This window comes from Chanodichthys erythropterus, chromosome 15 (genome assembly GCF_024489055.1).
Source record: "Chanodichthys erythropterus isolate Z2021 chromosome 15, ASM2448905v1, whole genome shotgun sequence".
In the NCBI taxonomy this organism is placed as follows: domain Eukaryota; kingdom Metazoa; phylum Chordata; class Actinopteri; order Cypriniformes; family Xenocyprididae; genus Chanodichthys; species Chanodichthys erythropterus.
Window position 1 is genome coordinate 20,199,459 of NC_090235.1, and position 62,823 is coordinate 20,262,281.

Genomic DNA, 62,823 nt, shown 5'->3' on the forward strand with positions numbered 1-62,823 from the left:
TTCAACGAAAATATATCAAATGTGAAGTGTCACGCAGGGAATTGTGGGAATGTCAATTTACATTTTTTTCACTGTAAATTTTACAATGAATTGTTATTTTTCACTTCCAAAAACTGTGAATTTAACGGTATTTTACCGTAAAATGACATTAAATGTACCGTTAAATCTATTACAGTTATTCACCGTATATAGTACGGAAACTTTCTGTAAACCAATTGACAGTTTTTCAATTGTTTTTACTGTTAAAATCAAGGTCATTTTTTACAGTGTAGACAACATGACCACTAACTGCAAAATAATATTTACAAATAATACTTACAAATAACATGCAATTATTATGTGTAAAATCTTATTAGATTATTTAAACCCCTGACCATAACATTTGTGCTGCAGAGATGAATAATAGCTCAAAATGGGTGACTTGTTGAGAAGAGCCGGCGTTGTTCTTTCTTGAATGGACCACAAAAGGAGATTTTTTAAAAATTGCCACACTTGCACTCATCCATATGATGGCAGTGAATATTGACCAGCATCATAAGCGTTTAAAAAAGAAGACTTAACATATCACAGATATCCCATGCAACATGGCAGTTTATTCCATCTGTTCAGGGGGTATTGGGTTTGGTGAAAAACAAACTGAAATTTAATGTATTAACAAAATTCCTGACCTCGGTCGTTGGTCTTGGCCAACATACACGTTCGTGAGACATACAAAGTTATGAGAAAACAAGATTAACCAAAAGTGAACTGTGTGGCGCTAAGAATTTCATTAAATAATACATTAAATTCAGGTTTTTTGTTTTTACATAACCATAATATCTGTGATCTGCACACTGTAGTAAGTGGCTGTGTGGAACCAGCTTTATTAGGTTGGCCAATTAAATTGTACCTGTATTTGGCAGGAACTCCACCCATATATTGGGAGCCTGGGGAAATTGGGCAGTGGTGATTTATGCAGTTCACTGAAATGTGCAGCTCATGCAGTATGTTCAATAAACACATAGTTAAATAACGTTGTTGTTCCCTCTTTTGATGTGTTGCACACATGACCAAGTTCGCCTTGTTTAGAGTGGTATAATGCCCAAGTTCAATGCACCAGCTTTCCCCTTATGAAAATTAACCATGGTTTAACTATGATGAATGGTGCGGGCCATTTGCTAACAATTTGCTCAGTCAAAACACAGCTTGTAAGATAGCCCAGAGTGGATGAAATCACAGACCACAATGATGTCTATGGAGACATTGGCTTGCTCAAATGTGAACCAGTAAAAATTGAGCTTAAAGGCCCCAATATAATTCAAACAAAATCAAAGAACGAACTGATATGATGTCATTTCGAACAAATTCAGGCAGAAACTAAATTTGTTTTGAGTTCGTTTTGGCAGTTTGAAACAGCTCACCAAAGCAAACTTTTTGGTAAAGTTTGCTCTGGCTCCTAAACACCTTTGAGCTACCATTGGTCCGGCGGCCATTACATAAGGTAGGTGTGTGCTGAGGTTCCGCCTTCTTTCACTCGGAAAATCTTAATTCTTTTGCGGTTTATTTATCCTCTTGAGAGGAAAGTGTGCAACATTTTTACATATCATTACTAACCAACACTCTCAGCAGTGTGGGCGGAGTCAGATGTTCGATTACAGTATAACTTCATTTTACCCCTAAACGAAGAAGCCCTTGTAAAATTCCCTTTCCCCTGTTGCCTAAGGTAGAACAGGAGCTTAAGTGCATGCATTAGGGATAATCTCTGAAGTCACTGAACCAATGAAATGGTTCGCTCCAATGGTGCCATAGCAAAAAAAGAATGGTTCTGTTAGGATTTGTGTTGACCTCAAACATTTGAATCAGGCTGTAAAACATGAGCACTTTATTCTCCCAACATTAGAGGATATTGCACCCAAACTCACAGGAGCCTGTGTATATCCCACTCTGGATGCATCCTCAGGGTTTTGGCAAATCCCTTTGGACCCAAGCTGCGTGAAGTTGACCACATTCATAACTCCAGTAAGACAGTTCTGTTTTAATAGACAACCGTTTGGGGTTACTTCAGCGTCCAAAACTTTTCAAAGAGAAATGAGTAGACATCTAATTGGACACAAAGGCACAGTAGCTGTCAAGGATGACGTAGCCTACTTGTTTATGGCAAGGACCAAAACGAGCACGACGAGAATCTTGAGGCTGTTCTGAGAACTGAGAAACTGTGATAAATGTCACTTTTAACAAATTTGGGCTGCCGTATTTTGGCCACACAATCGGTCATGAAGAAATTAAGCCTGATGCAACTAAGGTGAAGGCAGTCACCGATATGCAAACAGACCACAAACCTTTGGTCCCACTCATTATCTCCTATGATATTGATCATGCACTACCCACTATGGTGTCAGTGGTTATTAATGTGCCTCATGCGCTTCAATGTGAAAGCAGTGCATGTCCCTGGTAAATGTTTGGTGGTGCAGACACACTTTCTCGGAATCCTTTGAGAAGGCTCTGCCACATGAGGTGAAGGTACATGTTGATGCAGTCATCACTACTGCATGCACTTTTGTTCTAGTTTGGAAAAACAAAAATAGGTGAGATAAACAGATAAAAGTGAAAATGACACAAAGAATGTTATATCAAACTAATTTTAATTGTTTTGCATTGATTTGTTATTGTGTTATAAATAGAAAATAAAAATAGAATGTTCTTTTTTAAAAAAAGGGCGTAGAGATGTGTGGAACAAATTGTACCTATATTGGCGGGGACTCCAACCATATATATATATTGGGAGTCTGGAGAAATGGGCAGTGAGGATTTATGCAGTTCACTGAAATGTGCAGCTCATGCAGTTCACTTGATGTATAGTTGTTAAGTAACGCTGTTTCCTCTCTTGACAGTGGTGCTAAAAAGTATTTGGACACTTAAAGGGTTAGTTCACCCAATAATGAAAATTCTGTCATCAATTACTCACCCTCATGTCGTTCAAAACCCGTAAGAATTATTTTCATCTTCAGAACACAAATGAAGAACTTTTTGGGGGTGAAAACTTTTGAACAGGATGAATATGTCCAAATTTTTCTTATTTTATTGAAATAATTTTTTCATTTAGTACTGCCCTTCGGAAGACACTTGTATGTTTCCTGGGAGACAAATTAAGTACAATTTACCGTGATCTTCAAATTCAAAAGTTTTCACCCCCCGACTCTTAATGCATTATGTTTCCTTCTGGAGCATCAGTGAATGTTTGATCCTTTTTTAATAGTTGTGTTTGAGTCCGTCAGTTGTCCTCAGTGTGACAATATTAAGATCCAATGGTTCACAAATTTTGAATAGGGTTTTTTTTTTCTTCTTGTGGACTATTTGTAAATATCTTTTATGTCAAATATCTTACTCAGGACAGTACGTACAGTTGTATGATCTCTCTTGTTTTGTTACAATTATTCATATTTTCACAGATTCTGCAGGTGGTTCCCATACTTTTTCATGCAACTGTAGCTGCCTATGGGGGGACAGAGAGCTCTCAGATTTCATCAAAAATATCTTCATTTGTGTTCCGAATGAACGTTTTATGGGTGTGGAACGACATGAGGGTAAATAATTAATGACAGAATTTTCATTTTTGGGTAAACTAACCCTTTAAGAATCAAATACTAAACCAAATTATATCAAAGAAATATAGCACAAATACACTTTCAAGAAAAATGTTTAATAAAAAGATGTTTGTTAGGTATTGATATAACAATATATTTGGTACTTGGACACTGTCTACAATGTGATGAACTGTGGTTACTGTAAAGGACAGCTGTGTGAACTTGAGAACTGACTCCATACATCCACCAAAAATGACAACAGCAAAAATAATTGCAAAATTGGTGTCCAAATACTTGTTTGGACCCACTGTACAATGAAAAGCTTAATAGAAATGAAATCAAGGCACTTGCAGGTGGATGGGTCAGTAAAGAATCACTCTCTTGGAGAGAAAACCACAGATGCAGATGTTTCACACAACACTGCCCTCTATTGCTGGCAAGCTAAATGATTCGGCCAGAGTATAATGTCATTGAAGAAATTAGCAGTAATCCATTACTATAAAAAAAGGGGGAAATAGGGATGGCCAGAAAGTGGAGAGCAGACTGACTTATAGAGGAACAGGTCTTACCTTGTCCAAGCCCTGCAGCTGATTTGGTGTCAGGGATCATTCCCAACTGAACTTCATTCCAAAGTTGTGACATCCACTAACCTGCAGCCTCTCCAGACACTCTTCCTGATGACTAATGAGATGTAAGTGGGACAAGCTGTCACTAAACAATGTGTATGCAGGTGGAAATGACATGGAAATTACACTAATAGTAATGACTAATAGTTTTTGGTTTGCAGTCACTGAATGTTTATGCAGTGGCCTGAGGGAAACATTCTTGGAAAGACGGAAAACGAACCACTCCAGTGGGATGCATTTTGGGTCTATTTTATACTTTGTGGATTTTAAATCTTTTCAACAAGAGCTCTGACTCAACCTTTGATTACGTAACCCATGAATATAACTACAGTCCAACATGTTAGTGTGACAAAGGCGTGACAAACACGCTGCGACCCTGGCCGGCACAGATGTGCAGTTCTGACCCATTACACGCTGAAGGTCAGAGAACAGAATGGTCAGCTACGATCATAACATCTCTACTGACCCCAGCACACCCTATCATTAATGCATCTGCTCTACGGCCCAGGAACAGAGGTTGAGTAATACAGAGACATCAGAGCAGGTGGGCGCACGTTGAGCACTAAAACACACCTCGGACATTTACACAAAAACAAGCAGAGCACAGGAAATATGTTTGTGGGTTGATTCCAAGAAAAACTAAACTGTGTGGGCTGGGCACAATTTTATATGTGGATATTGCTTAATATAAGCATGTCATGTATGAACACAAAGCAACAGATTATGAAGTGAATGGTAAATGATGATGGAGAATTCATAAAAAGAGGTTGCTCACCTATTAAATTTACAGAATGACAACATTTTTAAGCATTAAAAGACTTAATGCCCTTTTTACAAGATCTGGTGTCCCCAGAATGCATCTGTGTAGTTTCAGCTCAAAATCCCCCACAGATCATTTATTATAGCTTGTTTTTGTGTGTGTCCCTTTAAATGCAAATGAGCTGCTGCTCCTGGCCGCTTTCCAGAAGAGGGCGGAGCTTTAACAGCTCACTCTTCGGTTGCTCAACAACAACAAAGCTGGAGAATCTCATGTGGCCAAAATGAGGATTGTCAGTAACAGTGTTGAGCCTTACATTGTTCAAACCGGATTCGACACTGATGGAGAGACTCAGGAAAGAAGTTACAACTTTTAGAATGAAACTGGACGTTTCTGAATGGTTAGTGGATAAATTTATGTAGTTGCTGTGGAGCTGATTCACCTCATCGACGAGCATGTGGCGTCATGTTGTACAAATACAGAATTGAATTGTTTGGGGTAAAATGACAGTTTTTACTGAATTTTGAAGAATGTCAGTAACTAAACAGTTGATGGGCCCCATTTCTTCCGTAGTCTGGAAAAAAATACTATGGAAGTCAATGGGGCCCATCAACTGTTGGGTTACCGACTTTCTTTGAAATATTTTCTCTGAACTACCCCTTTAAACTTAAATGTTCACAAATGTACCTTCCTGGCAACTCCTCTGCGGGTATGGTTCAGTATCTCTACCAAAAAAAAAAAAAAAAAAAAAAAGCAAAGCTGTTTTTCTGAGCACTGAGGACCTCTGTCAGGATATGATTTACAGTCACATCTGAAGCATTTGTAAACAGGGAGGTTTGGAATGCTGGAAGAAGGCCCAGTCAATATGTATTCTCTGCAGAGATTCATTGAGAGAATACAATAGAATATTCAATACACAACAGGAGGGAATGCTGGTATCTGTCCATATCACTCAGATACCAGCATTTTATAACTGCTTAAGTAAACACAAATGTTTTCTAAACACAATAATCCTCATTACTGAACATCTTTGGCTCCATTTGTTCTATAAAAAAATATATATGACTACAAAAATTGTGACTCCAGGAAGTCAAATTTGATTTAAAAAGCAACTTACCTCTAAAATCAAAAATGCTTGCCCGTTGCTGTTATTCATATCAAGAATGAAAATAAAAACCTTGAAAAAACTCATTGTCTGCTTTCAGATGATCACACATGCACCTGTGTCAACTAACGCTGGTTTAGTAAGACCATAACAACAGCTATCAGCCCTTAAAAGAGAACAACCTTGAATCTGCTGGCACAGGAGAACAGTGATGCTGTGGAAAATAGCTATAATTGTTGTGACCGGATAAAGTCAAAGCTTATAATGAAGCCAATTAGTCTGTAAATGAATGACAAGACTCAGGAGACCATGTGTGTGCTGGAAAAGTGTGAGAACTCTGATTCTGGCAGCATTACATTGTGTTGCGCTTTAACTTTTGAGTGACCTGACAACATTGTGAATCTGCTACATAATACACTAGTTTTAAAGGGTTAGTTCACCCAAAAATTAAAATTCTGTCATTTACACACCCTCATGTCGTTCCAAACTTTCGTTCATCTTTGAAACACAAATGAAGCTTTTTTTTTTAATGAACAGAGATTTCTGTCCATTGAAAGCCCGCACAACTTCCACGCTGATGCTTCAAAAAGTTCATAAAGTGATCATTTGACCATAAGAATTGAGCAGTTTAGTCAGACACAATTGCTTTATATGATAAACAGATCGAATTTAGACTTTTATTCACATATAAACATTGATCCAAACATAAACAGAAGCTGAACCGTACATTCTTAATGCGCAAAAGCAAAAGTCTTCTTGCCGAAGCTCAAACGCACAACGTATAAACCTCATTGGTTCTTGCACGTCAAGCAAGTGTGCTTGAGCTTCTGTTTACCACAACTGATGTGTAAGTTGATGAATGTTTACATGCAGGGCCCAAAATTAACACTCACCAAGTACCAAATTCAAGTAAAAACCGGTGTTGGTGAGTATATGAAATGGTGTCAATCGCCTGTTGGCTGATTGCATTGTTAGAATTCATAAAAATGTTAAGTTTTGCATTGCAAACATGAACGTGTACAACGCCCGGGACAGTCGACGGGCCAGTGCTGCATCATCTTGAAAGTTTAAGCCTTGCCGATTTAAATATTCAAGCTCAAGAAGATGCAAAAGAACTTAATTCGTTACTCACACACTGGGTCTCATTCATGAAACATTCGAAAATATACGAGTAAATATGTGAGTGATTTGCGCGTAAAGAGACCTTCCCGAAAACTCTCCTCCTGATTCACAAATACTTTGTAAACGTCAGAAGTGATAGTGAAATGTGTGTGTGTGTTAATGAATTCCAATCAGTCGTAAATGGGACGCGCGTGCACGCTCATTCTCAATTACCATAAATCCCGCCCATTAAATCCGACTGACAACTATATATGGGCATCATATTATGACACCAAACATAGGATTTTGGACATTTTATAGGAAACAATTTCCATAACAAATAAGGGGCCATTAGTTTGCCCAGCCGTATTGAAATCTATCCATTATTTGATTAAAGTGCTCCGTTTGCAGATGCTATTCATCTTATACCTCATCTTAAAAAAAAAAAAAAAAAAAAAACCTTCTTATTCCTATCCTTTCACTTCCTCTAATCCCTCTCTATTGTATTTTAGGATAATCTGAGCACTGCCTATAACTTATTATGAGCACTTCTTGTCTATTTGCCTCGTCATGACGACTCGCTTGTTGTATTCCTCACTTGTAAGTCGCTTTGGATAAAAGCGTCTGCCAATTGAATAAATGTAAATGTATTACTGGCTCTCACAATAAAAGTAAAAAGAAAAAACGTATGTAATTACTATATATAATATTTTTTCAAAATGCTGTGTAAATATGTACCTTATTAAGGTGAATTAAAATGCAGCCTTATTAATGAACAAAACGTTCGGATGTTAAATGCACTATTTACGCGTGGCTGGGAACAGGTGTAGATTTCTTTCGTACCAACTAACATTTGGAAAATACGAACATTTTAATGAATCCGAAAATTTACGCCAGAACCACTTTACACATGATTTACACAAAAATTCGTTCTGCTCGTGTTTCATGAATGAGACCCACTGTGTGGGAAGTTTTCTGTGTGCAAACGTCCGATGTGCGTGCCCAGAAATCCGCATCTCAGACAGCACTCGAATACTGAATTGAGTTCTCTTTCATGTCTTTTTGCGCTTGAACAGACAAATTCAAACAAAATGATGTCAAAATGCCTGTCTTGGCAGGTATCCTTAGTTATGTCTTGACTGAATGTAAACAGTTCAGAAATAAAACGCATGTGTAACAGTATATTGGATCCATGCATTCGTTCTTAAAGTGACAGCAGCCTAATATTCCTGCTGCTGTCTGAGTTTTTAATGTTAATCAAACAACAAAAGACAAAGAGAAATCACTCATTGCTCTTGACTGAATAGCTTTTGTAACTTTAAGAAAGGATTAATCTATGTTTTATGACTGGTAAAAAATATTAATGGCTTGTAAATTTAAGTCACTGGCCATGTGGCAAAAAGTTGGTTTTAGGTCCTGTTTATGTGAATAAAAGCCTAAATTAAATCTGTTCATCATTTAAAGCGATCAAGTCTCTTCAAAAAAATGTGCACTTAAGCGCTCGATTCATTCATTTTACGATCTCTTTATGAACTTTTTGAAGCGTCAAAATGGTAGTTGCGTGGGCTGTCAATGATTTCATTAAAAATATCTTTGTGTTCCAAAGATGAATGAAAGTCTCACGGGTTTGGAACGATATGAGGTGAGTAAATGATAAGAGAAGGTTCATTTTTGGGTGAACTAACCCTTTTTATCATTTTAAAGAGAAATCTTTGAGTATAAATAACAACAATATATAAACAACAATAATGTAACGACTTTTAAAAAAGGCAAAATAAAAATGTAACAAAGAACAACATAAATGAGCTGCGGACAAATGTTAACACACTCCGAGATAAACTGTTCCATCCTTTATTAAACATAGCTTGCAAGTGATAAATATTACAAAGTTATTTCCTCCAAAATTAGCTTATTTTTTTTTTTCAGTCAATGCATAATTGTTGTTAATCAACCGGCAGTAATCAAACAGCATTTTTTCATCTCCATTTTAGACAGTTAAATATCAAGGATGTGCAAAAGGTCTGGATTAATGTTCTAAATGAAAATAAAAACTTGACAAAAAGCACTTCTTTTCCTTGACTAAAATCAATAATCGTTTAAGCCAATCTCCAGTACTTTTTTTTTTTTTTTTTACTGTACATATTTTAATTAATCATTGTTTTTTTTTTGTTGTTTTTTTTTTACAAACGGATTTCAACATATTGCCATTTGCTTTAAAATTCAAACTGGGTAAATTGCAACTAAGTCTATTTAAAAATATATGAAAGTTCAGATGAAATTCAGAAAAGAAATGATGACCCCAAACCCTCTCTCCCACTTCAACAATAACAACAACAAAAAGACTTGTACTTGCAACAAATAAAAATCAGGGAGAGGGGGAAAAATGCAGAGAAAGTAAAAATGGAAGAGAGAAGTAAACCCCAGCGCTAGAACTCCAGAAAAGCTGATTGTCCAGTCAGAGAATTATGGACAGTGATTCCATGACATGAAACTAATAATGTCACAAACCTTAGGATCAAAACTTGCATGTGTGCAAATTGTCCATTTTTTTGTCTTATGATTTAAAGGCTGAAGGCAAGAAGCATTGGAACAGTCAAAAACAAACAAAAAAGTTTTTTTTTTCTTCATCGTATACAATGTATACAATCCTCCATGAAAAAAAAACATAAGAGCATTGTGATTTTTCCCAAGAAAGAAAAAAAAAAATAGGGATATACTGAGGAAAGTTTGTATTGTAAGCAATAGAAAACAAAATGTACACAATCTCCCCGTAGGGTTTTCTGCACCCAGTAATTTAGCTAAAGCATTAGCGTACTTTGATTTTATGATGATCGCTTTGGATATGGTCAGGTGAGGGTGTAATACTGTCAAATGTTTCGTCCAGTCCATGTTCTTGGTGTGGGACATTAGAGAAAAGAACTTATTCACCCAACATCTACGTAACTTCAATGTTTGAAATAAACGTGAAAACAAATAAAAGAGGTAACAAAAAAAAAGTAACATACGAGACTGTCCCATCATGTCTCAGTCCAAAGACTACAGAATGGATCAAACGCTCCACCAGAACAATGAACTTTTTTTTCTTCTGCAAATACTACATACTACAAAAAACGTACAGCCGGGGGAGAAAATGCATCTAAAGAGCTCATTCAAAAACAAGAGAAGTATAATCCCATACATTTTGCACATTTGTTACACAATAATACACAGTGATCACAAAACGAAATGACAAGCTTCACAATATTCATGGCTTTTTGTTTGCTTTTCTACACAATATACAACCATTTTAATTTCATTTCATTATTTTTAATTCAAGGGAGAAAAAAGCATATGTACAATAAGTCATTATTACTTCTGACCTAGCAAATATCGTGTCATCATCTGTTCATACATTTTTTTTTGTTTGATTAAATTTGATTTTTTTTCTCCTTTTTTCTTTCTTTTATTTTTTTTAAGAAACAGCTGAAATTAAACAACCAAACAAAAATGGAACTTAATCGAGGAGTCAAAAGGAAGTTAAACTTCAAAATCCAACTTTCTCGTACATATATGAACACAGGTATATGGATGCATCTAATATAGTCTACAAGAGAGAGCAGGAGAGAGAAATGAGTTATTATAAACACCCTACGTTCAATTCAAAATAACAAAAAACAAAATACAGATCATAAAATTGGAGCAAAGACTGAACAGAATGACTAAAAGGGACTGATTTATCATCATTACCAGGAAAAAAAAAAAAGAAGAAAAAAATAATAAAAATGTAAACATCCTATCATCTAATATTGCACCTGAAAATTTAATCCAAGGTAGCTTCAAAATTGTTTTGTTCAAAAGTTGCATCGTTCTACCACAAATTAGTGGCGTTACACAGGACACAGTTTAAAAAAAAAAACTGCAAACTGCAAGGATCAGTGACTATACACATGACAGAAAGATGCATGTGCACAGATTAATTTCCATTAATTCACCACTTCATAGCTTCCTCGCAGCTATTAAACATGACCTGCATGACAGACCTCAAAGTCTGATTTCCAAAAGAACCAAATGCATCATGGTAAATGCTTAGGCTGGGGAGGACAAAAAATGTTAAGTGCTCAACTTCTTGTCAACAAGCAGATGTTAAACCCTTCGAAGCCATTCGTGACCCACGTTACTGAAACACGGTGCACTGCCTCACTAACAGGCGTCGATGGAGCTAAATCTGAGTCATCCCTAATACTGCATATCGACTAAACACTGCTTATATTGTCGCCGTCGCCTCCAGGAACGCTTGCGTGTCTACTGAAACAAACACACGTACCATAACTTGAAATGCATTCATTCAACGTGGGGGGGGTCGAAAAAGCTGGTCTCTTTCGAAAAGATGAAATGCACCAAAAAATCTTTCTCCCAACTCTCTCCGAGACATCCGATGGCATCCATACCTTAAGCTGAAACATTCTTGTCCTCTATTGTTTAACAATTTTTTCCCCCACTTAAGAAGAAAAGTGCTCCTCCATAACGAGGCATCTCATGTGCATTGCTTTAACACGATGATTGATCCTTGTCAATGCCTTCTGTTAAAACTCATGCATAAACCGTTTTTTTCCCAATAATTCCACCTATTTGACATTTCAATGATTATCGTCTCCCGTGGCAAGTACCTTTAAGATACACGGCCATTTCAGATGGAGACGCCGCCCGATGAAAATAAAAAGTACAAAAAAAGACTGAGGGGAAAGAAAAGAACTCTCAAAAAACAGCCAAAAATCAAAAAGAGACAAAGTTCATGACAATGATACTCTCTGGCTTCATTCTCTGCTGTGCAGTGAAACACGACCTCACCACAAAAAGAAGTTATATGGCGTCACTGCACCCTGTGAAAGTGAAGGCATCAAGAGACACGGGAGAGATCCTGTTTGTGGACGCATACACACAAGTAACGGGCTTCTCCGTACATTCGCAGGTCCTTTCTGGCCCGTTTTAAGTTTGCGTGGCCTTCTCAACGTTGACTAGATCAGCGCTCTGCATAAGGATCAATCTGATCGATGTACATGAGTCGGTCTCGCTCTCTCTAAACCGGAAGGTTCTCCAAGGACTTTCCAAACGTGTAACGCTACAAAGATTCTGCTCTCTCTCTGCAGGTAAGAATGCCTTAATCATTCCAACTCAGAAACTGAACATATACGACGTGAGAGAGAATGAGTCTAATTTTACAGGGGCGACTGAGGGAGGAAGCTTTCAAATGAACCAAAAAACTTTAGATTTTTAGTAAGTGACCCTGCAATCTGGCATCCTCCCTCTGAAAAGAAAAACATAAGGGTAAGAACATAAAAAGATGCAAAAACCACTAAACCTACTAATAAGTGTAATAAGAGTAACTGTAACAGAAGCAACAATAATACTAATAATAATAACTGTGATAATAATAGAAGTAGCAATAACAACAGCAATAATAAGTTGAGATAACAATAAAGAGCTTTGCTATAGTAGGAAACCGAAGTTTGAGATGCACTGACAGTCTGGTGTTTATAGTCTGACTGATTGAGCTGTTCTTATGGGTTAGTTGGGTAGGCACACGGACAGGCACTGCATGCGATGGGGTGATGGTGTGCGTGTGTATGTGTTGGGGGGACGGGGGATGTTCTGATGTAGAACAGAGGGGTGGTGGGGCGTCCGAGGAGAGGGGTGGGGTGGGGGTTGGATTCTGCAGTCCCGTCGGGGCTCATTTCTGCCCGGTGATGGACTGGGATATGGAGCGCGGGGGAATCATGTCGAGCAGATACTCCCGCTGACGGTCCGCTAGGCTGGATGCCTTGTGGCCCCCGATGGCTCCCGGATTTAGATAGGCAATATTCAGACCTGCGATGGAGGACAAAGACGAAGAGAGGGGCCGGGATAAAGGAGAAAGGGAAAAGACAGACAAGTTGAAAAAGTTGAAAATAATAATAATAATAATAATAATAATAGGAAAAAAACACTCCAAAAATGAGTTCCTGACATACAATTGTCACAAAAAAAAAAAAAAAAAAACATGTTCTAATTTTTTCACATGTGATCCTATCTAACCCCAACAATCATGTCAGTAAAATAAAATAAGAGGTAAAAGTGAATAAAAATAGAATTAAATTAAAATAAATTGTTCAAATTAAAATACATATAATATTTTATATTATACATTTTTATTATTCAATGTATTTTAATTTGAACAATTTATTTTAATTGACTTTTACCCCATATTTTATTTTGTTGTTTTTATTTATTTTATTTTACTGGCATGATTGTTGTGGTTTGATAGGATCACATGTGAGGAACACATACTGGAGCCATGAATGTACAGAAAAGTGAATAATAAAAATGTATAATATAAAATATTATCTTTTCTGTACATTCATGGCTCCAGTATGTGTTCCTCACATGTGATCCTATCAAACCACAACAATCATGCCAGTAAAATAAAATAAATAAAAACAACAAAATAAAATATGGGGTAAAAGTCAATTAAAATAAATTGTTCAAATTATAATACATTGAGAAATAAAATTACATTAAATTGAATAATAAAAAAAAAAAATTATATATATATATATATAAATAAAATAGAATTCTTTTTTTATTTAAATAAAAATATATTCTGTATATTCAAGGCCCTAAAACATACTTGTGACAGACAAGTTTAATTGTGACTTTAAAAGTCTCCCAGTTTTATGATGAATTTAGTATTTCCCTTAATCTTCAACCCCACTGCACTGGTCACTTTATTCTAGTAAATCTACTTGGGGTTGTACAATCAATGAATTGAGGCTGGACCTCAAGGGTGGATGACGTTTGGAGTCATTACTCCTTAATAACCCACATAACATTTGCTACTTTAAAGTAATTTAGTTAAAGAGGACCTATTATGCCCTTTTACAAAGTTTTGATTTTGTTTTTGGGCTCTATTAGAATACGTTTTCATGCTTGAATGTTCAAAAAATAATCAAGTAATAATCTCTTCCCAGTCTGTCACTATGAAGCCCCTTCTTCTGAAAAGCACTTTGTGCTCTGATTGGTCGGCTGGATCAGTGTGGTTTGATTGGTCAACCACTTCGAGCATGCTCAGGGAAATGTCACACCCCTTACTATAACAGAGTTTCAACACACTACCAATTAAACTGAATTAGCTTTATTTTGTGTATGCCTAGAGCGGGAATTATTTAAATAAGGAATATAGTCACGCGTTTGTTCCCGGAAGAAAACTCAAGACTACAACGGAGGCGTTACAAGGAGTTCAGAAACAGTGCGCACTGATATAGAGAATAACTCCCGCTGCAGGGACTTTGTGCTTTGTAACTTTGAGAAAGCTGGAAATGGGTCCTCTTTAACGTATACTGTGCGTTCTTAATTAAAAAGCATCATCTTACCAGGGATGTTGTAGATCTGCCTGCGGCTGTCATGCTGGGCCCGACTGCTGCCGCCGCTGGAACTGCTGCTGCCGCCACAGCGCTTGCTTGTCATACCCAGCAGCCCACTGGCCACTGAGAGCTGGGAGGCCTGGGCGAAGTTAGAGAGGACACCTCGTGCTGAGCTGGACAGGCCCCGCTGTAGAGCGGCCTGCGGCTGGGGAGTCTGAAAGAGAGAATGAGAGAGAATCAGTGTTAAATTTCATGACACCTCTTGGTACCATTAAACATACTGATGTTCAGAATCATCAGTCATTAAAATCTGTGATTAGCTGAAAGGCCAGAATAAAACGGCCATTTCAAAATCCATAAAAATTGTCTCATGAGATCCCATTATTTGTGCACAATGAGAGAGTCCACCTGTCGGAGGGCATGGTGTCGGATCATGGTTTCCGCTTTGCTCACGCTGGGCACAGTCTGGGCGGAGCTGGGAGACAGAGCAGCCTGCTGCTGCAACCTCTGCTCTATTTCCTGAACGGACAGAGACAGAAAAATCCCAGTTAGGAATGTCAGTATTAAATCGATAATAATAATAATAATAATAATAGTGAACGAGTCGATATAAACAAATATTACATTAATATAAAAACATTGTTTTTGTACTTAATTGTATTTGTCTTTATTTAAACTTGAAGCAAATGTTACTTAATTGAGAAATAAATGTATGCTGTATGTCAATGTTTTGAATTAACTTGAATTAATTTTGCAGCACGTGTGTTATTTTAATAATAGTATTTATTAATATGTTAAATTAGAATGTATATGATTAGTTTATTTTAATTTTAGCAATTTTGTGTGTTTTTGTCATTTTTATTGGTCTTTGTTTTTTTTTTAATAATATATTTTATTATATATTTCAACTTGCACTTATTTCAGTTAGCTGCCAAAACAGTTTTTAATCTTTATTACAGCTTTATTTTTTACATGCCAAACACAAGGTCAATATTACAATGCATAAAATTCAAATTATTATATAAAACATTTGATGAGATATGATAGAAAATCTAAAATACATTCAGGTGACACATATCAGATGAAATATTCCATGTAAACATGCATCTGAATAAAAGCATTTTCTATCAGCATCATAAAAATTACAGTCCAACAGAACATGTTTATTTTTTAGTTTAGTTTCTAGTTAGTAGTGCGGTATTGAAACCTTTATCGAGAATCATCAAGTTTCATTGATATTGTCTGCAGAATTTTTGATGGCATGACAACTCTACTTCCAGCAGCAAAATGAAATCTCAGATATCGACTGACCTGTTCTTGCTGCAGAGCCTTAACAAAAGCGTTCTTCAGCCTATTGGTGTGCTCGGCCTTTAAGGCCTTCTTCTGATTGGACGTCATGCACTGCTCACAAAGGATGCGGCCACTTTTCTCCTGCTTCCAGTGTGGGGTGAAGTCAGTCCTGCACTGGGCACAAAAGAACGGCTCCACATGTGGCAGTGACCCCCGCATTTTACCTAATCAATTGCAAACACAGAAAAGAGGAGTTTAGTGATGAACAGAATTAGCTGCGAATTAGAGCTGCATGTTAACTGAACTGAGTGAATGTGGTTTAATAATTCATTTTTGGGTCAAGTGCACAATTTTTGTAACCCTTTTGAACATTAGAGCTGCTGATTACATTTATTTTGTGCTGTTTTGTTCTTTTAGGGTGTGTTCACACTTGTAGTTCAGTTCTCTTGGTTCTTTTGGTCCGGATCAAAAAAGAAGATGCATTTAGTCCTGGTTCACTTAACATTCACTGTCATTTTTAACACCAAATCTAAAAAAAGAGTTGTGACGGAGCTTACCGAATATCCAAAACAATGCTGTGTTCTGGACTAAGGCCATGTTGCCATCAAAGCATTTTTTTCCAGCGGATAGCATACTTTTCCTATTGTTTTCGATGGGAGTGCCGCGGGTTTTTTTTTTTAAACACCAGGAGCGCAATGAGGCGATGAGCATCATTTTCAAGCACTAGCCGTTTTTTACCAGCCACCTCGAGCTGAAGAATAACTTTGAATAAAACGCTGCGCTTCATCACTGTCCCTTTTTACTCATCAGTCCAATCAGAGTGGAGGAGGGGCGGGACAAATACAACACTGACCTGTCTGAACTGAACTGTCACAACATTTTGTGTACAACATCAACAACAAGCTTAGAACGGAACAAAATGGATGAGAAATTAATATTGCTGGTCTCCAAACACACCTAGCAAGTACTCTACATCGTGTCGACATTTTTTGGTTTGTTGCGAAACCCTGAAAACACGGGTCACGGTCCGCTTGTTTGATGCGCGCCCGGCTTCAGGTGACAGCGTTCACACTTATTCAAATGAACCGCACTAACAGAGCAATCAAATTCATTTTAATCGAACCAAATCTGCCAAGTGTGAAGACACCCTTAGTGTTAATCTTAGCAGCAGCAGTATGACATCTGATCTGATGTTTTTGATTGCGCAGCCCTAGTGTGCAAGGTTAAGAATCCTCTCTACCCCATCAATCCGTTTTTGTGGTGTGGGTTGTTCCTCTTGCTCTTACCCTGACTATCAATGACGCTCTGCACGACCTCTTCCAATCCCACCATGTAGATGAACTCAGAGTTGGCAGCAGAGGGCAGGAAGTGCAGCAGGGGCGCTGGAGGTTTAGGTGGAGGTATCTCCAGCAGGGTCTTCTCCAGCTGCTTGCGCAGGGCCAGTTTAGCGGCCGCTTGGCTGCTGGCCTGGTCGTTCAGAGAAGCGACGCTGGAGGCGCTGGAAAGGGTGGAGGGGCTGACGGCACCAACCCCACTCACACCCACCCCGACGCCAGCCACGCCAGCTGCTCCCGCTGCCTGCATGTGTGCCAGGTTCATGTAGATAGCCGAGGAGGAGCCCGAACGCTGCGAGACCCCCACCTGCTGGCTGGCAGCCTGCATCACACAAAGCAAAAAGGGCAAATCATCAGCAACTGGCATGATCCATTTTTATGAATGATTCACGTTGAGTCTGGGCGATTTGTGGAATATACGGCATATTAAATATGATTTTGTTGGCGATATAAAACTAAACAACACAATGAATATTGCTGTGATTTAATGCACAATTTTTATTTGGCTATTAAGTTAAGGGCTGTTCCAGTAGGCTTGTTTTATGCACCGTCCAGTGGAGGAGATATTTTAAAAGCATAATTTAAACCTCAGCAGCAAAAGAAAAAGAGGAGTACCTGCATTTCTCTTCATATGTTATAGTAAAAATATATATTAGTGTACAAAAATTACTGTTCATTCTGTGTTCATAGTGAAAAACATACCATGATGATTATTTTGAATTTGATTAACAAATAAACTCCCACCCTTTTAAGGCAATTCAGAAATATAAAAATACTACTTTTAAAATGTCATTTATTCCTGTGATGCAAATCTGAATTTTCAGCATCATTACTCCAGTCTTCAGTGTCACATGATCCTTCAGAAATCATTCTAATATGCCGATTTGCTGCTAAAGACACATTTCTGATAATTATCAATGTTGAAAACATTTTTGATCAATTTAATGAATCCCTGCTAAATAAACATATTACATAAAAATCTTACCCAAAACATTTGAACGATAGCGGATATTTTGTCAAAAGCCTGTAAATACTTTTTTCGTTATATTGTCTTTTGAAACGAGCCTGCAATGAATGTATTTAACAAAGTACAAACGTGACACAGCAACTCCCAGAACAGATTATGACCTTTAAAAAAACCTGAGCTGTTCACATTGTATAACTGCTTAAAAGTTCAATGTCAATAAACTGCAGGGAGAAAAACCACAAACCAAATTAGGACTAATGTGTTTGAGCTTAACCGTCTGACCGTACCTGCTGATAGCTCACTGCATTACCCAAACCGCCTGTGGAGGAGCGGCCCATGCCAGGCTTGGAGGGCACTCTTTGACCCTGAAGCTGAGCAGGATTGGGTGCAATAACCCGCTGTGACATCATCATGGGGGGCAAAGATGCATTGGCAGCAGACCTGATTACTGTGTGGCCCTAAGGGAGGGCAAAAAAACACATACAAGAGCTATTAATAAAAATGCAATGCACTGTATGTCCACTAGATGTCAGACAGACACTGTAGATCCAATTGCACATTGTTGACATCAAATGCTTTGTTTGCACTCAACAGATGGACCATAATTAAAAATGGTAACTGGTACCAATCTATACAGTTATGCTGATCTTAAGGTGCTGCTCCCATGGCAACCAACAGCAGGCTCTAACATGTTCGGACTAATATGTACAACATAATGAGCAGTATTCATGTGCTTGCTGTAGAAACCATCATTAATGCATGTAGAAAAAAAAGCTCATTTTAGAAAGGAATATTCTGGTGCGCATATCTCAGAATCACACACATAAAAAAAAATTATAAATAAATAAACGCGCACCTGTGCAGTGCGCAGGTTCTGAGGCTCAGACGAGTGCATGCCGGGCCGCACGGGTAGTTTCCCGAGCCCCTGAGAGCTGTGCATGGGTGACGGCTGCACTGATGATGGGGCATTCTGGACCACCGGCACCTGAGTGGAAAAAATGAGAGGTCAAAATCCATCTAGCAAAAACTCAAACTGTACAAAGACTGTCAATATAACTTACAACAACAAAAAACCTTATTGTATTAGTTCTCAACCAGGGGCCGGGGCCACTAGGGCCCTCAACAAACTTCCAAGGGTTATTATATACATCTTTCTAGTTATGCCAAGCTCCAAAGAAATTTTATTGGGAAGGAATTGAGAGTGGGGAAGTCAAAAAGGTTGAGATCCACTGTAGGAACTCAAGCAGCATTTTTCAGTTAAAGCTGCTGTGCAATTTCCACCAATTGGTAGAAGGAAAAATAGGCATTGTTTGTGATTTTACTGATTGTTTGGGGATTTTTTTTAGAAGAAAAATACCCAAACACTCCCCGTATTTCATTGTTCAACAATTGTCCTGTCGCCAACTCACTGGTTGAGGTCACTGATCGGATTTTTTACACAGCCTAGGGACATCACACAGACAAATGTGACTTTGCACACCTATTTTAGGGATGTCTGACTGGTAGAAGGGACATTTTATGCATAAAACATACTGAAAGAATGATTATCGTATTCATCTACCATGGTATTTCATCTAAGGCATTTCAAAGAATATAATACATAAACTAAATAAATATTAGTGATGTCGAAATTAGTGCATTAACGATTGTGATTAACTTTTTTTCAGTTTAATGCATTAAAAATATTTAAAGCAATTTTATTTTCTGTCGTTACATTATATAATCACGCACTTCTTCATGCATATGCTTTTAAACCATTCAAGCTCCACAAGACAAATGAGAATGCGCTGTCTGTGAATGTCATGTTGCAGAAAGATGTGTGCCAGAATCGAGTTCTCTTTCACGTTTGAACAAACAATAAAGAATTGTGCCAAAATGCCCGTTTTGTTGAGTATCCTAAAAAAAAGTCTCAAATGAGTTCAATAATGTCTTAAATGAACTTAAAGAGTTGTGAGAAAATGAGATGCGCCTCAGATCCACGTCATGTTCAGCAGAGGCAGCTCTTAAAGAGACAGTAGCCTAATAAACCAGTTGCTGTGATGTCTGTCATTAATGTTCATCAAAGAAACAAAGGTAAAAGAGAAAATTCTAGCTTTAATCTGCATTTCATTTACAATTAATGCAGTGAAGACTGTAAAGTGTTTGATAACTTTATTCAATTTCTGTATACTTCCTACCTGTTAGACAGGGAAGGCCACAGATAAATATGATATTTATTATAATGGGTTTATGTTAAGATTGTTTTAAGTTCACTTAAATTTAAATATCTTTTTAAAGCCTAATAAATGTTGAAATTGATAGCTTTTAGTTGGCCTTTATTCATAAAAAGATGCCATTAAACAAATGTGTGACCCTGCACCACAAAACCAGTCGTAAGTTGCACAGGCATATTTGCAGCAATAGCCAACAATACATTGTATGGGTCAAAATTATCGATTTTTCTTTTATGCCACAAATCATTAGGATTTTAAGTCAAGATCATGTTTCATGAAGATATTTTGTACATTTTCTACCATAAATATATATTGTGAGTGGTTATGCATTGCTAAGGACGACATATAGCATTAATCTCAATTTCAAAAAAATTGACCCTTATGACTGGTTTTGTGGTCCAGGGTCACATATTCAAGATATACTGTCTTTAAGTTGTTTCTTCATTAATTTGGAGAGTAACTGTGAAATTGTTACAATATAAAAATATATTGAAAATAATTAATATATTAAAAACAATGTTTTTAATCATGATTAATTACAGAAAAAATTGCGATTAATTAGTTAATTTTATTTATATATATATATATATATATATATAAAAAAACACATATTTTACTTTTTTATTATTATTATTGTGCATGTCCAAATTAAGTGCATTATCATGGGAAAAAAAATAATATCAAATAATTAAACGTACAACATTATAATACCTTGGTACGTTCTGGTACTTATTGTTAGCATTTCATCCTCACGAATCAAACTCAATTTAGCCAATCAAAATTTCATCCTCTAGTTCAAGAGCAAGCAAACATTGTGCATGAAGAGTGTTTTGTGGCACTTGAACGTCAGGCACGAGTGAGTGTTTATGGGCCATTCCTGTATCTAGACAGACACTGAGTTGAGTAGCAAAGACAAAACATCTCAATGCCACAGTTACTGGACAAACATTACACAGAGCTGTGATATGGTATCTGTGAGGTTATGGCTGCCCGTCTCACTCCCTGTTACCCCATTTCACCCCCGCTAGTAACTAACGTCCTTTCAACAATAGAACGATATACCTAGACAGTTTTTCCTGGCATTAATATAACACTCAGCTGGACACGAGGGGAGGTTATTTTGCTTGGTGTTACAACAGTGAAGGTGAATATGCTGTACAGAGGAGCTGCAGTGTAGATGTGGATTACAAATGCAGGCAGATTTACAGCAGACAACACTGCGACATTCAGTCAATGCTGAATTTTTTTTTTTTTTGGATGCTAAAGTACTTTCTCCAATTACAGTTTAATATGCAAAAGACAACTATAAGAGTCATCTGCAGGCTGATTTCACAGAAATCACACACTTGTGTAAGTGTGCAGAAAAAGTCAGAACAGTGGATGTAAAACGTAATACTTTACTTTAACAAGTTGATACCTACAATAAAAAATGATTTATAATATTATTTTTCTACTGTAACGTCGACTCTGTTTAGTACGTAGGTGGCAAAATGATTAATCATAAATACTAAGAAGTCTCATGAATATTAAATTTCATGGGATCAGCAAGTCAGGTGACTTAATATTGATAAGCCAGGCCTTCACAATAATAGGATTTTGTAAAATTGCAAATGGTTGCTGTCTGAATAAACCTGGTAATAAACACAAGCACTTTCTGTGAACTGCTGTTCAAATGTTTTGGGTTGGTAAGATCAAGTAAGATCATTCTAAAAAATGTTTCCCAAGTCTGAAAATGTCTTCAATATATAGAAGCTTGTTCCCGCTACTTTAAAAAAATAAAAAAGGTAATTGCGACTTTTATCTCACAATTCTGACTTTCGTTTTTAAATCACGCAATTCTGACTTTCTCAGAATTGTGAGTTTATATCTCGCAAATCTGACATTATAAAACACAATTGCAAGTTTATATCATGCAATTCTGACTTTATATTACAATTCTGACTATAACTTGCAAATCTGACTTTATATCACACAATTCTGACTTCATATCACACAAATCTGATTTTATATCAGAATTCTGACTATAACTTGCAAATCTGACTTTATATCACACAATTCTGACTTCATATCACACAAATCTGACCTTATGTCTTACAATTCTGACTTTATAACTCGCAATTCTGAGAAAAAAAAAAAAAAATCAGAATTGTGAGATAAAAAGTTGCAGTTACCTTTTGTATTTCATGGCGGAAACAAGCTTCCATACCAATACCATGTCCATCTAATTAATATAGTTAAAATTCACAATTGCACTTTTAGTTACTGGCCCCAGGACATTGAGTATGATTCTGACCTTTTGCACCACGTTCTCCTTCTGCATCTGACTCTGTCTCAGTTTCTTCAGGAGCACCAGCTTGGCCTCCTCCAGCCTGAGCTCCTCTCGGAGAGCTTTTATCATCTGCTGCCGCTCCTCGCCAGTCTTCCCCTGTAGAACAAACACACACACGAGTGCTCAGCAAACATGTTCGAATCTCACACAAAGATTTAATACCATTTTTAGCAACCAACTAAAAATCTGATTCCCTCATGGATATTGTACCTTAAACATCTCCAGGTTGGCCTGATGCAGTTTCTCCTCAGGGTGGGGCGTGCTCCGCGGGCTGGACGCCTCGTTGTCTGATAAAATGATAACGTCTGGGGACGGAGTGCGTCGCTCTCGAACTATTTCACTGCGAAGAGCAAAATCAGAGACGGGTGTCAAAAGCGATCACAGAATTTTTAAAGTCACCATGAAATCAAAATTGATTTCAAAAAGGTCAACTATGTAACTTTTGGTGATCTAGCAATTAATAAACAAAACTGCATTAATCTTGCAGAAGAATATTGTAGCCGGAGCTATTTCTCTCTGTTTATGACTATGATGAGTCACGCAGGTACTGGGCTACACTGACCAATCAGAGTGCTTTTCAGAAGGAGGGGCTTCATAGAGACAGGAGCTAAACAGAGCGTTACTGACAGACTGGGAAGAGAGGAGCTGAACAATGCCAAATATGGGAAAAATAAGGTGTTTTTTGAACATTTAAACATGAAAAGAGAAGCTATTCTAGTAGAGCCAAAAACAAAAACAAGACTTTGGAAAAAGAGCATAATAGGTCTCCTTTAAAAGGATTTGTTGTGGAAAGAGGGGAATAAAAAAAAAAAAAAATGTTTATAGTGTCTGTAAATGTAATATTTAAATACGACTCATATGCCAATGCAAATTTTTCCTCTCAACAATGCAATTTTAAACAGTCATATAGTTATGTGCAGACTGATGTTGAACACTCCCGAAACCTCACCTCCTTCTGGCACTCATGTCCACTGGTTCATCTACTATGTTTTCCTTCCCATTCTTGCTGGGACCTCCATGGCCCCCGACTCTCAAACTTCCATTCATCTTTTCCTCGTAGGGCACAGCTCCCATCAGCCCCTGGCTGCCACCGGGGCCTTTGCCCTCTGCCATGGCTGCAGCAACTGCCGCCCCCTCCAAGGCAGCCAGATCCTTGCGTTTGAGGAGGGCAAGCATCTTCAGCCTCTCCATGGCCTCGTGACCCTCCATCTTCAGGCGCTTGGCCAGAGCTTCCTCCCGCTCATCCGGCGCCTCCAGACCCCGCTTTAGCAGGTTCAGCCTCAACGCCTCCTCAGACATCCGCTCCATCCTGTCAGAGACAAAGAGAGTGTGAACACACCTGTTTTCATCAGTGATAAAAGTTGATAAAATAAAATAAAAAATTAATTTTAATAACTTGAGGCACTATTTACATGAGAAATAAAAATATTAACAAGTTAAAGGATTAGTTCATGTCAGAATTAAAATTTACTGATAATTTACTCGCCCCCATGACATCCAAGATGTTTATGTCTTTCTTTCTTCAATCAAGAAGAAGTTAAGGTTTTTGAGAATTTTTCTCCATATAGTGGACTTCAACAGGGTTCAACGGGTTGAAGGTCCAAATTGTAGTTTTAATGCAGCTTCAAAGAGCTCTACATGATCCCAGACGAGGAATAAGGGTCTTATCTAGTGAAACGACTAGTCATTTTCTAAAAAAAATAAAAAATAAAATAAAAATACATATACTTTTTAACCACAAATGCTCATCTTGCACTGTTCTGTGACGCACCAGGCATTGCGTAATCATTCTGAAAAGGTCACGCATAATGTAGGTGGATGTACTGTGGTAAAGCGAAAAACATCAAATTTTCTCCTCCAACTTCAAAATCGTTTGACATCGTTTTACCTTTTTTTTTTTTTTGTAAAGGCTGTTTCTTCCGCACTTCCGCCTATGTGATTTCCAATGTAATTATGTAATGCGTGGAGCATCGCAGAGCAGTGCAACAAGCATTTGTGGTTAAAAATAATTTAATTAATTTTTTTATTTTTTTTTAAGAAAAAAAAAAGAAAAAAAACGATCATTTTACTAGATAAGACTCTTATTCCTCATCTGGGATCATGTAGAGCTCTTTGAAGCTGCAGTGAAACTGACATTTGGACCTTCAACCCGTTGGTCCCTGTTGAAGTCCACTACATGGAGGAAAATCCTGGAATGTTTTCCTCAAAAAACTAAAAAAAATTTTTAAATGAAGAAAGAAAGACAAACATCTTGAATGATATGGGGGTGAGTAAATTATTAGGGAATTTGAGTTTTGAAGTGAACTAATCCTTTAACTTTTAAATTAAAATGAACGTATTTGGTTTAAGAGTATATTAATTAATCACAGCCGTATCAAGAGTTGTTACTGGTGTTGCTATCGACTACTGAAATTTTGGTATCGCGACATCCCTAATCTGTAGTAATCGGTACAAATTCCCTTGCTTGAGACGAATGCGAATCACTTAATTATTCTTTTACAGTGAAAGAGCTGAGAGCAAGAGAGAGAGTGAGCAAGATCTACTATGACTCCTCACACGCCCACAGACTTTACAGAGCCATTAGTCTGCCTCGTGCTGAGGCTGTGGACTACAGTGCTTGAGAACCAAGGCCTCTCCAGGCTTAATTGATAAATTACATGATCATTACATACAAATCAGTGTAACTTTCATGGTTTGACTGAGGAAATTTGCTTGGGCTGCTAGTAGAGAGGGTCTCTCTACCTCACATTAGGAGCCTGTTACGACAAGAGTCATTTCTGAGTTCAGACGTGCAGCTGAGCGGAGCTTCCCAAAACTCCTGCTGACAACGTCACAAAGCGGTCACTGAGAGGGGACGACCTTCCCCACTTGTGGGATCGTATTTCTGGCACCAAATTACTGTGACTGACGATTCAAGCCTTACCCAAGAACTATAATTAGGACTTTTTTTTTTCTCTGATGAAGGAGAGTTCTGTTACCATTTTATGTATTTTTTCATTAATTTAAAGCACCCCTATTATGCTATTTTAAAGGTTCCTAGTTTTGTTTTAATGGTCTCCTACAATAGGTTTACATGCATCCAAGGTCAAAAAACACTTTAATTTTCTCATCACATACATTGCAGCATCACCTCATTTCTCAGTGTCTGAAAGCAGTTTGTTCAAATATTCAGGCTCTCTAAACTCCTTTCCACACAGACTACTCTGCTCTGATTGGTTAGACGGCCCAGTCTGTTGTGATTGGTCTGACGCTTACAGTGTGTGTCGGAAACTAAAAGCCTATTACCATATCTGAATTTCATCTCCAGAGGCTTCCTCAGCACTTGATATACAGACAGTGATATGAACAGTAATGATGCTGTTGTTTTTTTCCATATCAATTCCTTTTGAAGTGCATCAAAGTGGATTCGTAGCTCAGAACACGGCATCTTCTCGACATGTCGGCAACACGAACCAAACTCAGTGTATGAGGGCGGGTCAAAGTAGATGTAGTTCAGGGGCAGCCAATGAAGACCATAGGCTGGCATTATGCATACGTGTTACATTGTTACGTAACAGGAAGTATGACTGGAATTGCTGACGACTCATTTCAGTAGTCTGGAATCGAGTCCGTCTTTTAGGAGACAAAAACATTATTTGTCATGCACTTTGATCTTTAAAACTTTGCAGACCTTTTACATTCACAAACAGCTATACTACACACTGCATTAAAAAAAAGGTAATATTCGAAAAAGCATAATATGGGCACTTTAATGTTGACAACTATAAGCAAATCTATTATTTTGTGACACTAGCAGTGCAGAAATGACTCGCTCTTCAGCTTTGGAAGTTTGTGAAATCCATTACAAAAATTCTAAACCAAACATTTTTGGAGGGCCAAAATCACTGGGTCTCATTCACAAATAATAATTGTGTGGATTATTCATCTTCATATTATCCAACTATGCATTTCTCTCGAAAAATTCACAACATGTGCATGTGCACATGAATTTGTTCTTAACCTTGTTCTAATGTTAATGAACTTGAGTGTTCTAAATGAGCTATCATGTGCCCAAGGTTAGTAATTTGCATAAAACATGCCTAAACATCTCCATATAAAGGCTTTCAGCACAACCATTACTTCACAGCCTTTCATCAATATTTGCTCACACAACAAGACCTCAACCTTAACCTATATGAAATATATATTTGATTAAATATCTATGAATAATATTTCATCTTAACATGTTTATAAAGCATCCTAGAATAAGTTATTTTTGTGTATGTGTGGTTTCGGTTGTTCCAAAATTTCTCTTTAATATAGAATAAATAGAAAAGTTATTGATGATTTTATTATTATGTTCTTATGTTTGTTAAACGTTTGCAAGCAGATTTCCCACACAAATTCATGCGTATGCATGGTTAGTGAATAAGACCCCACTGACCAAAACAGTGATGCTCCGGCAGCTGTTTTAGCAACTTTTTTTTTTTTTTTAAAGATTTATTTTTGGCATTTTTGCCTTTATTATGACAAGACAGTAAGTTGACAGGAAGCAAAGTTGGAGGGGGGGGGATTGGGAAAGGTCCAATAGCCGGGACTCAGACTCAGGACGCCCAAAGTGCAACTACGCTATATGGTAGTGTTGCCCACAAGGCTATTGGCGCGGACTGTTTAGCTACTATTTTTAAATTTAAAGAACGTGGATAAGCTACATCATGTAAACACGTCAGCAGTATGGATGCACTTCATAGTAACCAAAAATTATACTACAGTAGCAATTCTTCATTGCCGAAGAACTTTACTACAACTGGTTTAATTTAGCACCTGAGAACATGAACAGAACAGATTTAAACTTCCCAATTATCCGAAATGAATTATCAAAACTGTTTTCGGTGGTATGTACTACACAACAGCTCTGTTGCAGGATCTAGTTTTGAAACACAGCGAGTACGTTTTGGAGAGAAAACTGTAGTGCAGTAGATTGATAAACAGCACAGTCTTGTTAAAGAGACAGTAAAGCTTGGAAGACATCCTCACAATTCACGAGAAAGAGTACTCTGTACTTTATGGTATAATGAGACACATCAGGACCAGAAATTCTTAAGTATATAGGTAAAACTCCAAAATGATGCCCTATATAAAATAGTGTAATACGTGTGTGATTTTAACACATGGTTAACCCGATAAACAGTGTAAACCAGCAGTGACATTCATTTACTGAAGCCTCAGATGAGCCAATCTCTACTGCTGCATTCTTACAGTCAGCCATTAACTTCCTGTTCTCCCCTCCGGACAAAAGCACAACAACACACCACACGGGAGCCCAACAGCCAGTCTATAACGTGACTGAATCACTCTGCGTGTGTGTGTGTGTGTGTGTGTGTGTGTGTGTGTGTGTGTGTGTGTACGCTCCCATGCGAAGTGCATGCATACACCGCGGGGTCATGCGTGCTCAAGTGCACATTTGATTGTGTGTACACATAAGGCTCTGCCGCGCTCTGAACATGTGTCACGTACTGTAGATCTAAATGATCATGTGTGTGTTTGCTCGTCTTTATTAGTTAGGCACGCTTGGGCGGACCCTTCATGGCCAGAGGGCAGAGAGAGGCTCTCCCCCCTCCCACATGCACACACACGGGGAGTGTCTGGACAGTGAATGTGCAGGACTCTATGCAGGCTATTGTTTGTGCTGGAACCTCTTTATCTGTCTGATGCATTTGTATTCTGCTCGGAGCTGCAGACTAAAGGTAGAACATTATCAGGTGCTGCTGCTCGCATTTTTTTGGACCTTGTATATAGTAAAAGAGTAAAACTTTACCATAAAGAGCGGTATAATATTAGGGCTGTGAGATTAATCTAGATTAAGTTTCGATTTTGGCTTCCAATGACTATAAAAATACGATAATCGAGATAAAACTATTATTGTGCCCCATTCCATCCCTTCCCAGCACTGCACTTTCACTGAAACAAATGACTCTTATGAACCAGTTCTATTAATAAGTAAAAAAATGTATATATGTTACCGTTTGAATCTGCCTGAAACACTGCCCTGTAAAATTTAAAGCAATCTATAGCAAAAACAGAATTTCTTATGAAAACCAGACATTATGAAAGAAATCTAGCCAAATTGCCTGGAATTGAATCAAAATTGGAGACTAATCGAATCAAGAGCTTGTCAGTAAGAACCACATCATATCAGATTGAATTGGAATAGCATCGAGAGCTGAGGAATCAGAATCAAATCAAAATTGGAATCTGATCAAATTGAGAGCTTGTGAATAAAAATCTAATTGAACACGTAATCTGATCGAATCGAGAGTTTAGGAATCAGAATCAAATACAAATGGGAATCTAATGAAATTGAGAGGTTGTAAATGAACACAAACAAATTCATAATCTTATCAGATAGAGAGCTTGAGAATCAGAATCAAATCAAAATAGGAATCTAATCAAATTGAAAGATTGTGAATAAGAATAAAATCGAACTTGGAATCTGATCGAATCGTGAGCTTAGGAATCAGAATCAAATCAAAATGGGAATCTAATGAAATTGAGAGCTTATAAATTTATCAGATTGAATTATACTCTTATCAAATTAAGATCTTGAGAATCAGAATTTAAATCCAAATTGGAATCTAATCAAATTGGAAGGTTGTGAATAAGAATAAAATCGAACTTGGAATCTGATCGAATCGTGAGCTTAGGAATCAGAATCAAATCCAAATTGGAATCTAATCAAATTGAGAGCTTGTAAATTAATCAAATTGAATTATAATCTTATCAAATTAAGAGCTTGAGAATCAGAATCAAATCAAAATGGGAATCTAATGAAATTAAGAGCTTGTAAATGAATGAAATCAAATTAATAAGCTTATAAAATTGAGAGCTTGAGAAACAGAATTAAATTGAACCAAGAATCTGATCAAATCTAGTGCTTAGGAATCAGAATCAAATCCAAATTGGAATCTAATGAAATTGAGAGCTTGTAAATGAATCAAATTGAATTCATAATCATTTTAAATTGAGAGCTTGTGAATAAGAATCAAACTGAACTCGGAATCTGATCTAATCGAGAGCTTAGGAATCAATCAAATCTAAATTGGAATCTAATGAAATCGATAATGAATTTGATCTAATGTAATCAAATTCATAAGCTTATAAAATTGATAACTTGAGAATCGGAATCAAATCCAAAGTGGATTTATATTCAAATTTAAAGGTTGGTGAATAAAAATAAAATCAAACTTGGAATCTAATAGAATTGAGAGATTGAGAATTAGAATCAAATCCAAATTGAAATCTAATCAAATTGAAAGCCTAGCCTATAAGTCAGAAGCAAATGAAATCAAATTTAAAATCCAATTGAATAGAGAGCTTGTGTAATCAGTATTGAATCTGGAAATCTGTATGTTTAGCTGGAGTACGTCATACTCATATTGCTAAAGTATGTAGAGGCAGCAACATATAAACCTTTAAACACAAATTTAAATGCGTTTAAATATGAATAAAAGGATACAGCATGCACATAGGCCAAGACAACTTTTTTTTTATAGTGTGAAGCAGACAAAATAAAAACAGAAGCTCTTCACTTCTGGAAGAAAGCACATTGTGAATGCTCATAGTTCATCTCTGACACCTCTGAGCACCCCTCTCTGTTTGAGGTCATGCAGAATTCAAACATTTGCCCCAGGACTCCTTAACTTTGATTTTAGAGTATCTGCAAGCGAGGGATTGTGTTTAATGTGATGTGCCGGAGCGAAGAAGGGATCAAAGGTGCATGGACACATGTATCGGTCAGTAGAAAAGCAGCATGGTACCACCCTGCCACATTAATAGACCACAAAAACAGTTCACAGATGAGAAACTCTCCTCCTCTGTCTGTCACACAGGCCCTGATACAAACACAATCAGCATTTACATCAGCTAAATGCTTTTGTTTGGCTCTAATTAATATTAGTTAACATCCAGCTCCTGGAAAGCTCAGCCTTACCCATCCATTCCTATAAGAAGTGACTGATCACGAGCAGTCATGGTGACCTTGCTGAGGTATAATGTTAAGAAAGAGAGTGCTAGAAAAGTGTGTGTGAGCTTGTGGGTGAGATGAATCTGTATTCACTAAATAGACAAGTGACACCTCCACATTTATGGTTGCTGTGAAACTAAGACCTCTGTGACCAATGACAAAAGGCTCATCACAGTTGTTACTTACTGATTCTCTGATGTTGCCATATCATTGAGAAAATGATTACGGTCTTATATTCTGCTAGTCTAGCAAGCCACATTATCCTGAAAATTCAGTTGAAGTTCAAAACAAAATATGGCAGTCGCACAGCTTCAAGACCATCTAAGTCAGGGGTATCAAAGTCACGAGTCCTGTACAATATGTCAGGAATGATTGACAACGACGGAAATATTTTGCCGTTTTTAATCCTATTGTTTAATACTATATTTTTTTTGCTTGGTTAGTGTCATTGTGGGTTTTGGTTCTTTTGCTGTTGTAGGCTATAAGGACCTTTGAAATAACTGAAATAATTTGGCGAAGTGATATGGACATTATTTCCTTGAAAATAATTGTGAGCATTCACATTGCGAGCATTCAACAGCCCCATAGTATAAAATATTTATTGTGTTGGTTTAAAGGTGCCCTAGAACGTTCTTTCATAAGATGTAATATAAGTCTAAGGTGTCCCCTGAATGTGTCTGAAGTTTCAGCTCAAAATACCCCATAGATTTTTTTTTATTAATTGTTTTAACTGCCTATTTTGGGGCATCATTAAATATGCACAGATTCAGCGCGCGGCCCCTTTAAATCTCAAGCTCCCTGCCCTCTATACTCTATATACAGTGCATAAACAAAGTTCACACAGCTGATATAACCCTCAAATGGATCTTTACAAGATGTTCGGCATGCATGCTGCATGCATGGATCGGATCATGTGAGTATAGTATTTATTCGGATGTTTACATTTGATTCTGAATGAGTTTAATGAGTCTCTGTGAATACAGTAATAAACGATGGTAACTTTAACCACATTTAACAGTACATTAGCAACATGCTAACGAAACATTTAGAAAGACAATTTACAAATTCCCGAGGTCTTTTAAACAAATGAGATTTACATAAGGAGGAGGAAACAATGGAGTTTGAGACTCACTGTATGTCATTTCCATGTACTGAACTCTTGTTCAGTACATTGTCTAGAAATTTTTGATTCTAGGGCACCTTTAATATATTCATACTACAGCAAGATTTTCCAGCCAAATCTGACAGATGTCCCAAGCAAAACCAGTTCATTTATCCACTCTGAAATGTCACTTACAGCAATAAATCACACCAATACTAAGGGGAAAAATTGAATTTTACAATTATTTCCAAGTCACCAATGTACGATTATTTTTGAAACGCAAGGGATAACATGCCGAAGGTCATTATCAAAAATAAACTATATTCAAAAATTTGGGGTTGGTGAAATTCTTTAATGTCTTTAATCTCTTGTGCTCACCAAGGCAATTATTTGATCAAAAATACAGTTAAACAGTACTATTATGAAATATTATCAGAAATCAATCTAATATGCTGAAATCTTTTTTTCAGAATTCTTTGATGAATAGAGCACACTTTGTCAGAATAAAAATCTTTTGTAGCTATATAAATGTCTTTACTGTCACTTTTGTTCAATTTGACATTTTCATGCAACAAGGATGCATTAATTTCTTTCCAAAAAAAAAAAAAAAAAAAAAAAAACCCTTACTGACTATACACATTACTGTCTTTATGGGGACATTTGGTCCTCACAACATAGGATTTACCAGGTACAGTATACACACAAACACGACACACACACACACAAGTATTTACGACTCTCAAACTGAAATAAGTTTGACGGGTTTATTTTGTTTTGTTTTTAAAACTAGACAAATGACAAGTGTTGCCTCACAAACCTCAGCCCCAAACGATAAAGCTACACACAAGTGACCTTACAGTCACGTTCAGCTGTAGTTTCTACGAAACGCACAGTACTGTAGTTATTCCTAAACCCAATTAAGCTCCCGAGACCCACAAGCGACTGGTCTTAAAATGCCTTATTGTAGGGACATCCCCAATTACAAATTAAATTGAGCTGTAATTGGTCCCCTGATGACTTCATCATCTCTCTATCATCCACATTATTTTTCGTGTCATCATTCGCTCTCATTCTTCTTCTTGCATAGTTTAAATCATACATCCACCGTTGCGTTGCATCACAAAGTCTAATTTGCGAGATTGGCTTTACGAATGCAAAAACATTCGGTTAGGAGAGGAGGCCGCATAACGTCCATTAATATAAAACAACGTTTAAGGCATTGAGAAGCAAGCACATGAAACCCTGATATATAATGTCGTACCTTCACAACAAACCACCCACCTTGCACAAATGAGTGCATGAAGGGGGAAAAAAGGGGGGAAGAGGGTAAAGAGTGAGAAGAAAAAACAGTGCGAGTGACTGAGACAGTAGAACGGAAGAGCGAGGGAGTGCGTGAGCTATAAACGCACAAGCATACACATAACCAACAATAGCACCAGCCAGCCAATCAGAAGGTCTGTGCAGTGCACGTCAGTCTGACCCCCCCACACCAATCACACCCCCCCCTCCCTTTACATAATATAATGACTGTTTCAGTCAGCTGCTACAAAAACCAGACTCTCTTTACTCGGCCCACTCCTCCTTTATCCACCCCCCTTTTTGCATATCGACGCACACACACACCCCAGCCACCCTCCTCCTCCTCCTCCTCCTCCCCAGAAACCTGCACACGCGCACTCCACGACAGACTCACTGCTTTGGGCACTACGCCAGCCAACGCAGCAGCAGCAGCTCGGAGATGAAAAGAAAGAGAGCGAGAAAAAGAAAGACAGAGAGCGAAATGGTGTGCGAGTACACAGAGAAGCTCAACTCCGAATTAGATTATCCGCCGATCTCGCCCAACGACCCCTCACAACACCCTAAACCACAACTTTCAAATCTCCATTTTATTTAATCAACCTTTAGTCCCGCCGTACAATCCCACTGATCCTTGGTCCCTGGATAGTTACTCGCTCAAGAGTTCCTGGCTAGGTAGGGAACGGGCCTAAAAATGGGGAACAATGTGTGTGTGTGTGTGTGTGTGGTTTCACGGGCCATACCGACACAAGACTCACTTTGTGCCCTTCAGACCCGCCATTCTAATACAGCTGTGCCACACACCACAAAGCAGAGCAAAAACTGACCCCTCCCTTCTCGCTCTTCACCCCTCCCCCCCCTTTCCAAAAAAAGTATTCCTTTTTTTCCTCCCTGCGTTGTAAAAATAAACACACACGCTCACTTTCTGGGGGCCCCTTAAAGGTACGGACGACCACAAACTACTTTTCTGATCTTTCCTTCTTTCTCTTTCTTTTTTTTTTTTTATAGATTGTAACGTACACAATGCACAAGATCTTCATCGGTTCAGATGGGGGGCAGAGTTGGGGGTTAGGGAGGATGGAGGATGAAGAGGACGAGATTGAGACGAAAAAAAAATGAAATGGAAGAAGAAGAAAAAAAAAAAAAAAAAAGACAGCAGCACTCTCCTGACACGCTACCCTGTCATAATGCCAACCCTTAATTCCCCTCTGCCCATCCCCCACCGGCACACCATTTTCTTTATGCACACGCCACTGCTGCCTGTCGATCAGATCACTGCAAGCACAAAAATGTCCTCCTCCTTCTGCCCCCACTGCAAACACCATCACACCCTGAACCGGTATACACGCGCAAAGAGACCCTTGCCCCCCTACAAAAGAGAACCGATTCGGAAAAAAGTGCATTAAAAAATTGCCAGCTAAAAGAATTGATGATGATAATATGGCCAGTTTGCAAGTGCACGATGGAATCCGCAGCTCATTTCACGCATGATCTGCATCATGACAATTCATTTGGCTGACGTAACCCGCTGCCCCACCTCCCAGACCAAAGCGCTGGTGGCACTGCATCCCTCACCCACAGAGGTACAAGGTGCCTTGTTTTAAACAGCACACTAGCACTCCCCCAGGACCGGGGTGATATCTGAACACTCAGATTCCTTCATGCAAGAGTAGCGATGCATTCTACTAATTTCCCAAGTTTCGTCCTAAGGCGCAGTAGTTATCATGGAAGACCAGGGGTTTGCACCCATCTTCGCTCACCACCCCCATCCCCCACCCTCGGAGCCTGGCTCATCTCCCAAATCTGCCTGTTCGCATGCAGCCCCTCTGATCACCCACCCGCTCAATTGGCTAGATTAAGCCTTTTCCTGTTTGCAGCATCTGATGCCGAGCGCGGAGACCTCAAAATGGCTGCTACACCATCACTAAAGGTGTGCGTGCCCACCCAGATGAATAAAAAAAACAAAACAAGACATATTGGGTAGGAGCAGCTCTGGCCGCTCGTTTCGTTCCAGGAAGTATCCGTTTGGATGGAAACACAGTTCTTTGGGGTTTAAATGTAAGGAGAGTGATTTATAGTGAAGGGCAGGCGTTGACGCAGTAACCTAGTTAAAGCTGGAGCGAGCAGGCTTGGCATAGGGTCATACAGGGTGAGCGCCATGAACGCTTGGGAAACGTCGGCAATGGCTGATGTCTGGATGCAAACTTCATGATAAGTTGTCCGCTTTAGTCGGGGAAGCATTTGGGTGGCTTTTTGGCAGCTAATTGATTATTGTCTGCAAGAGGTGAAAGAGTATGGATACAGTGGGAAGAGATAGTTAACCCAAAAACTCTCCAAACCTGTATGACTTTCTTTCTCCTGTGGAAACACAAAAGATGATATTTTAAAGAATGTTTTGTCCATAAAATGAAAGTCACTGGAGTGCAAAACACAACTAGGTCCCAATGACATTCATTGTAAGAATTTTTTCAAAATATCATCTTGTGTTCCACAGAAGAAAGTAAGTTATACAGGTTTGGAGCAACATGATAGTGAGTAAAATGATGAGCTAACTTTAAATTTTGGGTGTACTGTCTCTTTAAGCAGACTTCTGTTGACTTCGGAGTAGAGGAGGATGAAAAGATTTTTTTTTGTTGTTTATATTATTTGTGAAGAAGGGTTCGGATTTGACATTTATCATGTCAGAACTCTCGGTCTTGAATAAACACTTCATAACCCGAATAAACATTCTGCTTACTTTCACAGCAATAGATAGAGAGGCTAAACGACGTCAGATGAAAAATACAACCATAACAAGAGTGGACTTTAATTTACAGGGTTATATTTTCCAAGCACATTAGCTTAAATATTTAAGGCAAGGGATATTAGAATAACAAAAATCTGGCACCTTTAATCTACTATAACTCATACATTGATAACTATGATGGGAAATGATGGACGACTTGGCCGCAGTTGCTTTTAAGGTGACCATGTAGTTGACCACGTTTGCTGCCAAGCCTGCAAAGTTTTAAATAATTACAAACAATTGTATAGGACTAAAGGATGGAATACCCTACACAACTTAAAATCTGAACAGGTTTTAAAACTCAAGGCATCATACACTTGGCGACATTGTAAATGGTTGCAATGAAAAAACTGGGGCCAGTTGCATAAACACAGGAATTACGTTAAGACAAAAGATCATACTTTGAAGAATGCTGGTAACCAAACAGTTTCTGATCCCCTTTGACTTTCACAGCATGTTTTCATACTATGGAAGTCAATGGGGTCAATTAACTGTTTGGTTACCCATATTCTTCAAAATATCTTGTTTTGTGTTCAGCAGAGGAAAGAAATTCATACAGGTTTGGAACAACTTGAGGGTGAGTAAATGATGACAGAATTTTCATTTTTGGGTGAACTATCACTTTAAGTACTAGTATGACCAACCAACTAACAATTAGTCAGTTACTTTTTGGTATCAAACTAGACCAATCTACGTTTTTATGTAACTGACTTAAAACTGTTATAAACTGTCTAAAAGGAAAAAAATGTGATGACTAACTTGTAAGACTTGTCTTAGCAGTTTAGGCAACCAGCCCCTGGGTATCATTTACTATACCAGTGATGACCACAATACCAGACTTTTACGTTTTTCCTAACCCAAATTTGAGCAGAAACATGTCAACTGTGACTGCCCAAAACCTGCAGACTGGCTCTGACTTTCGGCAACTAGCACTGGCATGTTCAGACTGCAAAAATCAGAGCAAAATCATGTAGTGTATTCCAAACATAATTTTGGACAGCGTGGATGCCCAATTCCAAAACTGCCGTACACCCAGGCCCTTCTGGCATGTTGCACAACGAAATGTCAACAAGGTGACGACCCTCCATTTGCCATTAGGAGGTTTATCTTCAACTCCTCAGCAGCTGGCTGCCACTCCGTGAACTCGCTTTCACAAGCGACAAAGCACCAGCGAGAGTGTGACCTCCCCCAGGGCACGTAAAGCAGAAATATGACTTGAGCAGCAGACCCAGGCCTCATGATCTCATGCCGCAGCCATTTCTGCAACCATGACTCCAGTGGAGACGCAAAAGCAGGTGACAACACCTGTTTGGTCAAGACCTGCCTGATTTCTTTCATTCTGCTGTCACTTTCGCTCTCGCTGATCCTCACTCCGGTATCCACCACCTGAGGATCAGTTCAACAGCTAAGATGAAAAACAGCTGAACAAGGTGGTGAGAAATGTGAAAAAGATGAAAATGAACAAACACAGCACACCTGACCACAAAACATGCACTCTGGACCATGGAGATGCTTTAGGGTCTAACTAGTTCACAACAGTTACTTGTCACCTTTCAAATTAGTCTTCCAAGTGAGTAGGCCTTCTGATCAATATGGACTGGCAGAGCACTTGGGCTTAAATGTGTGAAAGATGTCAACAGAACAGCTCCCTAAAGCCCCGAAGAACATGAATCAAATGACTTTACAGAACACGGCCTTAGATTAGACAAGCTTTTTTTACTTTCCTGAAAGCTAGGCTGGGTTTAAAAGGGCTTAACATGTTTTTTTTTCCAGGTACAGGACAAAACTGATCATGTGCTTGTCCAAAATACTTTTTAGCATATGAAATTAGTAAAATTGGACAAAGTATCAGAAACAAAACCAAGCATATAGTGATTGAGAATTTGAGCACAATTTGGACTAGTGTCCAGCCCAGATGTTCCTTGTGTTGCTATCAAAACAAAGCTCTGTTTGTTGGAGCATCCAGACGAGCACAACGCAACAACATTGAAAGGTGGACTTTGGGGTAGGACTATCGAATTGTTTGACCAATAGTAGATGAGGAAAATGTTGGGGAAGCCCATTAAAAAAAAACTTGTTAAATGATCTATTTCTGGACCACAGTGTAGGCCTATATTGTAAGTCTTGGAGGGCCACTGTCCTACAAAGTTTAGCTCCAACAGCAATTAAACACACCTGAACCAGCTAATCAAAGTCTTAAAGGGGACCTATTATGCCCCTTTTCACAAGATGTAATATAAGTCTCTGGTGTCCCCAGAATGTGTCTGAAGTTTCAGCTCAAAATACCCCACAGATCATTTATTATAGCTTGTCAAATTTGCCGGTATTTGGTGTGAGCAATACTTGCCATTTTGTGTGTGTCCCTTTAAATGCAAATGAGCTGCTGATCCTGCCCACTTTCCAAAAGAGAGCGGAGCTTTAACAGCTCACGCTTCGGTTGCTCAACAACAACAAAACTGGAGAATCTCACGCAGCCAAAATGAGGATTGTCAGTAACGGTGTTCAGCCTTACATTGTTCAAACCGGAGTCGACACTGATGGAGAGACTCAGGAAGAAGTTAGACTTTTAGAATGAAACTGGACGTTTCTGAATGGTTAGTGGATAAATTTATGTAGTTGCTGTGGAGTTGATTCAACTCAACTAGCATGTCCAGTCAAGAGTTGCCCCACAGTGAGTGGAAACGTGTAGATTAAAGTTGTCCTTTTCCCTTTTCTGGGTTTGTAGATGCACCGGGGACCTGATATATCCCCTTTAATAAGCATACTAGAAACTTCCAGGCAGGTGTTTTGAGGTAAGTTGGAGCTAAACTCTAGAGGACAGTGGCCCTCCAGGACCGAGTTTGGACACCCCTGTTATAAGTGAACCAGATCGGCAAAAGGAGTAAGAGCTAGTGAAAACTTTGCAGATTCTCAAATGTTGACTTGGTGATTTTAACAACAACAGTGTGATATACACAGTTTACCACGATCAAAAATGCTACAGATAATAATATTTGACTAGCTGACGCATACTCAGTTTCTTTATCTGGATGGCTGCAGTTTTCAGTCTCTGCAGTTCCACATGCAGCAAATCTGTAATATCAACATTAATTATTAGAACTGAAGCTCAGGGAAATTAAAAGTACAGCACAGCAATAAAGTGATAAGAACTTAGAGGGCAGTATACCATGGACTGATACAAGCACCAATGAGCATTTGAGATTAGTATCAGTGCATCTCTAAAAATCATAACCAATGAGAGTCCCAGAGATATAATGTTGGGCATCAATGCTCAAAGCATCTTTGCATTTGTACAATGATGATTCTGTTGATAAACAGAACTTTTAGTAAAAGAATGGTCAACCAGAGTAAATCAGAGTATATAGTATCTAAGTAGTATATATAGTATCTAAGCTTAGTGGTTAATTCGCTAATTGGAATGTTGTCCTCACTAAAAAAAATGCTGTAATCAAAATATAAAAATGAATACATTTTCCAGATATTATTTCAAGGATTAGCTTTAGTACAATGAATTAAAGCAAATGAATGATTAATAACAAATAAAAACATTAAAGTAATTAGATTTACAGTATATTTTAGGACAGGGATTCCTTCCAAAGGGATCATAAAATTTGGGCATTGAAAACCCCTGGCTTATAGACCTTCTTAAAACTACAATTTCAAAGCAACATCCTGCAAATCACATTCAAGGAATCTCACTAGAGCTCTACAACTATTGTATTCATAAGATGCTAATGAAAATCCAAATTTAAAAAAAGCTTGTTGACATATTTATCAGTATAAATCATTTCTCGCATCACACGCAATCCAGCTGCAACGTGATGCAAGCCTAATTGAGATGTTGTAAGTCAGCTGTGCAGTGATGTCACAAAAGTAGGTTGCAGCGGGGGAATTTCAGGACAGGCGTATTAGCATACCGTCACCAAACGGCACGTTATGCTCACGTTCCTACACTGACAGGAATTTCAAAAACACTTCTGGGAGGTTGAGTCGAGTACAGTATCTGAGCTTAATGGTTAATTCGCTAATTGGGCCGTTGTCCTCACCGACGACCTACACAATGGCTAACTATTACTGTATATTACTCAGAGGAGAGATCTGCTGGGAATATGACCAAAATTTGCATACGGCCAGTTTCTGACACTAATGAGGCCAATTAGGCGGATGGCGCCCATGGCAACAGGGTTGTAATTGGTTGGCTTGATGCATACGGGACGACGTATGGGTAACAGGATGTGGGTAGAGTCAATAATTTGTTTTGGAGCTGCCAGCGTATGATGCATTTGATGCCTTAACTTAATGCACCTCTGCAGATCCAGCAAGTACCTGAGGGTGAAGCAACCAGGATGAGACTGCGACAAAGCAGATTGGTAATCGTACCTGCAAAGCCACACAACACACCCACACGAGGAAGACCATCCTGCACGTGCACACATATATGCACACAAAAACCATCTGCATATTGCACACTTTTGACAGAAGGGACGAGATCACAGTTAATATCTCCGTCCCGGCATTTGTGCACACCTAGCCAGAAATGGCGTCTCCCGCTCACTGTACTGTTCAGCCACAACACTTAAAATCTCGGTCTTCATTAAACAAGACAACAGCTCATTGTGGCCGTTGCCATGACAACAGGCCCTTCTATTTTTAAGCCGTGCCACTAATCAATTCCTGTTCTGCTGTCGCCCGAGGGAGGGAGGGGCGGTTCAGGAGGAGGGTGGGGGCAGTAGCAGGGGGCAAAGGGGAGGAAGTGTGTGGGGGAGTGAGGCTGAAGACAAAGAGACCAAATAAAGACAGCAACAAGATCTTTAAGATACCGAAGGAGGTAGTAGACGCAACAGCGGTTAAAACGGCCTACAGTGAGGAAATGTGTCTCGAACGCAAACCAGGTTTCCTCCTCGATTAGACCTGTGAGGAACAGTGCTAACCAGAGGCCCGAGACAGTACACAGGTACAGAAACCACACAGAGCTGCAAACATGTGCAGGAAATACATAACGAAACTGAAACTCAACTCTCAGTCGAACCTTGAGACTCTGATCCAGACCAAATTGACCAGTAGGGATCGTCTCTCGGACGTAACAGGCCCAGTTCCCTTTCTGCTGCTGCTCTTCCTCAGAAATCCTCACATCCAAACTTCAGCTCAAATACGTCGAGGGGTGAGGAAGAACCCTCAACAGGAGGTTTTCTAACAGAGGCGGCGACTGTTGAGAGACGAATGGAGAGGATCTGAATAAAGCTACAGGCCTATTTATACAAGATACAGACAGACTTCAAGGTTAAGGAGGAACACAATCTAATACTCATGCCAGAAGAGAGAAAATACACAAAGAGAAGAAACGAGGATGGATATTTCTATTCCAAAAAAAAAAAAAAAAAAACACTGAAGAAGATGAATCGCTGATAATCCTAAGAGGCTGAATGAGTATTTGAAAGATGGTCACAATATAATAACGTAATTTAGTCAGAAGAACCATTATGAGAAAGAAACGAATTGCCGTTGTTTTTATGCCAGTCAAGATCATTTCATTCATAGGGGAGAATGGGGCAAGTTGTCACACTTTTTGAAGGTATGCTCATTTTTAAAAATGAATCTCTGTATAGATTCTTGGCTACAAAAAAGCTACTGAATATTTCTATTGTTACTGCCCAGGAGAAAAGACACTTTTCATAAAATAAACACTGACTTTTTGTGACAACATGCTCCAATGGAACATGCCATTAAACAGCCTATTAAAGGCTTTCTAGCTAAATTTCAACAGTAAAACATGGAAAATTAAATTGCAAATTTATAAAAATCCAATACAATTAAATGTAAAAATCAACATTAAAATATCAAACCATTGTTTTGGACAATAGATTTTTATAGATAAGATAATTAATAAATTGTATATATTTATAATATTTAAAATATGTCAACTTGCCCAACCTGACATTAAGAAACACAAGTTTAATCTTTTAGTGAAAATCTGCCTTCATTATATAATTGGCCCTTGTTAGAATGTGTCTGCTTTTATTATGTACACCTACATGTTTTAAACAATTTGAATACATACACAGCTAAAAGATAAAATACACACATTCCAGGGCTCGACAATAAGGACTACCTGTAAATGTCGGTCAGGTCATTTGATGCAACTGTCACTTGACTGATCAGGCCAGTTCTGCATCAAGAAAGTTTATCATTTGTACATTTTTAAGCCTTGCCAATTTAAATATTCAAGCACAAGAAGACGTGAAAGAGAACTCAATTAAATAGTGTGAGAAGTTTAGTGCACACACATCCAAAGCGCACATCCAGAAAGCCGCTTCTCAGACAGCATGCAAATGCTGAATTAAGCTCTCTTTCACGTCTTCTTGTGCTTGAACATATTCACACAAAATTACAAAATTTTCAAAAATGCAGGTCTCGGAGAGTACCCTAGTAAACAGTCTGTTATATCTTAAGTGAACACAAACAGTTGCATGTGTAACAGCATATTGGATCTGTGCAGCTTTTAAAGTGACAGCAGCCTAAAAAACCTGCTGCTGTCTTTAATGTTAATTCTTATTTTATTACAGTTTACTTGTCTAACAATATTTGAATATGTTTAATATTTAATATGTAATAATTTATTAAAGGCACAATATGTAATTTTTCACTGCTAGAGGTCACCAAAGGCGTAGCTTGATGACGGCGAGATTGAGCGCGGAATCATGGGAGATGTCGTCTTCACCACACAGCTGGTGGAAAAGAATCGGGACTTGGGCAGAAATCATGTTCTGTAATATGAAGTAGAGCAGGGCCGAGTGCTGTGGGAGCAGAACGAACTGTGCAAACACTTGTTGCTCATTGCAGTAAGCTAGATCGATATTAGAATATCATATTAATAAATGCTGGATAAATGGCATGCAATTCATTTTAAAACAGATTGCATGAAGGAGAGAATGTTGTATTACTGTTACTAAAAATAAAGCTGCATCTGATTATGCAATGTTAGCCACTTAATAGTGTTTTTCTCTGAGGCATGGTAAAAGCATGGTACTCATGGAAAATCGAGAAAACGAGATTCAAACAATAAGACTAACAGTGTTGTTGAGCTATATAACATGATTGGATACATTTATAGACAGAAAACTAAACAGTTGTTCCCTTGTCTAATAAAAAACATAATATATTAAAGCATCTTTGGTGTTCCCATGGTTTCTAGAAAATAATACCAGAAATCAGGTAAGGTAACGCAGGTATGATGTCATTGATAGGCAACGCAAGAACATGGTCCATGTCCTGGTTAAAATTGCTTATTTCTCTGGATTCTTGGAACATTCTTGGAAACATCTGGGATCATGTAAGTACACAAGTCAACAAAATATATAACACTGTTCTAGTGGGTTTTGAATATTGTAATCTAAAAATCTTACATATTGTGCCTTTAATATTACTGGTCAAAAACAACAAAGACAATAACTAGTCCCATTTTATTACTTTTTTGTGGTGGGATCAGTGAAAATTTTGGCAGGTCAAGAAAAAATCCTTAGCATTGAGCCCTGCATTTGTACAATTGGACTTTTTGCAACTGGATAACGCATGTGCAAAAGTGCAATTCTGAAGCCTGCATTATTGTGACTAAGGAAGATAATTAATGCAAAAAAAAAAAAACATCTTTCCAATAATCATATTTCAGAACAGAAGTTGTGCAGCATGGTTTGCCTGGTCGTGCTTTTATGGGTATGAGCAATCCTTGTAGCATGCATAAATGCATAACATGTTTGTTTTAAGCATTGCCGACTGAACTGATGTCATTCTCGGTGAGAATTAGTCTCCTGTTCCTTTAAAAAAAAAAAAAAAAAACAGGGAGTTACAATATCTTTTTTTACCCAGGGTACCCAGTGGAGTCAAAATGCGAGAGAGCCAGTCTAAGCCGGTTTGTAACCTCAGGGTATGGAATTATCTCTTAATATGTAGCCGTTAGTGGTCAGGACGTCACACGAACACACAGAGAGAGAGAGAGAGAGAGAAAGAAAGAGAAAGACAGAATGAAAAAAAGACAAAAAAGGAGGGGGCCAAAGGGGGCAGTAAGAGGAAAATGTACTTCTTATGAGACGCTGAATCTAAAACCTGGCACCTTGTCAAGACGGCTCATTGCGGAACTTCAGACCACAGGGTGGGGCATACGTTGTTTAAACAAAAAAAAACAAAAAAAAAAAAAGGAAAAATGCTGGAACGTGAGCCATCTGGAGAAAGCGAGGTAGCAAAAAGATTTTAAAATGGGGTTGAATTGAGAAGGAGGCAGTGAGGACAGTCGAGCAATTAAAAAAACCCTGCCATATTCAAATCAATCATATGCAAAACACACACACACACACAAAAAAAAAAGACACAAATATCCCCTAATACACAATCCGCACACACTACCTTTACACACACCGACATGACCAGTGCTTTATCAAGTTGAGATAAAATCTGCGGAGGCTCCCTTCTGACGCTCAAAGTAATGGGCACAGACATACACTCAGGGAAAACACGATTTCCACCAAGGAACCGGCACTCTGGAAAAGCAGATAGGCCAGGAGAGATGGACTACGCACGGGACCAAAACTTCAAGAAAACCCAGCTTTCCGTGTCCGCATGAGCTCCATCCTCTGTACCGTCTGAAGAGAGACCAGGCACTCCTTCTGATTCCAACAGAATGACCCAAGAAACAAAGACCTGTGGCTTAATGGAGGGATATGGAGAGGATGCTTAAATGTGCTAAGGTTCAATTTGTTAATCTGCTAAACACAGTAATAAGACAAAGAGGCATTTGTGGAGGGATTATGGGAATTGAATCTTGCGGTTGTGCATGTACAGAGAGTCAGCTATAATTCTTATCAAGGTTAACTACCACAGGTACAGCAGCTTTCACAGATTTCCTCAAAGGTGCTGGCTGAATTATTTTTGTTTTCTGTTGTGATGTTATGTTTATACATTTTAGTTAGCCATTTCCGCCGAAGCTACTCTATAGATCCAACAATATCATGCTAAAGGAAACTTTTACCCACTAAAGGGGTCTTAGATTGTGATCCTCTGTTTTGATTCCCTTTATTTTATGTATCAGGGATATTTATCTTTAACTAGACTTCCCTTATTTTTGTATATTCAATATTCCGTGCTGTCGTTTCTTGTTTTTTGGATCTTTGTTCACTGAAAAGTTTGTCTTAAAGGGTTCCTTGATTATGATTTCGCTTTTTTAACTTTAGTTAGTGTGTAATGTTGCTGTTTGAGCATAAACAACATGTGCAAAGTTACGACGCTCAAAGTTCAATGCAAAGAGATATTTTCTTTTACAGAAATTACTTTTTAAGGACTACAACAAACGGCTGGTAGGGACTACAACGAGCTTCTTCCCAAGTTGTTGACATCACAAACCCTAAAATTTACCTAAACCCCGCCCCCAGGATCACGCAACAAAGGGGGTGAGGCCGTGTGGAGCTACTTTAGAGAAGAGTGTTGTTACCGTGCTGTCATTTTACCCCGGACTGCTTCACAAACGAGGGTCAATTAAACGCTGGATTTGCACAAAAGATTAACATGACGGCACATGCTAGTGGATGAGTTGAATCGACTCCACAGCAACTACATAAATGTATCCACTAACCATTCAAAAACGTCCAGTTTCATTCTAAAAGTTGTAACTTCTTCCTGAGTCTCTCCATCAGTGTCAACTCCAACAATGTAAGGCTGAACACAGTTACTGACAATCCTCATTTTGGCTGCGGGAGATTCTCCTGCTTTGTTGTTGTTGAGCAACCAAAGTGCGAACTGTTAAAGCTCCGCCCTCTTTCAGAAAGCGGGCCAGTAGCAGCAGCTTAATTGCATTTAAAGGGGTTAAAGGGACACACACAAAAACTGCGTGTTTTTGCTCACACCCAAATAGCGGCAAACGGACCAAAAAAACAACAACCCAAAGTTGGGTTGAAAATGGACAAACCCAGTGGTTGGGTTAAATGTTTGCCCAACATACTGGGCAGTTTTATTTAACCCAACTATTGTTTAAAAATTACTATATGGCTGGCTTAAAATGAACCCAAAATAGGCTGGAAATTAAAAAAATAAGACAATTACTAGAGGCAATGTTCATTTATTAAACATATAAATAAATGTTAATTTCCAACATACTTTGGGTTAATTTCAAGCAAGCAATACAGTAATTTTTAAACAATAGTTGAGTTAAATAAAACTACTCAGCAGGTTGGGCAAACATTTAACCCAACCGCTGGGTTAAAAACAATCCAACTGCTGAGTTTGTCCATTTTCAACCCAACATTTTATAGACAGTGTATGTTGCAATTGGACACAGGTTTTGGCTGATGTCACAATAATAAAAGAAAAGTTTAAGACTGCATAGTCAAAACAAAAACAACATTTCTAAGACTACTTTAGCTTAAATAAATGATGCAACACGATGCACAATGTCAGGTCCATCAACTTTAATAGACAAACTAGCCCCCAGGCCATGAAAACTAAGAAGGTTCCACAGAGAAATGCTTCGGATGGGTTCTTCTAGCTCTTTCATCTTGCACTGAATTAAGTGTTCCAGCAGTCCTTCGATCAGCTCAACCCATCACACAGCTCTCTCGCTCCCGAAACGAGCGCAGCCGGAGAACCTCGCGCTACAAGAGCCACCTATCTGGGGACTCGACGCCTATACCTCCATCTGTAATCACAAAACAGGTCTATGCGCTTCATATTCACTCACAGCTTCCGTCTCGCCACAATGTAATACATTGCAAAATGATGAAAACAGCTTGGCCTGAATCAATACTTTTAAATTTTTCAACCAGAGCCAATACCTGGACCTGCTGCAATTAATGCAGTCCACACCTCATCTTCAGAGAAATCCCACTTGAGAGACGTCGAGCAAATTAACAACAATCCAGAGCTCTTGTGACGGCCAAGACTCGTGAAGCTTGAAAAACTCATCTATTTCACGATTGGGATGGTCAGTCACCATCCACGAGGGGAAAAGGAGAGGAAAAAGATAAAAAACGGCAACAATCCGAATCCTAAACCTAAAAACATCTTCGTCTCTGACTTCTCGCTCTTCACAAACACGCATTCTTCAAGAATCAACGTAAGAGACCCGTCATGTCGTTTCTTGCTGCTGTTTATCCAGCTAAAGCATCAGGGAGGCCCTCTAATTAAACTTCACAGGAAGCCATTCATCTGGGCTGATTGTTTCTGCGTGGGGTTTAATAAGCCTTGCATGAGGCCCGCAGAAAGCAGCCTCCCCATTCAGGTGTTAACAAGACCAGCGCACCAACATACATGCGACGCATTACAGTCGACTGAAACATTCCCTCTCTGTACCTTCTCGCTGTGCCCACCTAAGATCTCACAACTAAAATGGTGGAGAATAATTAATCAGCAACTGACAGAGCAGAGTGGAAAAAGCTCAGGAGTCAAAGGTCCCTGTGCAACCGTCGACCACCAAAGGGTTTCAGATACCTCTAAAGCATAGCACAGGATAACAGAGATTCTTAAATGAAACGGAGGCTGACATCTTGCCCAGAATGGTTTAGAAAATCAGTTATTTTAGCTTAGCCATATGCACCTCTTCATTATGAGGAAAAATCAAGACTGATCTTTAAACCTGGCTGCATCTATACAGATTCGTCCTATTTCAATTTGAAATGGACCTTCTGAAGATTTAAAGGGATAGTTCAGCATAAAATGAAAGACTTAAAATCATTTCCTCACCCTCCAAGGTCCGACCCTGTGTTATTTTAGTAGTGTTTTGTTTTTTTAAATCTATATAATTCAAGGCAGCATTTCTAATTTCATTAAGGTTTTCAAGTTTTTCTATCAGCTTTGTTTCATTTAACGATTTAAAAAAAAAAAACAGTTTTAAATAACAATAACAACACTATTCATTCGACACCTGTATGACTTTCTTTCTTATACGGAACATAAAAGATAGTTTGAAGAATGTTTCAATTTTCTTGTTTTGTCCTTACAATGAAAATCAATGGTGTCCAAGGTTGTTTTGGATCGCATTGACTTTCATTGTATGGACAAAAACAGTTGAAACCTGTAAACTCTCTCTAAACTATCTTCTTTTGTGTTCTGCAGAAACAACAAAAGTCAAACACGTTTGGAACGAAGTGAGGATGAGTAAATGATGACAGAGTTCTCATTTCTGGGTGAACTATACCTTAACCCTTCACCTTTATAAAACATTTTCTACCGAACACTGACACAGATTGGTATCAGGCCAAAAATCTGTTTGACATACTTTTCTTTTTATTTGTACTTCTTTCACTGATCTAGATTTATCAAATTCATTAACATCCATATCAATTAGTAGCATGTACAAGCAACCGACAAGACTTCTCACCCTCAAAGGATTTTCACTGGGGAAGATTTTTAAATAAACTTAATGTTTCTGATTAAGGGGTAATTATGCTAATTTCTTTCTTTTCAAAACATTCAGGTCTCAGTTTTACATAACTATGGGTCATGAAATGAGCACTGATTTTGAGTGGGTATCAATCAGACCTGCTCTATAGCCAATAAAAAGGGAAGACATGGAATAAAGACCGACTTTTATCAAAGACAAAAGACAAAAACTAGAATGAACACCACTTGATTACAAATTTAACCATAAGGAAACCATTTAGTTCAAATACTGAATGCCTAATGAATATGGATAGATCTGCACAATTATTATCGAATATTAGAAACGCTATTAAGATTTGTAACCTTGTAACTAAACTTCAAACCGCAAATCAAGTCAACATTCCTGCGGGTATCTGTCCAAATCATTTCTCTATGATATCAATGGGAAGGTCTGAGGTAATTATGTTGTTCATTACGCTTTATAAAGCCAAAAGACATGTGGTCATATTGTTTCCTAGACCCATAAGCCTTATCTGGGGAAAGGGCAAACAGCAGCCCCTAGCTTACCCAAGAGCCAATGAATCAAACCCTTTTGGACCTGACAGGTCAGTCCTGAGGGTCTTTTTTAAATCCGCTATCACACAAAACCAAAAATCTACTGGACGTGTACATTTTCTTCTCATTTTGACCGCTTTAAAACAACACTACAGACACTGAAGGTGCGTTGAAGGGTAGGAGATCAATGGGAGGACATCTGAGTGTCAATGCCCCGTTCTCGCCTCTCAGGACTGTCGCAGTGAGGGTTCGTTTTACAAAACTAGCACAACTTCGGTCCACATCATCATATTGCACTGCCGTAAATCTCATGGCGCATGTTTACAGAGCAAGTCGTTTTGTTGTGTCTACTCAAAGCGTTTGCCAAAGGGGCACTGCTAATTCTAAACACTACCTTTTCTGACCATTCAGCAGTCCTGAAAGCCAGCCAAGTCAAGTACTCTTTCTGATCCAAGAGTCAATATGCAGTTCTAAATGTGATTTCCCTATCAAACATCTTCTTCAATGGCATGGTCTCTTCTTCAAGATGAACTCATGATTGCACATCTGATCTAACATAGATGGATAGTCATGAATTTAGGTTGTCAAAAGTAATTCGGCACTTAAAATCCTTGTAAAAAGGGATAGTTCAACCAAATATGAAATTCAATCATCATCTATCGATCCTCATGTGACTTTCTTTCTTCTACAGAACACAAAAGAAGATATTTTGAAGAATGTTTCAAATGCCCATTCAATATTATTTTGGAGCCCAAACAGTACAGGGACAAACATTCAAAATATCTTCTTTTGCGAGTCAAAGAAGAAAGAAAGTCAAACTTTTTGAATGACATGAGGGTGAGCAAAGCAAATGAAAGAATTTCAATTTTTAACACAGCACAAGTCTTTAGCCTTGAATCATTAACTGCTAACCAATTTGCATTAGTACACTGTAAAAAACTATTTTCATGATTTATCACAAAATTTGCCTTTCTTAGATAATTAATGTGGTTCAGATAACATAATATTTTGAGTTTCTGTTGATTAAATCAATCGCCTTCAATGTATTAACTCAAATTTTTTATTTCAATGAACTCAAATTTTTTTTTAGGCAACTTTACTTTTTCCAAGTTAAACCAACAGTTTTTTACAGTGTATAGGCTTATATTTCTGGTAAAAATCTATGTGTTCAGCATGGAAATGCCAATGCTGTGCTGAAGCAAGATCTGGGGTGAAGCAGGTCTAGGCAGAACAGGTACTCGAACAGGTACCTCTAAACCGTGACAGATCTATGATGAAATCTACATTGATAACTTGAGCTTAGAGTCTTTGCTCAGCTCAGTGTATTCCATCTTATCATCTGGCACCGCACTTCACAGGTTTCGTGGGCTTAACAAAACCAGACAGTCACTAGCAATAAGGTGCCCATGCACCATGGAAATTAAAGAGAACAAACAGCATGAAATCCTTTCACAGGCGACGGCCATAAGCTCGGGTGCACCGACTAAAGTGATGAATAGCGCAAAAAAAGGTAGAAAAATAAATACCAAGCTGCCAAGTATCTTCCGCCTGAGGGGGAGGAGGGGGAACAGTCCACACAAAATGCCTTTGAGCAAAACAGTCAATAAGAACATTGTTTGGACCCCTCTTGAGGATGTAATACTAGTGGGGCGCCCCTCACAGTATGCAGTAGCCTTTATAAAAAATAAAAAAATTAGCAGAAAACACTCCAGTTGGCTCTCATTAGATGTGCTACTTGCTAAAAAAAATATTTTTCCTTCACAGTTCTGTTGTTTACACAGATTACTTACATCAGACATTAGTATGATTTCACTAAGGTAATTCTTAGAGACGTACATGTTCAGTGACTTCTGAGCAGACCTTTCTCTCCGCACAATAAGTATAAATGGCTTTAATAACAGTGGGTGGAGAGACTTGTCAAACTGGGAAACTTTTATAAGCTATAAAAATATCTAGGAGTACATAAGCCTTTGAGTTAGTTGCTCAAGTAATTCCTCGAACTTAAAAAGGTGCACTCAGTAGGTTTTGGTTTACATTTAGCTGGCATTTATTCAGTGGTTTTAAACATTTTGCTGACACCTATTTGCGTGGATGTATGAGGTTTATACCCAAGCTGTCGGTTGATCTTTTATTTTGTTTATTTTTGTGCCTTTCTCCAGGTCATGCTATTTGTATTTACTACATACATCCGTATAATGGTCATTCTTGAATTCAAATTCATCCTGTTTGTTGTTGTGTCTATTAGTAGTAGTAGTAGGAAAACAACTCACTTTTTCACCGGCCTTAGTTCCGAAAGTATTTTCCCATTCGTATTTTACAGTAGGGGTATTTAACGTCTTCGTTAAAAAGTTGTAAGCCAAGAACCGAAACCAACCAGCTACAAAGTGAATCACAACATTACAAATTTTGATTTGAAGCAAAAAAGTATTTGAAAATTGGACAAAATGACAAACGTACATAACGGCTTTAATTTAGGTAAAGCGCTAATCCTACACAGCACTGCAAGTGACAATCAAAATAAAAAACTTAAAGATGTTGATTGTGGTTTCAGCATAAGCATATACCATTGATATAGCTCACAATAGGTCCGTCTTTAAAGGTTTAAGTTATCATTAAAAATCAGTTCCCCTATGGAGAAAATGAATGGGAATTTTACTTCCGGTGTGGTGACAAATCAGGTCCTCCTCAAAATCGGGACTCTGTTAGGACCTCAAACAATCCCATTGACTCAAATTTCTTTTAATAGGCACTCTCTTTAGTGCCTGATTACAATTCCTACAAAATCATGTAATGATGAACTACGTTACAATGAGCATTAATGTCTGTATTAGTTAGCTAACGTACTAAAATAACATACAGATACCCGATTAGCCGGCATTTGCACTTACCCTACATGTATTCACAATCATCGTTAAAGCAGTTCCGATGATGTCACTTAATAGCCTATTATTATTATTATTTTTTAGTTTTAGTTTATCAAGTGAAACAAATATTCTAATTATGCACTATATAGTAACCTATACATATTTTAAATTAATATCATTATACTAGTACATATACTTAGTATAATCATTAACTGATCCGATTTGTCATGACACCAGAACCGGACTGTTGCACTCTATTGCATGACACAGCAGGTCATGTGATTATCTCAACATGGCAGCACCCATGAGCGGGAGACCCGCTCCATGTAGTGCACATTTCTTTATATGTAAAACTTTAGCAAAAGTTTACCAAGTGCACGTTTAAAAGACTTTAGGGTGGTAGGAAAATATTAATTTGCCCTTATAGTGGAATTATCTGTCAAGTGCATTTTTACTTTTTTTTTTTTTTTGATTTTTTTTCTCCACAAACAAACTACTGTCATCTAGCTAATAAATGCACATGCAAAAAAAAAAAAAAAAAAAAAAATCTTGAGGGGGCCAAACTCTGCAGAATCAGATTGCTAGAGTAAACCTCTCACTATATAAAGCCTATAAAGTAAACCCTGTCTCACTTTGGACTTGTCTGCAGAGAACGAATAATATATCATTGATCAGAGTTTCTTTCTAAACGTCATCTCCCCCCGATTATCAGTGACTCCCTGTTGGCTTCGATCAATACCTGCATTCACGCTGGAATTAGATTTCACTCTTACGTCTGTCAAGTGTTGGGCAGCCATTTGCGTGCATATGGAGCAAGTTGAGAGAACGTCCTCACTTACGTAAATGGCTGATGCATTTTCGACATCTTTTTTTTCTAATTGTACAGGCTCACCGTACACTATCCGTGCGCCCTCGGCACAGCAGAGAGAAATCCCGCTCCCCAGAACAGCCCTAAAACACTCACTAAACAGCCCGTTTGAGCTGATATCGTTGGAATACGAGCATTAGATATATTTAGATGGTGCTGTGTGTGTGTATATGTTGGGGTTTTTTCATTGTGTCTGAGCTGCTACTGCACTACTGTAGCCACAGCCGGGAGGACGCGAGGCTTTCTCCGCCAATCTGGGTTAACCCCTAGAGACACCAGATGAAACAATGAACGCCGTTTCACGCATATAAAATGCTGCTTTGGCTAGTAAACTTGTCAAAGTTGCTTGCTAAATATGACGGGTTTTCGCGGAAACGCTCTTGAAATAGCCGCTCGATGTGCGATACGCCACGGCGCAATCCCGAGCTCATTTTAATAGTATTAGCCAGCCACTTTGAACTGCTGCGTGTTAGAAGCGCTTTGCTTTCCACGCAAAATCCGCTATGCTATTGTCTGGCTGCTCAGCAGACTCCCTCAAAACCATTTTTAACCGTTTAGCCCATTCATTTAGAGTGAATGACGGCCGATTCGCGTGTGGCTACGATTATAAACCATATCGCTCGCAAATTCCCCAATCCGAGCTGATACCGGCTAGGCCGCGTTTGAATCCCCGGACTCACCTGACTCGCCTTTACCCTTCAGGTTCCACTGGCTCCGGGTTCACTCTCCGATCCTGAAGCGCTGCTGTAGCTCTTCACGACCAGTCCCCGGCACCGGCAGGCAACACAAAAGCGCTGATTGGGCCTCGGCGAGCGCTCATCCCCTTGGTCTCTGCCCAGACAGACGGGTTATTGGTCGGCGGCTGTGTCGGAGACGCGCCCCTATTAAGGTGTATGTTGTTGTCTGTGTCTGGAGGGGAGGGGACAAGAAGCTCTGAAATGATGGGAACTAAATGGGTTGTTATGCGCGTCGTGTCGGCAGCACAAGGCGAGCTTACTACACTGACAGATAAATTGTGGACAGCCATATTAACTCCCTCTTCTTTCCGACCGACTGGAGCATTTTGAGGAACATTGTGGTGCGAAACCGCCGCGATTCCACACAACATTTGGACATTCTTCCAGCCGTTTCCAAAACTTACAGACCAACAAAACAGACTGCACTTTTTCGCAATGACAGATATGTGGTTTTAGAGGCCGCATTGGTGGACTGGAGAGATTCGTACGAAATGTCATCTGCCATTGTGTGAAGCACCAAGGGTTAGGAAATGATTTTTTTCACAAATGCCGAAGGCTATTGTTCAGATCTGGATTATGTTGCAGGCACTGATATGACTTCTAATGCAGCTATAAATGATACTAATCAATAAAAAAAGCGATTTTTTTTGCGTTATTTATACTGTATGTCCATTACAATGCATTTTTGTTCTGTTCATAATAACAAATGTAATTATACATATGATAATGCAAATAAATACATTTTATGCAAAATCGTGGTTTTGATTTGTAAACCTGGTGCAAGCTAAATTTTCTTTCAAGTGCATTTTTACTTAAAATTATGTCAGATTCATTTAACATGACATCCTGAAAATGATCATAATTTGTGGCAAAAGAAAAAAAAAAAAGAAAATAGCTACTAATTGCATGTGAAAAAAATAGGGGTCAAAGTCATTGTCCACTGAGGTTTTTTTGATGTGCATATTTGTACACAAATCAAATATATATGGTATGCAATATTGATTTTCATTGCATTTCAAAACAGTGAGTGTAACATGGCAAACGAAGATGATAAATATCTGTGCATGTTCATTTACTGCATAAACAGTCCTTTAGAGCAGTGATTCTCAACCTTTTTTGAGTAATGGACCCCCATCATATTTGGAACCATCTTCAAGGACCCCAGAATAAAATTGACTCAATGGTATCATTAATGACTTTGTGACAACCAAATGTAATAAACTATAATTTACTACTATGTTAGTTGATTTGTCCTATATTTTGTCATATAGTCAGTTATATTATACATATATTATCTTCTTTTATGGGAACATGTCAATGTCAATATATACAAAAATTCATATTCAGATATTTTATAAGGACCCCCTGGCTTTATGTCAAGGACCACTAGGGGTCCACGGACCCCTGGTTGAGAAACACTGCTTTAGAGCATGTCCCATGCTCATGGGTGTTATAGTAATGACTTTTATGGGATTCAAACCTGCAACCTTTTGGTGACCAGCTCAGGTTTTATCACTCCACCACGACTTGTTGGCATGTCTTCAAAAAGACAAGTCAGTGCAATGAACTTGTGTTGATTTTATAAGCAAACATTTTTGCATACAAAACATCCATGTGATATCATTTGTCAAGGAATGGAATTAAGGTAATCTGACTGGGATTTGCAGTAGAACACCATATCCCCCCTTTTTTTAAAATGATTTTAACATCCACTGACAATCATGACGAACATATTCCTAATTAAAATATCTAAATGTAAAATCTTCAATAGGATATTATGACTTACTGTGTATTGCAAAAGTCACCTTTTAGTCAAACTCTTATCAATGTATATTAACAGGTACAATTATGACTCGTGCAACAGTTTAAAAACATAATTGTGTCAGAAAGCAATGATTAAGCAATCTGTGCCACTAAAATGACAAACATCCAAGAAAAGTGACATCCTCTGGAGTCTCAAACAGATATCAGCAGCAATAGTTTTCTGCAGCAACATGCACACATCATTTGCAGTGCGCGTGAGAGATACCTTTCTTTTGCTTGCTCTCATTTATTCTTGTATTCAACACACTGATGGGGCAGTAGCACACACTGACTGAACAATACGATTCTCCTGACCTACTTACACATGCATGCATTGTTGCAGCCCAGAATACTAAGAGTGCAACAAAGGTGTGAAACTCTGTAACTAAATGTTTCACGGAGAAAAAATAAAGTTGGTTTTCGTTTGCACATGCATATACAGTAAAATCATTCCCTGTAAAATCGCAGCGGTTTTTTTTTTCATCCGGGTATTGTTTACACTCACTGTTATGATACTGTATCTCGCTCGTCATATACTGTAGTATCTATATGGGACCGCAGCGGCTGTCCTGCGTTCAGTCGCGCGAGGAGCAGCTCTGGCTAACTAGAGCTGTCTTTGTGTTGTAGGCAGGGAGGATTAGTGACAAATCTTAACATTTGTCCACCATAAACCCGCAAATCGTTTTAACCGAAGCTGGGTATGTATTGATGTTCACATAGAACTCTTTTATTGTTTGTCAACACTGACACTGAGACCTCTAGCGGCGGTTTGCGCTGTTTACGGCAGATTTACAACGCACGAGCCGAGTGAGTCACTGCAATATGGAGTGCATTAATAACTGTCTACACCTACCACAAGGCTCTGAATTACTCCATGCCACATCTTAGCACTGAATCTAAAGGTTTACTTCATTAAATACACGAAAAACCATAAGGAAATTGTATAGTAGGCTACTTCATAAAGAAATGACAAACTTAAAGGGACAGTTCACAAAAAAAAAAAAAAACATTCTATCATCTTTTACTCACCTTCCAGGGGCGTTTTCTCCGAGGAGGCAAGGGAGGCAGTGCCTCCTCAAAAAAAAATAAATAAATAAATGAAAATAATCCATATTGCAGATAAAACAACACAAATATTACAAATTACGACATTAAAAAGAGTGCAAGTCACGCATATTTCTAAAGGAACACTGCCCAACAGCGACACCCGCAGGTAAAGTTACAGCAGGAGTCATGCCTCCATTTGCTCTCATAGAAAACCATAGAAAATCATTAGATCCCCGCCATGCAGTGGGTTTTGTGGGGGGTAATAAAATATATTGTTTAAATTATTATTGCCTTTAGTTATTATTTTGGAATGAATGTAGAAATGCTTAAAACACTAACTTGATGAGATTGACTTGGTTTTGATAAATAGAACATTTATTACAATACATTGTTAATGTAAAATTACAAAATCCTCATTTCAAAACACCACTGCACGCCACTGTCACCTTCATATCGTTAATGACTGTTTATTCCCCTCCAGAAACACAAAAGACGATATTTTGGAAAACATTTTCATGTTTTTGTCCATATACACTGAAATACAGCTGTTTTGGATGCCTTTGACCTTTAGAAATGTTCATAACAACATGAGGGTGAAAATATGATAACAGAATGGTGAACTATCCCTTTAAATTTAGAACACTTGGACATTCATCATTATGAACAATTAAGAATTTCCGGTTCTCCAAAAACAAAAAAAACAGTAGGATTTCTATGAGTCATATGTTCAAAATAACCAAGAATCAAAGGAAGTTCCTTATCTCTGTCAACTACATACATCTTGTAGACAAAAACACCAATGTATGGATATAAAACAGAACTGAAACAAAGTACAATGTGACTTTTGTAAAGTCTAAGTTGTGAAAACCGTGTCTGCTACACACATTTTGTCAAGCAACAGTATTATTTTGGCAGTTATATGGAGTCAGGTGATGGCTTAACTGTGATGACTTACTTCCACTGTTTCTCAGAACGGCTTTTATGTGTAACTCATTTCAGTGAGGAGGGCCTGTTGGATTTAAGAGTACAGATTAGTGCTAAATATTGCATGCAGTGATTCTCTGAGCTAATCCAGCATTCCCTCCACGGATTGGCCATTTGCATCATCACTCGCTAGTCCAATGAACACTAACACTCACTTTATGAAATATCAACAACCCAGTTTTTTTAGGTTCAGTGACTAAAGCCATATTCCAGTCTCTCTCTCTCTTTCTATTTGTATAGGGTCTTGCAGTCACATGGTGTCATGTGGCAAGTGTATGAGTGCAAAGTCACATGTTAGGTACTGTAACTTTCGAAGCAGGTTCACATTTAAATCTGTCATCTTAAATGCTGTTTTGCTTGAGTTTCCTATCAGATTTGTGTGTTTATTTGATTGTGTGGTATGTAAAAAGCCAAATAGATCTTGAGATGTGTGAACCGAAACCATGTAAGCTTTATATATATGTGATATTTACACTAAAATGGTGTGAACCGCCTCATTTCTTCAGTCATATAGTTTTTGCACCAGTGTTACTTGTGATATTTCCTGTAATCCCACATTAGAAGTGTGCAGAAACACATTACGAGATGGTAATAGCTTCAATATTTGGTTCATTAGAGAGTCCCAATGTAACTGGACAAGTCAGCAGGGGTCTGCATTAAAGACTAAAACGAAGCAGGCTAAGCGGTTTAACTCACGATTAAAAACTTTGACTTAAAAATCATTGAGAAAACAAAAACAACAACTACTTCCTTGATGCCATCAGTTCCTTAAGCTTTTAAAGGAACACTCAATAAAAGTTAAGTTCAATTGACAGAGACTTGTAGCATCATGTTGATTACCACATTAACTTCCACTCCTTTCTATAAAAGCAAAACACAGTGAGGCACTTACAATGGACGTGAATGGAGACATGTCAATTGTTAAAATACTCACTGTTCCAATTGTATAGCCACAAGACTTTGTGATTTTAGTCATTGGCTGCATCCAAAATAGAATACTTCCCTTTACTATATAGTAGGTGAAAAACAGCATGTGACAAAAGAAGTATGTCTGTATGAAGTATGAAAAGTACCCAGATGGCCTACTAACCAAGACCAGTTTGTCAAGACCAAGTCAAAACCAAAACCAGTGTGTGCTGAGACCAAGACAAGACAAAGACCAGTGTGTGTCGAGACCAAGACCAGTGTGTGTCGAGACCAAGACAAGACCAAGACCAAGATGAGACCAAGACCAAGATGAGACCAAGACCAGTGTGTGTCAAGACCAAGACAAGACCAAGATGAGACCAAGACCAGTGTGTGTCAAGACCAAGACAATACCAAGACTGAGATGAGACCAAGACCAAGATGAGACAAGACCAGTGTGTGTCGAGACCAAGACAAGACCAAGATGAGACCAAGACCAAGATGAGACCAAGACCAGTGTGTGTTGAGACCAAGACGAGACCAAGACCAGTGTGTGTCGAGACCAAGGCGAGACCAAAACCAGTGTGTGTCGAGACCAAGATGAGACCAAGACCAGTGTGTGTCGAGACCAAGACGAGACCAAGACCAGTGTGTGTCGAGACCAAGACAAGACCAAGATGAGACCAAGACCAGAGTGTGTCGAGACCAAGGCGAGACCAAAACCAGTGTGTGTCGAGACCAAGACCAGTGTGTGTCGAGACCAAGACCAGTGTGTGTCGAGACCAAGACAAGACCAAGACCAAGATGAGACCAAGACCAAGATGAGACCAAGACCAGTGTGTGTCGAGACCAAGACAAGACCAAGATGAGACCAAGACCAAGATGAGACCAAGACCAGTGTGTGTCGAGACCAAGGCGAGACCAAAACCAGTGTGTGTCAAGACCAAGACGAGACCAAAACCAGTGTGTGTCAAGACCAAGACGAGACCAAGACCAGTGTGTGTCGAGACCAAGACAAGACCGAGATGAGACCAAGACCAAGATGAGACAAGACCAGTGTGTGTCGAGACCAAGACAAGACCAAGATGAGACCAAGACCAGTGTATGTTGAGACCAAGTTGAGACCAAGACCAGTGTCTGTCAAGACCAAGACAAGACCAAAACCAGTGTGTGTCGAGACCAAGACGAGACCAAGACCAGTGTGTGTCGAGACCAAGGCGAGACCAAAACCAGTGTGTGTCGAGACCAAGGCGAGACCAAAACCAGTGTGTGTCGAGACCAAGATGAGACCAAGACCAGTGTGTGTCGAGACCAAGACAAGACCAAGACCGAGATGAGACCAAGACCAAGATGAGACAAGACCAGTGTGTGTCGAGACCAAGACAAGACCAAGATGAGACCAAGACCAAGATGAGACCAAGACCAAGATGAGACCAAGACCAAGATGAGACCAAGACCAGTGTGTGTTGAGACCAAGACGAGACCAAGACCAGTGTGTGTCGAGACCAAGGCGAGACCAAAACCAGTGTGTGTCGAGACCAAGACGAGACCAAGACCAGTGTGTGTCGAGACCAAGACAAGACCAAGACCAAGATGAGACCAAGACAAGACCAAGACCAAGATGAGATAAGACCAGTGTGTGTCGAGACCAAGACAAGACCAAGATGAGACCAAGACGAGTGTGTGTCGAGACCAAGACAAGACCAAGACCAAGATGAGATAAGACCAGTGTGTGTCGAGACCAAGACAAGACCAAGATGAGACCAAGACGAGTGTGTGTCGAGACCAAGACAAGACCAAAACCAGTGTGTGTTGAGACCAAGGCGAGACCAAAACCAGTGTGTGTTGAGACCAAGACGAGACCAAGACCAGTGTGTGTCGAGACCAAGACGAGACCAAAACCAGTGTGTGTTGAGACCAAGACGAGACCAAGACCAGTGTGTGTCGAGACCAAGGCGAGACCAAAACCAGTGTGTGTCGAGACCAAGATGAGACCAAGACCAGTGTGTGTCGAGACCAAGACAAGACCAAGACCGAGATGAGACCAAGACCAAGACGAGACCAAGACCAGTGTGTGTCGAGACCAAGACGAGACCAAGACCAGTGTGTTTTGAAACCAAGACGAGACCAAGACCAGTGTGTGTTGAGGCCAAGTCAAGACCAAGACCAAGATGAGACCAAGACCAGTGTGTGTCGAGACCAAGACAAGACCAAGATGAGACCAAGACCAGTGTTTGTTGAGACCAAGACGAGACCAAGACCAATGTGTGCCGAGACCAAGACAAGACCAAGATGAGACAAGACCAGTGTGTGTTGAGACCAAGGCGAGACCAAAACCAGTGTGTGTCGAGACCAAGACGAGACCAAGACCAGTGTGTGTCGAGACCAAGACGAGACCAAGACCAGTCTGTGTCGAGACCAAGACAAGACCAAGATGAGACCAAGACCAGTGTGTGTCGAGACCAAGACAAGACCAGGATGAGACAAGACCAGTGTGTGTTGAGACCAAGGCGAGACCAAAACCAGTGTGTGTCGAGACCAAGACGAGACCAAGACCAAGATGAGACCAAGACCAGTGTGTACCGAGACCAAGATGAGACCAAGACAAGACCAGAGCAAAACTCCTCAGATTCATTTAAAAGATCCACATTTACTGCCTGAGAAATGTCTTACAATTAGAAGAATAAGAAACTGTATTTAAAGTACTCATAAAAGAGTAGGCAAAACGTACCTGCTACTTCTGGTGCGATCTGACGGACACTTCGGCTGCTTCCGAAATCACATACTCACTTGAGTAGGTATTTTGAATAAGTAATTACTTCATGATCACTAAAAAGAATGTTCCATATAGTATGAATGTAATCTGGACGTACTACATTCGCCATGTTGCCATTCACAAATTGCCTCCCGTGGCCTAATGGGATAGTAAAGTATCAATCATATGGACACACACTGCCAGAAGTAGCAGGTCATTCGGATACTTTTCGCCTACTCTTTTATGAGTAGGATATAGCCATCTCTTTACATGAGACCACAGGAGAGGATTTATGGATGGCAGTGAATATATATATATATATATATATATATATATATATATATATATATATATATATATATATATATATATATATATATATATATATATATATGTATATTTATTGCCAAGACAACATTTCTAACTTTTCAACTAAAATTTATATTTTATTTTTCCAGCTTTATTTAAATTATCAGAACTGTTTTAAACGGTTTTAGTTAACGACAATAACCCTGAAATTAAGAACAAGTCGAAATATTTTTTATAGAACTCAACATTATGCCACAAATGTTGTAGATTGAGCTTAACCCTGAATATAAATCAGTGCACATTTTGTGGGTTCTGTGATGGTTACAGAGTATTGTTGTTGTGTTAGGGGTGTCTATAAGTACTGTATAATTTGCTATATATATGGCATTTCATTGTCCTTTTTAGGGAGTTAGTCTCCCATCTGGTGGTCATTGTGTTAAATGCCATCTAAGTAGGACAATTCTGAAAGACAAGACAGCAGTCTTTATGTAATTCAGGCACAAAGAGCATTGATAGAGCATTGGTTTCGTCTAGGGCATTCAATAAATGCTTCATAGAATCAGAATACTTTCCTTGTGTTATTTCTACATTCTCATTTTAATATAGCATGAATTTTAAGATTTGAACACACATAATACAGAGATTTCTGTTTGTTGTAATGCATGCTTGATTTACTACCACTGATGTATGCTTGTTGTTCTTCGATCAAATGGTAGAGATTATTTCTCATTGCTAATTAATGTTCAGAATTAAGAGGTAGGAAAACAGCAGACAGGGAGTAATTAAGCTTCATGTTAATGAGTTACAGCTCAGTAAGTTTCGAATAACATTAAGTATTAGACACAACTGGAGGAGGGCTTCCGGTGTGTGAGCTGTCAACTCATTCAAAGGTCTGCATGTTGATTATAAAGAACATTTGGATAGAAAACACTTCATAATCAATATTCAGCATCAAATACAGCACACGAGAGGTATTAAGATATTAATATCAGTATCATCAATAGCCTATCAGATATGCGACATCAATATTAGAGACAGAGTCAAATCCGTTCTTAAGCTCACAGACGGGAGATGTTATGTAAATACTCAAAGTGCATATTAAATAATCTCATGAATGTTATGCAATCTGTCAACTAAGACTGCAGTGTGCGCGCACACACTTCTGGTTCACTATCCTTGTAAGGACTCTCCATAGACGTAATGGTTTTTATACTGTACAAACTGTAAATTTTATTCCCCTACACTAACCCTACCCCTTAACCTACCCACCTACCTTTCTGCATTTTTACATTTTCAAAAAAAAAAAAAATAATATTAATAATAATAATAATAATAATAATAATAATTTTGTATGTTTATTAATCCATTTCTCCCATGTGGACTGCTGGCTGGTCCCCACAATTCAGGTTTTACTATCCTTGGGTACCATTTGGTCCCCACAATGTAATATAAACCACACACACACACACACACACACACACACACACACACACACACACACACACACACACACACACACACACACACACACACACACACACACACACACACACACACACACACACACACACACACACACACACACACACATTGTGTTAGACAACAACATAATCTAAAACATAACATAAAATGAACTAATATCAGAGATCTTTAAATTGAAATTAATATGAAGAAATAAAAAAATATAAAAATACAGATTAATTGTCATTTTATGGATAAAACTTATTCTAATTTGGTTAAAATAGTGTTTTCTTGTGAGAGTGAATTCTTTATTCTTTAAATAAATAAA

At 38.6% G+C, this 62,823-nt stretch overlaps 1 protein-coding gene across 2 annotated transcripts; it reads right to left on the minus strand.

Moving 5' to 3' along the window:
- Positions 1 to 8,989: 8,989 nt before the first annotated feature.
- On the minus strand, positions 8,990 to 53,827 carry gatad2b (GATA zinc finger domain containing 2B). 2 transcript variants are annotated; one of them, XM_067411693.1, is made up of 12 exons: positions 53,174 to 53,827; positions 40,876 to 41,052; positions 23,611 to 23,970; positions 22,872 to 23,001; positions 22,626 to 22,757; positions 18,976 to 19,104; positions 18,407 to 18,577; positions 17,105 to 17,474; positions 15,840 to 16,042; positions 14,937 to 15,047; positions 14,538 to 14,742; positions 8,990 to 12,996 (listed from the first exon to the last, which is right to left on the minus strand). In XM_067411693.1, the coding sequence occupies exons 3-12, from the start codon at positions 23,967 to 23,969 to the stop codon at positions 12,860 to 12,862; spliced, it is 1,947 nt and encodes a 648-aa protein (XP_067267794.1). In that variant the 5' UTR covers position 23,970; positions 40,876 to 41,052; positions 53,174 to 53,827; the 3' UTR covers positions 8,990 to 12,859. The 2 variants fall into 2 exon arrangements, with proteins under 2 accessions (XP_067267794.1, XP_067267793.1); XM_067411692.1 differs by lacking the exon at positions 40,876 to 41,052.
- Positions 53,828 to 62,823: the final 8,996 nt, after the last annotated feature.

Excerpts from the sequence above, each read along its gene's own strand:
- gatad2b (XM_067411692.1), bottom strand. The coding sequence starts at position 23,969 with ATGGAGCGGATGTCTGAGGAGGCGTTGAGGCTGAACCTGCTAAAGCGG. Across the intron at positions 22,758-22,871 it reads CCAACCTGGAGATGTTTAAG|GGGAAGACTGGCGAGGAGCG; the intron begins GTACAATATCCA and ends TTTGTTCTACAG. Across the intron at positions 17,475-18,406 it reads ATGCAGTGAGCTATCAGCAG|GCTGCCAGCCAGCAGGTGGG; the intron begins GTACGGTCAGAC and ends TGTGTGATGCAG.